Raw genomic sequence first — 67,221 nt, 5'->3', positions numbered from 1 at the left:
CTTAATTTCCAACTTTTGGGTAACATTCTATTTTTGGTTAAATCAGTCCATTACACCATTAACACCTATTGAGTTGAGCTGGTAATGTTTGAGGATTGAATTAAGCATTAGAGCCCTCATTTACTTCTCAAAACGTGTAGGTTCAAAGCACCAGATAAATGTTCCTAAAGCTTGCTTTGAGATTCTGGCGGAGGAGAGCAGCTGTTTACTCTGTCTAGCTTGTGCCTGTCGGTCTTCCCTGGACCCTTTCTAAGATTGTGCTGAACAGCGTTGCTTATCTGCTAACCTGACCACATGGAAGCCCTGGAGGGGACAGCAGGAGAGGGTAAAGAGCAGATAAGTAATCTACTTTAAGTAACAAGACATTGAGCATGTCACATGAGCTCTTTCACCCCTAAATTCCACATCTGGAAAAAAAAAGTAAATAATACCATCCCTGAACATATGTTGTAAGATTTCCTTCCTTCCTTACTTCATTCATTAATGCCAGGCATTGTTCTGGTTGCTGGGGACATAGCAGAGAATCAGACAATATTCATGACCCACAGATCTTAGTCTCTGGTAAGAGGTGATACAAAAGACAGTTCCCTGAATCAATGAGAAAATTTCAGACAATGATACATGCGATGACAGTGTAAACTAGGGAGATGTGGTAGGGATTGCCTAGTGGGAAGGTTAATTTACATACAGTAGCTACGGAAGGCTTCTTGAAAGAAAGGAAATTATGGCTGAACCTAGAGTCAAGAGAAGGGGTCAACCAAGAAAAGATCTGGCATTCACTGCAGTACAGTCCAAAAGACAGGCGTATACAAAGACCTTGAGGCAGGAACGAGCATGGTGTGTTTGCAGAAGAAAAAGAAAAGACCCATGGCTGGGTCACTGTGAATAAAGGTTAGAAGTAATAAATAGAAGGCATGGTGCATAGTGGGTGATAAATAAAGGGTAGCTAATGTTATTAAAAGCAGTTTAGGCGGGGTGCTGTGTGGCTCAGTCAGTTAAGCATCCAACTCTTGATTTCGACTCGGGTCATATTTCAGGGTTGTGAAACTGAGCCCCGTGTTGGGCTCTGAGCTGGGGTGGAGCCTGCTTAAGATTCTCTCTCTCTCCTGCTCCCTCTGCCCCTCTGCACACATACTCTCTCTTTTTCTGAAAAAAAAATTAAAATTAAAAGCAGGTTGGGGATTAGATTTTAAAATTCTGGTTGTCTTAATGACAAATGAAAATATTTGTAGTTACTTTTCATTCTCTTTTTGTATTATCCAAAACATGTTTGAGTTCTAGTTTATCACTGATGTCCAAGAAGGATTCTAATAGCTTGCATTTAAGATCATTTATCCTCAAAGCTCTAAGAATTTCACCAAGTTGGTGAAAAACCAAACCAAACCCAACAAACATACACTCAGCTTATGGACTTGACAGGCTGCATCAGACAGTGGTGGGCTAATCAGGGCTATATGGTTCTTAAGGAGAGGGCAACAGAAGGCCAAAGATGGATGTGTAATGTCTAAAAGCTGGGGCAAGAACCAATGTCATATAATAGTCTTTCACCTCTCACCAACTCATGACATACAAGGAAAGAGTTGAGAAGGAGAGACATGGGCCAAGAGGCCTGGGAGAAGGGTACTGATTTAGTTCTCTCGTGCTATATAATAAATCATCCCAAACACCAGGGATTTAAAACAATAACCATTTTATTATCCCTCATATGAATTGAGGGGGATCAGATGGGCAGCTCTTTTGCTAGTCTCATTTAGCATCTCTCATGCAGCTGCAGTCATATTACAGCTGGGAACGGAGTTGGAGAGAGCGTAAAGTAGAATGCTAGGATGGTTGAACCTTCTCTTTCCTTACATGTAGTTCAGGGCCTCTGCACTCCACTTGGCCCCTTCACAAGGTCTTTCCATATGGACTCTCTACCTAGCTACTAGAATTCTTACATGGCAGCTCAGATTTCCTAAAAGTACAAAAGTGAAGGCAGCCGGGCCTTAAGGGTCAGCATGACTTCCAGTACATTCCGTTGGTTGAAGTGAGTCAAGGTCAGATACATTGTGGCCGATTGTGGGAGGGGACCACATAAAGGCATGAATTCCAGAAGGTATGGTTCTTAGAGGCCATATTTGGAACATGAATGCCACAGAATCAATGAGGAAGACTGGATATGTATGCTTTAACTTCTATTTAGAGCCCAACACACAGTCTCACCTCATGGAACCACCACATGAGTGGCCTTTGAAAGGCAGGAAGTCCACAGCTGCCTTTGGACCAAAGCTGTCTAATCTTGAATGTTCATCACTACCACCGAAATTAAACAAAACAAACATACAAGCAAAAAATCCTCCCTTTCTTCTCCCCTTCCTGTAAGGGTTCTTTCCTATCTTGGTCAAACCTCACTTATTTGGCTTAGAGGAGAAAGAGAACAGCTAGTGGAGGCCTTATACTGAGGACTAGGTCACTAGCAATGTACTAATGCCAAACCTCCATTAGCAAAGTCCCCAGGAATCAATCCCTAGATAAATAAAGATTCTGAAACACATAGAATTCAATTGTTTCCCACATGAAGTCCCCAGAACTGGGAACCAATCCTAGACAAGAGGTCACACCAATACTTTGAACAGGAATGGAAAAGTTGAAGCTCTGTTAAATTCTCGTTAGCATTTCTTTGATCAAATGTATATTTTCTTCTTTTCACAACCTTTTTTTCAAATGCAAATATATGCTTAAACATTAGCCACTGAGCTGCAACTAGGAGAGCATGCACAGAATGTTTAAATATGCAAATCAACACCTCAGAGAGGAAAAGATGAACCTTCTCTACTTGGCTCTTTTGTACAGAGCAGCAAGCAGCAGAAAGTACAATTAAATAGAGTCTCTCTGAACTCCTCCATCAAGAAGTATGTATTACCAACTGAACTATAAGCACCTGTGCTGCCAGAAGTCTTAACAAAATGCCACACGTGCCCCAGAGAGATTCCAAATGGAATACAATTGCAGTTAAATTGAGACACCTATTAAGGAGAGTGCCCAAATCTGTGTTCATACAGATCAAATACAAAGTTTTGTTTGAAATTGGGCTCAGTCATTTGATTCTGGGGATGATTTTCAAAGTAAATATGGATTATGAATATAAAAGAATGAAGGTAGAGGCTTATGGGAATAATTCACTTGCGGTATTTTATTCAGGGAAAACTGCCCAACTCAAGGAAGAGTGAAATTCACTAAAATGTTGAAATACTTTTTTAAAAAACGAACAAATGCAAATTAAAATATAGATACTAATTAAGTGTTGCACCAAGTGTTCATTAGGTCATGAGATTAGGAAATGGGTGTGCTTTTTTTTTTTTTACTAAGGGTTAAAGGGTAAATTAAGACAAGGATTCCTTTAGAGTGAAAAGATGGTTTCCATTCTCATTTACTTGTAGCCTTTCCTTCTCTTCATTATAAAGTCTATTTATTAGTCTACAGTCTACTGAACATTCCTCTGAGACTCTGATCCAGGGTTTCTAGAACACTCCACTGCTGGAAATACACATTTTAACTTGGTATCCTCACACACAGAACCACCTTCCTTTTCTCTAATTCAATTCTACCTTCTCCTAATTATACTTTTCCCTTCTCTGTCTCTTTCTCTGACATTTTAAATGAGAATTGGCATGATACAAAGAAAACAATATGAGCTTTATAATCAGGGAAACATAATTTTTGATCCTAGTCCCTCAACTTATTTATGGACCTTTGTCCAGTTAATCTATTTGAGGTTCAGCTTTTTCATCTGTAAAAAGTGATAATACCCTGTAGTGTTTTGTGAATATTACATTTATTTTTTTTAAGATTTTATTTATTTATTCATAGAGATGCAGAGAGAGAGAGAGAGGCAGAGACACAGGCAGAGGGAGAAGCAGGTTCCACGCAGAGAGCCCGACATGGGACTCGGTCCCGGCCTCCAGGATCATGCCCCTGGCTGCAGGCGGCGCCAAACCGCTGCACCACCAGGGCTGCCCCTGAATATTACATTTATATATATTGAAATGACACACAGCAGGTATCCAGGTGGGTACTGTAATGCTAGATGCTGCAACAATTTAAAAATATCCAGGGGCCTAACTCACCAGAATTTTATTGCTATAGGTGTTCCTGGTCAGCAAAGACATAATCCTAGGTTTTGGAATTTTTCCATTTTGTAGCTCTACCATCCTCCTAGGTCTTAGGCTATGAGTATGCAGGAGCCCACCCACACCTCATTAAATACAAGTGCCTTGGGTGCAGTAAGGGTGGCTCTTATCAGTTATTAACACATTGATTTAAATAAATCTATCAGATTATTTCATGAAAGAGCTCACAAAAAGAAGGAAATGAGCCTGAATGCTAACTATATAGATTAGAGGAATGGAAATAACAAGTTTGTGGAGGATATATTAGCTATCTATTACAGCATAAAAATTACCCCAAGATGTAGAGGCTTCAAACAATACTCCTTTATTTCTTCTGTTTCTGTGGTATCTTGAAAGAGCTTAGCACGCTCCAGTGTTTCAAGGTCTCTCACAAAATTATAATGAAGGTGTTTGCTAAGTTTGGGGTCTCCTCTGAAGGCTCAGTTATGGAAGAATCTCCTTTCTAGCTCAATCATATGGTTGTTGGCATGATTTGGTTTCTAACAGTTGGTTCTGGGTGCCTCAGTTTCTCACTGGCTATTGAATAGAGGTTTCCCACAATTCCTCGCCATGTAGGCCTTTCCCACACGGCAGCTGGCTTCATCAAAGTGAGGTCGCTTGAAGGCAAGAGAGACAGAAATTGCCAGAACATAGGCAGTCACAGTCCTCCATAACCTAACCATGGAAGTAACATTCCATCATCTTTGCTGTATTTCATTCATTAGAAGCAGGTGATTATGTCCAGCCCACCTCCAAAAGGAGAGGATTATGCAGGCAGTAAACACCAGGAAATGGGGCTCATTGAGAGTCCTCTTAGAAAAAGGTGCATACCACAAGATAATTGACTGCAGACTAAGTAGAATGGAGGTTCCGACAGCAAGATTTGCTAAAATAATATATCTTTTCTTTGCTAGAATTTGGCCCCAATGATTTTTCAAATATGATTCTAGCACCACAATCCTGAAATCATTAGAACACAAGCTGAATGAAATCTGAAGCTTCTCGGATTCTCAGTTTCATCAACAAAGTAAGCATGATAGTGCCTACTTCAATGGCTTGTCAATGAAGAGGAACACAACAGCTTTAGGGGTAGAATTATGGGTAATTTCTCTGCAAGTTTGTTGATGCCTACACATTTTTCAGAAACCATATGTGCTGGGGCAGCCCAGGTGGCTCAGCGGTTTAGCGCCACCTTCAGTCCAGGGTATAATCCCAGAGACCCCGGATCGAATCCCACTCAGGCTCCCTGCATGGAGCCTGCTTCTCCCTCTGCCTGTGTCTCTGCCTCTCTCTCTCTCTCTCTCTTTCTGTCTGTGTCTCTACGAATAAATAAACAAAATCTTAAAAAAAAACAAAAAACACAAAAACCATATGTGCAGTTAAAAAAATTTGGAAACATGCAAGAATACCACTTAGGATACATTAGTTATCAAGTAAATATTAGAATATCTTAGATTTGAACTTGAACTAAGTAGAAAGTGTATTTGAGTTATGGATTTGATGGGCCTTAACTCTCCTTTATTTAGAAGTTGATAACAGCAAAATAACCGTTTTACTGAGATTGACTTCTAAATAAAGGAAGAATGAAGACAGAACAAATTCATTCCTCAAAGCTGTGTGCAGAGTGGGAATCTGCTTCATCAATGTTGAGTATACAAGAAACTGGTAATTATATTTACATGGATGAGACCTGCCCTATCATGTACAAGATTCTTGCTAACTGTTAAGAGGAGAAATCCGAATACTCTAAATGCAGGTAATTTATCATTGTCTTGATTCACTGAAACCTAGGGACACTTCTTTATCTAATTTTCTACTTATGCCAAGCAAACACTTAAATTACTCTGTATTGTTGCCCTGCACTATTTTCTCTATTCTTTCCCTTTTAATATAAAGAATGACAATTGGCTTTCTCCTCTTTTTCTTTTTTTTTCTTTTTTCTTTTTTTTTTTTTTTAAACAGTCTCTATGTTAAATGCATTTTAGGCTCATTCAATGAGCTTACATTTCTGGAGTTTTTACAATAAGCAAGGCTTTTGAAAATTCAGTCTTAAAAAATGTACTGTCTGACTTTAAAAACGTAAGGTCTGTGAGAGAAATCATATGTCCATTAACTCAAAAATGCTGTGTAGGTTATCAGTTAAAACTACTGTGACCAACAAAAGCAACATTAAGTGCCATTCAACATGGGACTTGAAGGCTAAGCTTTGAGATGTATGTGCACAGGGAGTTACAAATTGTGAGTCAAAATATAATACTCAAAATGCTAAAAACATGACTTTCATAGCAATATCGAATGAGCATGTGTCAAAATTTTAAATCATTAGTGAGAGAACTGGCAGGATGATAAAAAGGGTTCAAAGGGGATTTTACAAAACAGAGATCTATATAGAAGCCCAGTAAGTCAAAGAAATGCTGAAATGAATTTGCTGATAGGGACACCTGGGTGGCTCAGCGGTTGGGCACCTGCCTTCAGCTCAGGTCGTGATCCCAGGATATGGGATCCAGTCCTGCATCAGGCTCCCTGTGAGGAGCCTGTTTCTCCCTCTGCCTATTTCTCTGCCTCTCTCTCTCTCAGTCTGTGTCTCTTATGAATAAATAAATAAATCTTTAATAAAAAAAGAATTTGCTGATAGATGAAAAATTAATGTCCTATAGGGTGATAAGACCATATCTTTTGGAGTAGTCTTTCCTCCTAAATAGAAATCTTCATGTTAACACAAACTTCAGAGCCTGGGTCCTGATCACTAACAAACAGTAAATCAAACAAAGGTAAATCCTCCAGGAAATTAAATAATCCTTGGGTAGGCCTGTCAGGCAATGCTTCACTATGATATCAAAATGACATGCAGCCATTCTTTGGTCTTATTTCTAAGTTTTGAATACTTTGCCTTAACAAGGATAAATAGCATGAACGTGGCCACAGAGGTACATTTTCAGAGAATGGCATGTATACAAGGGTTTGGCATGTTTTTTCTGCAGGGGCCGGAATGTAAATATTTTGGGCTTTGGGGTGTTCAAAGAAAAATGCACAGTCAGAAAGGCAAACTAAGGTACAGAAGCTGGTGTGGGTGGTGCTGCAGTGGCAGGAAGAAGGTGACTTACCAGAAATAGGGAAGGAAAACGAGCCTCTGTAAAGAAAAGAATATCTAAGCTGGAAAATTAGGATTGTTTAGAATTACAGAAGTCAGAGCTTTTATTCCTCCTGCAGGTAGATGACAGCTGAGTCTAAAGTGGTAAGTCGTTCGTGGACACATACCAATATTGTCTTTGTTTTTATTTTTTCAGGAATTAGACCTTAGAATTTAGCAAGTGAATTTCCAAAGTGGCAGGATATCAGATAACAGCTGACAGAAACTTTAGGAAGAGGCTCAAGGCCCAGCTCTGGTGCCTCCGAGAGTGGCATTAGACACTGCAAAGTAATAAAGGGCCAGAGTTATAATTCTGACTAGTTCTCTCACTAATTCTGTCAACTTTCCAATGTCCCTCCTCAAATTGGAATCTTAATCTCTTTATGTGCTGGGTGAGCTCTGAAATTCCCTGTATGTCTAAAATTCAGTGATTTTATTTTACTCTTATTGTATAGGAGAACAGTCCTGTATAATCCCAAAAGGGAATAGTGAAAAATTGCATCTAGGCCTCTGGATCCCAAACCCTGAATCCTCGAGGAATTATGCGGAGGTAGTAATGGAGATCCTGAGGTTTTTAAAGAAATATTTTAATATATTCCACTAGTTTAAAATCTAATTAAAATGGCACTTTTATTCAGGAAAGTGTTGAAAGACTAATGGAAACATTAATATTCTTCATTTTGTGATGAAATCTTATTAAATCAGGGATAGAGTATTCTCAGGTGAATCAGAAGCTCTGACTGGGATTAGTGACCCTTTAACATTCAAACGTATTGGCCCTTTATGAAAAAAACAACTTCTGGTCACAATGGATTCAGTGCAGTCCTAATGCCTGATGAGCAAGTCACCATTCACAGTTTAACATGGGCAGCAATTTTTACATATGGTAAAACATCATTGACTCTCAGAAGCTGGGAAGATTCCACAGCTGAGGTTTGCTTCTGCTAAAAGAGTATACTTATACAATTTGTCACCTGTCAGATAAGAGAGACAGAAATGTCCTGAATGTGCACAACGTATTAAGAGAAGCTTCTGAACATTCCTGGATGGAGAGGGAGAACATTCCTTGTGTAGTAGGATTACACAATTGCTACTATTAATAAGATAAGTGATGATAGACTAAATGTAGAGCACATTTTACCTTTTTGAAAAGAACTTCCACTTTTATTATCACATTCTCTAATTTGATCTAAACAACACAAACTTTTTATCACTCATTTTCCCTCCTTTCCCCTATAATCCTTTTCACTATTTCTTATATTCCCCATATGAGTGAAACCATATAATGACTGTCCTTCTCCGATTGACTTACTTCACTCAGCATAATACCCTCCAGTTCCATCCACGTCGAAGCACTGGGTGTTATATGTTGGCAAATTGAACTTCAATAATATATATTATATAACACAAACTTGAAGAGGTAAGAGGAGAAGATATTATTTCTATTTTAAAGCTAGATAATCTAAGGCTCATAAAGGTAAAAGGCTTGCTTAAGATATCACAAGTAGTAATCTTGAATCTGGAATGTGTTAGTAGTCTACTGCCACACCAGTGCTGTATAACCAGCAACGGCTGAACCCTAGCAGCCTGTAAAACCAAGCATTCGTGGCTGATACAGCTGGGTGATTGGCATGGTAGCTCTAATGATCTTGGCTGGGCTCACTCACATGTCTAGGGGTTGGCTGACAGTTGATGATCTAGAACAGCCTTTGCTAGAATGACTGCAGAGGCATTGCTCTATGCCAGTGTCTTTTATCTTACAGCTCATGAGCCTGAGCGTGTTCTCTGGGTAACCGCAGAAGACTAGGACAATGGCACAGACAAGACACACGAGTGCTTTCCCAAGCCTCTGATAACATCTCATTGGCCCCAGCATATCACATGTTCAAACTCAGGAATCAAAACCGAAAAGAAGGTAGGAGTAAAAACATGAGCCCACTAATATTTCTTACTTGAAACATCAACCTACATTTTCTGCCTCTAATCTCATCCAGTCAAATCGAAACTAATCTAATATCTTTTTACCTTTCTAATGTGTATACCGCTCCCAAACTGAAGCACCATTTCAAGGGAAATAGCTGATCCATAAAAAATGAATGTGATTTCTATTCAGATGTACTGGATGACAGTGAATGTGGTCATCCTTTATTCTCTCGTTCACTTAGAAATATTTATTGCCTACTGTCTGCGAGGCACTATGCTGAGAAGCTTGCTGTTGATAAATGAATAGAGCAGTCACCTCAGCTTTTTTTATAATTGTATATCAAACCTTTGTGTTAAATCACATCGGTATAAAATGTCTTCTATTCAGACTCCCCAAATTCAATATTCAGATATCGGCCCCTGCAAAATAAGGGCGGGAAATGAATTGTATAGTTCAGCTCAGCAGTTCTGCTCAATGATCTCACAGTTCCTGCAGCAGCGGCCACATTCAGCACAGTCTCTTGTTCCAAATATACCTTCAATCTTTTTCTCTCTCTTCCCAGATCTGACCCTACTCAAAGAGTCAGCAGCTCTTTGCCTGCTGTAATACTTCTGTGACTGCCTCAAATTCCAAAATTAGTTTCTCATATTGAATGGGTCAGGTGGAAAAAGCAGGGGCACTTCTCCTAGGCTTCACAGATAGACTGCTGAATATTTTAATGTTTTAGAGCCAGAAGAGACATAGGATCTTCTAGTTGCGGCATTTTCACAATCTTTCTTCGTATTTTAATCGTAAAGCAATGGAATTCCCTCTTTAAATTTCCAAGTGAAATTTTTAGTAGGGCCCATGACTTAGAATAAATAAAAGCCAATTTTTCTTGTTAAATTGGGAGTAGTGTTCAGAGGCCCTTCCACTCAGTCTGGACCAAACTAAAACTATCAGAAACATTCTGAAGGAAAGTAAATTTGCCTTACATGAACTGTGCCTGTTTTGAAGAACTTATTCTTCTTAGTCTAGTAACATTTAACAGGTGCTAATATATGGCAGGTATGCTGTCATCCCACCTCCTGTCCCTATGTAGACATGACTAATCAAGTGTAGTTTCCTACCAAACCTGAATTTGGCCTCATGGTTCTACTCACTACTGAACCCTAGGAAGTCACTATTTATCAGTAGAAGTTGGAGTTTGCATTGAAGATGAACCTATTTCCAATCTATAAGAAACTTTGTACAAACACACACTCACACACGAGTGTACATCTTCCTTACACATATATTACTTGCCCTATATTTATTACTGATGTTCCCTTGCGATCCCACTCATGTGAGCAAGCTACAAGCTCTGCGGAGTTTGAACAAGAGAATTACATTCAGTTCTTAGATTCTCCACTACTTTTCTCACACACGCAGAATTAGCCTCGAGAAATCATCCTGCCCACATTCCAGAAACTCTGAAAAAACCCATACCGGTGGATGTGTGGTGTTTGAGGAGTCACCAAAACCAGACCCCTTAGAGAGATCTTCATTAGTTTATAGGACTACAAGGCAGACTGGGTGGACATTATCTCCTCTTTTATGGTAGAGACCATTTTGTATGAGAAATTATATTTGGATACCAAGTTTTTGCAATTCTACTCTCCACCAATCCAAAAAAGTGTTTTAACCACTCCTCTCCTAGACTAGACTGAACTGAAGGAGTGAGAAGAAACGAGCAGCATCTATCTCAATTTAAGGTCTAGACATTATCCTTAAAAGGCCTTTATTTTTGCACATCAGTTTTCTTCCCACTTTGTGTGCTTTGTGGTAGAATGATGGGCTTTGGAGTTAGGAAGACCAGAGTCTGCCCTCAGCTCTGTCTCTAGCTTGCTATGTGATCAAGTATTGTTTTAATATTTTGGGGTCTCAGAAAGTCTTAGTCCCCCAAAGTTTCTTTGAAAAATGTAATATATATATATATATATATCAGTGTGGTGATTCGGTAGTCCTAAAGTCAAGAAAGTGAGCTTCTAGTCCCCTGTCATGTGCCATACAGATCCCTTTGAACTTCGGTGTCTTCATTTGTCCAAGACTGGGCTTGACCTGCTGCGAGACAGCCATTGGAGGTGTCCGGTCACATTGGCCATTGCTCACCATTCATCTGCAGAGTGCAGTTTCCCTATTTGCCTTAGCTTTTGATCTGAGGTGCGCAATTCCTAGAGGCCCCATTCAGGAGCTCTCAGGCTTGCCCTTTCTCCTTTACTGGGCAAACTTTGCTCCAGAGTTCCTGTTGGGTTGGCTGAGAATTTGTCAGAGCTGCATCATGGTCACTTCTCCCCAATTCTGTTTCCTCTCTTTTCTTTTCTCAGGTGTCAGATCCAAAATGCAGTTTGAAAGCTCTCCTGCTCATCCTCCCTTCATTGTTCACTGGCATTATCTTCTTTCTCCTACAAATAAAGCCCTTGAACTCCTGACTGCATTTCAAAGTCTGCTTCCTGGAACACCTGGGTGGTTCAGTGGTTGATCATCTGCCTTTGGCTCAGGTCATGATCCTGGAGTCCCGGGATTGAGTCCCACAACAGGCTCCACACAGATTCTACTTCTCCCTCTGCCTATGTCTCTGCCTCTCTCTGTGTGTCTCAAATAAATAAATAAATAAATAAATAAATAAATAAAATCTAAAAAAAAAAAAAACAAACAAACAAAAACAAAGTCTGCTTCCCAATTGACCCAAATAATACATCCTATAGCATCTATTTCAGGTCAGTTATCTTTTAACACATAAAATCGTGTTAGAAGTGAATCTGTTTTCTCTTATCTTCACATTTGGCATTTTAGCAACGGACTTGGTGAAGGTGAGCTGGATGCTCAGGAAGACCATACATCGTGGTTTGCCTGGAACAGTGCCAGTTGACACTTGTTGTCCAGATGTGCCTTCTGACCTAACATTCACTACTGTAATTTTGTGGTCTACCTAATGATACTGAATAATGTCTACAATTCCTTCAATTTCTAAAGTTTAAAACGCTTCTGTGTATTTCCAAAATAGCTCAACATATTCATCAATGTGATGATATTCTTATTTATTCAAGTATCCATTTAATTCTGGAACTATTTATTGACTTTAATTCAGTACAGTGTCATATACTCAGGACTTGGACAAAAGACAATAAATACTTGGGTAACATGTTAGGTCAAGTCATTGTATTTTACTGGCTAAAAGGCTAATTTGGAAGATCAGTTTTTCTTTGGCTTTCTAGTTCACAAAGAGCATCCCTAATGGCTAGTCTACCATGACATATACTTCCTCTGCTGGGGATAACATGCTTCCCTTGGGAAAAATCTCTCCCAGCAGCTGTAGCCACAGTGCAGGTTGCTGATTTCAACGAGATTATGTTCGACAAACTGAAAGCTCACAGGGGCCTAGTATACCAGAAAATATTTGTCTTTCTTAGCAGGAGAATTGGAAGGATTTAAGTGGACAGTGCCATTTTTTTCACTTATACAGGTTTTAATGGTATATTTTTGTGCTACAAAATTTTGTACTACAAGGATATATCCCAATATGCATTACATATTTTTTTCACGTTATTCATCATTTTTAAAACAAATCCATTAAGTAGCTTTACCAAAACATTCACTTCTTTTTAACAAGTCGAGATCCTCTTGGGATTTTTACATGTTCCTTGTGGTTGAAAAAAGAAAACATGCCTGAGTCCACTTCTCCACACTTTTCAATTTGCTCTTGCGGAGGCAAAATCTAATAAGGAAAGCTAAAATGGTGTATCACAGGGAATGCTCATTTTAAATACAATGGAACAATTGTTTCTGAAAGTATCCACTTTGTATTCTGAGAGCTAGGCTGGATGCTATTTCAGTTGAAAAGGACTGAAAAAATGATATGTGTCAAAAGATGAATAACCTGAAGATTTATTGGTTGCTACAAAGACTAATTATATCTCTAACGATTCTCTACATTTAAATTCTTTCTTTAAATCACTACATGGTTGCAACTAAGATGATAGTATACTCCATTTAATTTTGTTGTTGTTGTTGTTGTTGTTTATGCCATTCGTTGTCCCCAGGCAGCCCTGAAATTCCACCTGGGGCACAAAAGTTATTGCTGTTCATTGCATAATAGGGAGACATTTTAAAAGATGTTAAATATTAGAATTTGCGTGGTTGACTATCACCTATATCTTTCAGTTACCTTACTAAATTTCCTACCAATATCACTTTGATTCTGCAACAAGTGTGAATTACTCCAAAGCATATGAAGCGTGAATAATGTTACATTCATTTATTTTCCCCAAATTGCCTAAAGTCAACTGCCAATCTCACCTGTAAGTTTAATATCACTCACTTGGGGGAATATCCCTTTACCTCTTTTATTAGTCATAGTTCAGACAGGAAGGTAGAAATCATTATAGGTATTTTTAGCTGAAAGAGATTTTACAAAAAAGATTTTGTTTATTTATTCATGAGAGACACACACAGAGAGAGGCAGAGACACAGGCAGAGGGAGAAGCAGGCTCTGTGCAGGGAGCCTGAGGCAGGACTCGATCCCGGGACTCTGGGATCACGCCCTGAGCTGAAGGCAGGTGCCCAGCCACTAAGCCACTCAGGCGTCCCTGAAAGGGATTTAATACAGGGAAATGGAGGCTCCCACAATCTTAGCAGAGCTGCCAACAGGGAAGTAGAAAATGCACAGATCAGAGGGACTGCCACTGATCGCTTGCGGTTCTGCAGGGGCCACTAGGGAGATTCCTGGAGGATGCGCAGTGGTTGACAAAGCCCTGCCTGCTTTAGCCCAGCAAGGAACCCTACAACTTCTAGAGAAGAAATAATGGCTTGTCCTTGTATTATGTTTCCCCAATCTCCTACAAAGAAGACCTTTTCTGTGGTATCGTCTGAGCGGGAGAACTGCTTGGCAAGGGGATTCTGAACATGTATTTCTGGGATTTCTGTTTCTGGGCCAACACAGAAGGGTGAAATGATGCAGAGTCAGGATGACAGTCTCACAGCTCTGAGGGGCATAAATAGCCCCAAGAAGACAGTCTCCCATGTTTCTCATTCTTATCCAGATAGCCCATGGCGGGATGCCTGGGTGGCTCAGTGGTTGAGCGTCTGCCTTTGGCTTAGGTTGTGATCCCAGGGTCCTGGGACTGAGTCTCGCATCAGGCTCCCCATGGGGAGGATAGCCCATGGCTTCATGTCTTCACTGCTATTTCACATTGTTAGGATTTGTAGCTGCAGAAAGCTAACCCCATTTGTGTGTCCATTTTTCTCCAGTCTTGGAGACCCTGGCCCACATCCCTTCTCAGGTGAGCAAGATCATGCTATGAGGCCATGTCTTTCTTAATTGTCTCCTGGTTAAGCTTGGAAGTGATCCACCTTGCCTGCTCCCTGGGCTGTGAGTTACGCTCTGCCCTTACTAACATAGTCCTCACCACCACCTGGCATATGAGGGGGCACTTTGGCTGCCTTCTATCCCTACCCTTCAGTATCTGAAACCCTCCATGGTTTTCCCTATGTTCCTATTGTGGAGTTACATGTCATACTGTTTTATTTAAAAAAAAAAAACACAAACACATTTTAAGCACAATGATTTGTTCTGAATGCTTTTTAGACAATAGTGTTTAATTACATCCATCTCAGTGCAGCAGTCTGTTTTAAGATAGACGTCTGTTGCCACCCACATGAAAACATCTCCTTCGGAGCCCTGAAACCAAAAGCTGATTAGTCTCCAGTAGGGGAGAGGGAACCCCAGACCTTAAGAAGCTGAAAGCCTGACTGGCCCCCTAGTGGAGTAAAAAGCACTTTTCATTCTTTCCCTTAGAATCTCCAACAGCACAAGCTCAATGCGCACAATGCTGTTGCTCTGTAGGTCACCCCGTCACATGGAATTTGCAATAAATCAACCTGCCACGCTGGCTAGAGGATTGTCTTTTCCTGTAGATGCTGAAGTGAAAAGCACTCTTCTTGGTAAATCATTGTGGATCAAGGGCTGTGTCTGTCTTCCTGGAACTAAACTGCCATTAAATGAGGATGGATTCTTGCTTTACGCTCATCGCATTAGGATGAAATCAAACCCCGCTGACCTCTGGATATGACTATGAGAGGAGACACAGTGATGGTTTTAGATGCAGGTGTAGGGGTAGACGTTCTGCACCACCTAACTGAGTGGTCACTGTAGATGTGGGGGCTGGCAAAGAGCAGAGGGATTCTTTGAGCTCTCGCTGAATAGATGTAATGGATCAGGGTGGGGGCCAAAGAGAAAGGGAGGGAAGAAGAGAGTGAGTGAGGAAGTGAGCAAGTCAGCAAGCAGGAAGGAGTGGGTGGGCATGGAAGACTATGATGCCTAGGGGAACTGAGTGAGAGGCTGAAGAGCATCCATGTATGAACAATTAGAACCCTGAAAGTCACATATTGGTACCTGATCCAAACTGTCCTACTACTTCCAGCAGGAGGAAACAAAGGAAAAAATTCAGAATTTAAAACTAGGTTGATTTGGGGCACCTGGGTGACTCAGTGGTTGAGGGTCTGCCTTTGGCTCAGGACGTGATCCCGGGGTCCTAGGACAGAGTACCGCATAAGGCTCCCTGGAGGGAGCTTGCTTCTCCCTCTGCCTGTGTCTCTGCCTCTCTCTCTGTGTGTGTCTCATGAATAAATAAATAAAATATTCAAAAAATAAAACTAGTTTGATTTACAGGAATGGGAAATATCATAAAGGGAGACAGAACATAAAGACTCCTAACTCTGGGAAACGAACTAGGGGTGGTGGAAGGGGAGGAGGGCGGGGGGTGGGGGTGAATGGGTGACGGGCACTGAGTGGGGTACTTGACGGGATGAGCACTGGGTGTTATTCTGTATGTTGGTAAATTGAACACCAATAAAAAATAAATTTATTATTTAAAAAAAAAAGGAATGGGACAAGCATAAACTCTTAGACCAAGCTTGAATTTGAAGCTAGGCAGTGGAATTCAGATGGTCTAATGTTACCCTGTTGAGGATATCTTAAGGGATGAAGTAAACACTCTAGTGGGGAATTACAGAACAGGTCACAAGCAGAACTCTTCTAAAGGTAGGTGATGCCTATCCAGGAAGTCCACTAATAGAAAATAGGACTCCAAACCCTTGGCTGGGATCTGGACTGATATTATAATCTTTGGAAAGATAGGGCAGGGATAACCAAGGCAGAAAGCCATGCCTAGATGGTTATGGCATAGGAAAGGATACTGGTTCAGAGACTCATAACATAATTTATTTATGATTTGCAGGGTGCAAGGTGTCCTGAAAATAAAGAAGAGTTCCAGTTATGAAAATTGAGAATAAAGTCAGGATTAAAACAACAACTAATAACGATGAGAGATATTATATATATATATATATATATATATATATATATATATATATATATGGACAGAAGGGTTAGGCAGGTCTAGGTGTGGGGAAGAAGGAAGGCATAAAACTAACCATACTGAAACTATGGCATTAGTTACTCCTAAGTTTGGGCTAGAGGATGAATTAGACAATTTAGTAACATGAGATTGTGTAGTGGTTACTTAATTCAGCTGTCTTAGTTTTCTATGCTGCATAGAATATTAGTAAGAACTTAGTAGCTTAACAACAAACATTTCTTATATCAAAGTTTCTGTGAGTCAGAAATCTGGGCACAACTTCGCTGGATCCTCTAGTCAGGGTCTTCCAAGGCTGCAATCCTGAGGTTTTGTTCAGACTGTGTTCCCATCTGGAGCTTGAGGTCCTCTTCCTAGCTCATATAGTTATTGGCCGAGTTCAGTTCCTTATGGCTAGAGGGCTGTGGCCCTCAGCCCCTAGAGGTCATCTACATTTCCCTGACACACGGCTCTCTCCCCAGGCAGTTCACATCCCAAGAGCTTGCTTCTTCACGGCCAGTAGAAAAGTCTGTCTAGTGCACGATAGTAAGATAGATATATAGATGTAGATATAGATACAGACGGCTATCCCACGATTACATCATAGGTACATGTGTATATATGTGCACACACACACACAGGCCCACCTGTATGTGGATTTTTTTTTCTTTAAAAAACCGGAGTGGTGGGGGATCCCTGGGTGGCTCAGCGGTTAAGGGCCCACCTTCAGCCCAGGGCGTGATCCTGGAGACCCGGGATCGAGTCCCACGTCGGGCTCCCTGCATGGAGCCTGCTTCTCCCTCTGCCTGTGTCTCTGCCTCCCTCTCTCTCTGTGTGTCTCTCATGAATAAATAAATAAAATCTAAAAAAAAAACAAAAACAAAAACAAAAACAAAAAAAAACGGAGTGGTTAAAAAGCTGCCCAGTGGCTGCAGGGAGAGGCTGAGGCAGAAGCCCTGGCACCAGGGGGGACCAGAGTGGCCCGTCTCCAGAGGGGCTGGAGAGGTTCCAGGCGGCGCTGCATGAGCCTTGGGCAGAGCTCTTTGCCAGCTCAGCCGGGGGCAGGCCAGCCTGCGAGGTGCGTCGGTGGCCCTTGGTCGCAGAGATGGCTCAGCCTCAGCTCCGGGAAGTGGCTCACGGGGAAGTCACGGAGCCGGGGGGTGGGGGGGTTGGGGGGGTGCGGGGCGGAGGGGCCGTGGGCTGGTCCCGAAGGGCGCGGTTCAGGTCGTGCGCAGCCACATGGGGGCGCCCTGCTGTAGCAGGTGTTCCTTGGTGTGGGGCCCACTGCTGCGGGGACGCGGGCGCCCTCGAGCTTCTGCTCAGCCGGCCGGGGAGCGGCCCAGGCCTCCGAAGCCACCTCCTGCGGGAGACACGCAAGCCCAGAGAGAGGTAGGTGCGGGGCGGCCTCCACCTGGCGGGGGGATTATTCTGACCAACCTGGGATCGCATGGTCATGGTCGCTTGACCCTAAGGGACTAAGCTCACAAAATGGTGTTGGCTGGTCTGGGAGGCCTAGAGTGGCTGAGAAGATGGTTCTGGAAGTTGTGACTGGATTAGAGGTTGGGAGGGTGCTGGGAGGCCGCATATAGGGGAGCCCCTCATATGTTCCGTGCAAGTACTGTTGAAGCAGGGCGCAGGTGATAGGTTTTTTTTTTTTTTGACTGCATGGGGTGGCACCCCTTACCCTGTCATTGCTCAGTCGTCAACTATATATAACACATAATAAGGTGTATAATAACGTGATCAGGAAGCGACATTGCCTCACCATTGCCATATTCTGTTAGCAGGTTCCGCGGTCTGCCCACCCTACTCAAGGGGAAATTTATTTGGGATATGAACATTGGGATCACCTGAGGATCTGTCCCTGCGTTTCACTTCCATAATTTATTCAGTATTCATTGTTGATTAATCTATTCATCCATCCATCCATTAGCATCTTGGCTCTTACTTTTCCTTCTATCTGGAAAACTTACCCAAGAATTTGCACGCCTCATCCTCTGCCTTTCTTCAGGTTTCTGCTCTAATGCCACTTCTTTACTGAGGGTTTTCCTTGACCAGCCTGTTTAATACAGCCAATCTTAGGGCACCTCGATGGCTCAGTCGGTTAAGTGTCTGCCTTCTGCTCAGGTCATGATCTTGGGGTCCTGGAATCCGCCCTTGTTGGGTTCCCTGCGTCTCCCTCTCTCAAATAAAGAAATAAAATCTTTTTAAAAAATAGCCAATCTGGGATCCTTGGGTAGCTCAGCAGTTTGGTGCCTGTCTTCGGCCCAGGGCATGATCCTGGAGTCCCGGGATCAGGTCCCACCTCAGGCTCCTTGCATGGAGCCTGCTTCTCCCTCTGCCTCTCTGTGTCTCTCATGAATAAATAAAATCTTTAAAAAAAATAGCCAATCTTGGGCCCTGGAATTCACTCTCTCTTATTTGTCTCAACAACTCTTACACATTTGATACATATATTTACTGCTTTGTTTATTGATTGTCTCTTCCTCTACAGTGTAAGCTCTGTAAGAATAAGCACCTGGTTTTATTCACTGTGAAATACCCAAACTGAATAACCCAGTGTCTTGCCATAGTTGGAGCTCAATAAATAGTTGCTAAATAAATGAGCGAATGTGTGCATAAACATTTATTGAGCACCTATCATGTGTAAAGGGTAGCATCAATTACTCTGGGGACCCGAATGGATTCTGCTGTGAAAGAGTTTGCTAGGTGAGTACAGAAATGAGCCTGTCAAGATTTTGGAGCAAGAAGACATTTTAAAATCAAACTCAATCTGGAGCAACTTAAAGGAGGCATCAGAAAGTACAAATTAAAAGTGAGGCAGCTAGAGTTAGTGTCTGAGTGAAGACAGGCCCTAGGAAAGTTAAACCTAACTTTCAAAACAAAGATAGAAAATAAATCATTTCAAAAGCAGTGGTTTTGGGGTTTACTTTTTCCCAGAGGCTAAGAGGCATAAGGAAACCACTAAATTTGACTTTACCTAAGGCCTGGTGAGATATGTTAGTTTTAAACATTCCAGTGAATAAGCTACCTTCTTGTAGACAATCCTTAATGGATCCTGGATCTCCTGAGATGTTTTCTAGAGCCGTGTGTGATGTTGCAGGTGTGAATATTGTTCCAGTGAGAGGACACTGCAAAGGCTGATTTCCAGATGCTGAGCCCCTGCCAAAAAAAACATATGGAGGTGCAAGTTCCAAGCCAGTATTGAAACCAAAACAACCAGAGCTAAGAAGGAGAACATTTCTGGGAAATAGGAGAATGTGCAAAGACAGAAGAGAAAAATCGGCCCTTAAAGCTGAGCTTGGCAAGGAAAAGTGAGGATGCAAGGGACAGTGGCAGTATAGTTCAATCATAAATCATAAATGAAAGTGAAAGCCAATCACAAAATGGGGAGAAATGGGTTGGTTCCCTTGTTCCCAGTCTCATTTTGTGATGCTGGGGATCCTGCCCAAACTGTCAGAAATATCTGTGGAGAAAATATCCAGGGCAGCAAGAATAGGACAAGGTAGCCTACCGCAGTTCCCTTCTTCTATAAAGAAAAGCAGGAGGCCAATTTCAAAGTGTGATATCAGCTTGGCCTTTGGTTTTCAGCAAACTGCCAGCTTCCACAACCCACCACCCTGCCACTGGTGAGAAGGAGCTAGGTATAGCTGGATTCAAAGAACAGTACAAGAACTGTGAATTGGTAGTGGTGGGGAAGTAAAATTAATCTCACTGTGAACACTACACACATCGCCAGAGCACAGTGGGCGCTACCTAGGCTCCATCCTCTGCCAACCAGATGCAGCATCTCTCTGGCAGAGAAGTGCAGTCACTGAAAGGATTTGTAGCTAAGTGGGCATGCCCAGTCATGCGACCTCTGCATGCTAAAGCTTGTGTGTTGCAGTCAGCTGTTACATGGTCATAGATTGGGAGTAACTGGTATCTCTGCAAAACGTAGTATGTTTGCAATTTGGAAATGCCAAATATCAAAGATGCCAGTTTAAATGACGGTGGGTAACTTTGGAGTCTCTGAGTTTAAAAAAAGAAAAAAAAGAAAAATGGGTCATGAAAGCTGTTTTTGTCACATAGACAATAAATCGGTGGTTCCTTTACTTGCCCATCCATTGAGTTTGCCAAAGAAACATTTATTTTACAGATTCCTGGGCCCTACCTCTTGGTGTTTTTGGATGGGTAGGTCTGAGATTCAGAATCTTTTTTTTTCTTATCCCAGGTAATTCTGATGGGCAATCTTGAGAACCTTGAAAATAGATGACCCGAAGGAGGCCTACAGTTTATATAAAGAATTGAAAACAGATGTTTAAGAAGCAAAATATTCATTATACTTTAGGGTTGTGTAGTACATTGGCCCCAGATGACAGAAGGTCACTGAATTAAAGTTCTTAGAAGGCCTACACTGGCTCAACACCAGGAGGAACCTTCTGAATTTAGAGTTCAGAAGACCAGTGAAAAACCAAGCATGATGATCAATAGGGTGATAAGTGTGAAGCACAGATCATTATTACACAGGTAGATATATCCAGTGGAATAGTGGTTTCTGGTGGTAGTATGTATCTTTTTGTCATTGTGTTTGTCCAACAGAGCAATTTTATCAACAGAGCAATTGATCTTTAACCCACTCCAACCCACTTTCTGCCTCTTCTGTTCTGCTAACCCTGTCCTTACTATGTCACTAATACCCTCTCTATTGCCAAATTTTAAAAAATATTTTAATATTTGTTGAGTGCTTACTGGTTTTTTTTTTGAGTGCTTACTGTTTACCAGGTCCTACTATTCCATGCAATTTAGGGTGTTGCATTTAATTCTTGTAAAAACCCTCTGAAATAAGTAATATTCTTATCAAATCTACACATGTAGAATCTGAGGCACAGTGAGGACAAAATGGTTTCTCAGGACCCATAACTAGTAAGGAGTACAATTGGTGTATTATACCAAGAAACCAAATTCTGGAGTCCAGATGCATAATTAGTCCACTACAGCACCTGTTTTACCAGGTCTCCATGTGACATTTGGTATGGTTGACCTCTCTCTCTGAAAGCCTCTGAGCCTCTGTGACACCACAATTTCAAGGTCTTCCCCTTTTCTGTCATTCATTCCTAGTTTCCTTTACTAGCTTCTACTCCCCTAGCACAGTAATGGCTTACTGTATCGCCTGTCATCATCCCACCCTTCCTGTTGATATTCTCATCTCATCTCATGGTTTTCAAATGCCATCTACATCCATAGGACCGTGACATTTTTCTCTCTAGTCCAGGCTGCCTTTGTGAGATTCTGTAAGTATATTTGAAATCCCTACATCAGTGCTTTATTGGCAACTCACAGTTAAGCTGTTAAAAAAAATTGATTTCTGACTTCTTCAGAAAATGAGATGAGGAACCCTTCCATCTCTGCACCCCTACATCTACTTCTTTACCGAGTTTGGTCCATCCCACTTCCATAGTGTTTGGAATCTGTTCACTTCTTTCTAATCCATTGCCACTCATCTGACACAGGCCCATCTCTCATTAGACCATTGTAAGAACACATTAGCTCTTTGTTTAGATTCCTTTTTCTGTCCCAGGTGAGTGGATCTCCTCATAGCACAGTTAGTTTTGGATGCTGCCTCCCCCTTTTCCTGAATGTTTTCCTCCAGGTTTAGGCTGGGGCTGTTTTTTTTTCCATAAACATTTCTTTTGTTATTGCAATATATTTTATCTTAGCATCATACTTATTTTAACTGTGTTCTTATTTCTGATCATTTAAGTTGTTCCTACTGTTCCAAAAAATTGATAGACTATTTTTAGAGCAGTTTCAGTTGATAGAAAAATGAGCAAAAAAATCAGAGTTCGCATATATTCCCTCTTCCCTCCCTCCACAGTCTCCCCTATTATGAGTGTCTTGCATGATTGTGGCACACTTATTACAATTGATGAACTAACATTGATAAATCAATGTTAACTGAAGTCCATTATTTACATTAGAGTTCACTGCTTGCATTGGATGGTCCTACGCGTTTTGACAAATGCATGGTGTCCTGTTTCTGCCATCATGGTCTCCTACGGAATAGTTTCACTGTTCATCAATCCCCTGTGCTTCACTTGCTCATTCCCCCATCCTGCTCCCTTAATCTTTGGCCTTACTGACCTTTTTATTCTCTGCCTTCCTTTTTATTTCCAGCCCTGCCTGCCTATACACACTCACCCTCCAGGTGCCATCACAAGAACTAGTATCTCCAAACATGGGCTTTGGAGACAAATTGCCCTAGCTTAATATTTTCCTTCTCCTTCCTAGTATTTTAGAGTTTTAAGAAATCTTAGAGATTATTTAGTCCAACAATTGTTGTCTTTCAATATTTTTTTGTACTATTTATTTATTTTTTTTTAAACTGTAGATGGGAAGAGGTAGGAGACTCTGAGCTAACATAACATTTTCGTTTGTAAATACAAAAAACGAACAGAACTATTAACCACTGAGCTGGAGGCACGATGCCAATATAGTGTAGTCCTGTCAATCAGACATGCCTTATCCCCGCCCAGACCAGCTGCAGTTTGGCCTGTGATTCCAACATGCCCTGGTCCACACATACTTGCAGTGGGGAAGTTAGATGACAGAGGCCCAGTAAATGTTATGTGTTGTGATGGTTGATTTTATGTGTCAGTGTGGCTGAGCCATGGTGCGCAGATATTTGGTCAAACATTATTTTGTGTGTTTCTATGAAGATATGTTCTGGATGAAATTAACATTTAAATGGATGGATTGTGAGAAAAACGGATTGCCCTCTGTAACGTGGATGGGTCTCATTGGATCAGCTGAAACCTAAATAGAACAAAAGTCTCCTTCAGCCCGAGCAAGAAGTAATCCTGCCAGCAGATTGCCTTCTGATTTGAACTACAACCTTGGCTCTTCCCTGGGTCTCTAGCCTGGTGGTCCACCCTACAGAATTTGGAGTTGCCAGCCTCCATTATGGCATGATCTAGGTCCCTACGGTCACTCAGTCCCTCACTCCCCTGTCTCCCCTTTCTCTCTCTGTATATTAGCATTCTATGCATTCCATTGGTTCTTATTCTCTGGAGAACCCTGACCAGTATATATGGCTAAAAGTTCGTTGGAAATACTGAGTCCTATTTTTGGTAGACAGGACTGAGAGCATGTGCATTCTTTGTAGTTGTTATTTAAAACTGACTTTCCATTTGGACTATTTCTGATTCCCACTGTGGAGTCAAGAGATGGAGAGTGAAGAAAATGGGAGGTATGAGACAGAATGGGGGTGGGTGGGTGAGTATTACCATCTTAGTCTCCTAACTTCTAGTTGCATATCACTCCCTCAATAATGTATGTCCCCATGGCAGGCAGTGGCTTTCAAGATAATTACATAGACTTCATGGCTCCTCAAAGTAATGTGATTAATACTCCTGTGGTATGGATAATGATGATGCATCTTTCTCAGAAAAGGATTTTTAAATATCAGTCCTGATGCTTAGCTTCTGTCTTATAAACACTCTTACCTCCTAAACTTATAGAAAGCTACAGTATGAGGCTAAAGAAAGAGAAAACTATCCTTAAATTCTTCCTTCGCTATTTTGGTGCTCCAGAAAGGTGACGTATTTTCTCATTGACTTCTCTCTTCATAGGAAAAATGTTAGCAAGGACTTTTCAAAGGAAACTTCAAAAGAATAACAGAGTTTCTAAGACTCGGAAGAAACGGGGCTGCTTTTGTGTGTGTGTGTGTGTGTGTGTGTTTTGCTTTCGTGTGTCAAGACAGATGGTAGAATGCATCAAAAGGCAGCAATAATTGTGTAGATTTTATTAGGTAATACTCATTTATTTAACACATACTAGGGGATGTTTTACTGTGTGAAATGTGTGATTTAGGACTTGTTTACAGTAATTGTAAGACAGTGTCCTGAATTTCAAGATGTCCATCATTAAGCAGAAAAGTGATCAGTCACTCAATTACCAATAATGTCAGGTGATAAGCATTTTAATAGAGTTGTGTCAGCAGCCCAGGAAGAAATCTGTGAGGAAATAACATTCAAGAGTTCTTACAGGCCAAGTAAAAATATGAATAATGGCATGAGGCAAAAACCCCACTGATACGTTTTTAAAAATTCACTCTTATAGTAAAGATGGATTTTGAAAAGCAAACTTTGGTGAACAATTAATATTAAGTTCATGTTGTTTGGCTTTCTTGAGTCTTTAAAGCTGGAGTAGTCATATCTTAGTTTTTAATCTTTCCAGAACGTTAGAGGAAACAACAGAAAACAAAATAGTAAAGATGGCATACATGTGAAAGAACTCATAGACGAGATAAATTGTTTCCTTTTTTAAAAAAAATACTGTTAATTTTTAAATAATGCTAAATAAGTATATGAAAAAATAAAGACTGGCTGTTTAAATTTTTGTAAGAAGTTTTCAAATGGATCCGTCCCTAGCCTTCAGGGTCTTGTGAGAAATAGGAAATTATGCTTGTCTGGATGAGGTGTACTTTGGTAGTTGTTTAATAGGGTTTTATGCTTAATGTTAAAAACAAAATATATTCTTTATTGAAATATCACATTTCCAGAGGAAACACAGCATGGGGTAGCTCAGTTGCTAAAACAATGTAGAATTATTTCAGCAAAACCAAAAAGAAATCATTTTCTTTGATCTAAGATATCTACCGATTATAAAAAGAAACTAAAAAGGGAAAGCATTAAGGATCTTATTGGCCTTTGAGTTTGTCTTTATCTCTTTTCTTTAACTTATATGTCTGTAAAAAGTCTCCGAAATTTTTTTTAAGTCTCTGAGAATTTCTAAGGGTAAAAAGGACACAATTACTCTGTCTTTTCTGTACTTCACTGCAGGAAGCCCCTGTCTGCACTAATGGGACTACACTGCTAGCAGAAGTATCCCTAGGAAATTAAAGTGATTGGACATTGTTCTGATGAAGATTAACATTTTGTTTTTAAAAAGAGTGTGGGTATGGTAGATATGTGCATACATCATTTTATCTTAAAGTGTAACAAATTACATAAATTAACTTCATGCTGAGAAGCTGAGATATTACTCAATTGTATGAAACCTCATCCTGGGTAAGAATTATTATATACTCGCTTCTGTGTTTTGAATGAAGCATTTCAGTGTGAATACAAAGACATACATATTGCATTCCAGAAAGGAAAATAACAACTTCACATATGAAAGACTCATGCTATCATTTTTCTGTTATTTTATGCAATTCAAAAGTGGCATGAGTGCAGATTGGAGAACTTTGTGCAAATCATAAGTTTTCATTTTCAAAACAATACACTTAACAATTGTATTAGCAGTAAAGAGGCTTCTTTGGAGCTATTGTTCATGATGACTGTGTCTCACTCTGCAATTTGAAAGGACTCTAATATCGGTAGTCTATGAACAATGTGAAAATCAGCACCTAAGTCTATTGTAGGCACTTTTTTTTTATTTTCACAAGACCCTGATTTAAGGCCTGAAAAATAAGAGAAATAAGCTTTCAAAGCCTATTTGTCAGGCACTGGACCCTATACAACAACCTGAAGCAAATAAATTCTAATTCTAAAGATATAGGCAAGTTGACATGGTGAATGTAAAGCATGAGCTCAAACATTCATGATTTCTTTTCTAAGCCTGAAAAATGTCCCTTTACTGGAGTTGCATTCTTAGTCATACAGGTAGAGTTGGGTGAGTAAAGTTGGACAGGATTTTGAAAAATCAAACTTACTGGGGCACCTGGGTGGCTCAATCGGTTAAGCATCTGCCTTCGGCTCAGATCATGATCCCAGGGTCCTGGACTTGAGCCCCGCAGCAGGCTCCCTGCTCAGCTGGAGTCTGCCCCTCCTGCCTCTCTCCCTGGCTTGTGTGCAGTCTCTCTCTCTCTCTCTGTCTCTCTCTCTCTTTCTCTCTCTCTCTCTTGCTTTCTTATAAATATAATCATAAAAAAAAATCAAACTTTCCAAAGTTATAGGTAAGGCTTGAATAAGCTTTATCTCCTTAATAGAAAACAATAGCCATCTTTGAATAATAATACTATAAAAATACAGTGAAATGAATGGAAAACATAAGTAACGTGGGCTTCGAGAGGTGGAAAAGCATTGTATAATGTCAGGAACATACTCATAAGCCCAAAGGAGAGAACAAAGAGAAGGGAGAACAAAGTGGAGACGTACTATTTGCATACTTTCTATGCATCTCCAGAGTACCTCTGTGCTGGATGAACAAGACATGGGCATAAGGGTCAGGCAAGCAGATTTGTCAGAATACAACATGTAGTCTCTCTAAGGGTGGTCAGAAGCTAGAATGAATTGCTCTTCCTGAGGTCCTGTCTCCAAACACAAAATTTTTCTTTTGAGAACCCTGCAAGAAATCCATGTGTAAAATGTTTCATTGCTGTACATACTGCAGTGGGTTACCACTAAATTAGTAGCAACGGGCTTCTGTATTTGTGAAGTTACTGGAGACATACTTGTCTTCCTGCTGCTAACAACCAGAAAACTGGATAAAATATGTGAAACAGCAGCTTTCAGACACTGGACAATGCCCAGGACATTACAGCAGTCCCCAAGAGAAGGGAGATGAATGAAGTGAGCTCCTGGATTGCCTCACCTTTCTGCCAGCACTTTCTGGGATGAGATGCTGGAGGGAAAACCCAAGCTGAGCACGGTGGTTTCTTTGAGTTGAGCCATTTAGGGAGGCTGAGGTAGCTAGAATTTGAGGGCAGAGTATCAGAAAGGGGGAAGCTATACAGAGAAAGAGCTCTAGAAAACTTCCTATGGCTTCTCTTGGGCCTTGGGTTGAATACTGTGTGAATGTGTAGGTGGAAGATCTGAAAGGCTGGACACAGACATACCAGGAAGCCAACACCAAGCAGTTCCCAGGAGATCATGCATTCTTATCCACTTGCATTACTCTGGAGCAATTTGAGATTTTGATGGAAGTTTTAGGGGAAAGGTGATGATTTTTAGTTCAATGTGTTATTAGAACATCTAGGTAGACATAGGAAAATGATACAAGAAAACACATTTTTTAAATTATTTATTTGTTTATTCATGAAAGACAGACACACACACACAGAGAGAGAGAGAGAGAGAGAGAGAGGTGCAGAGACACGGGCAGAAAGAAAAGCAGGCTCCATGCAGGGAGCCCGACGTGGGACTCGATCCCAGGTCTCCAGGATCACACCCTGGACCAAAGGCGGCGCTAAACTGCTGAGCCACCCAGGCTGCCCAAGAAAACACATTATTGACAAGTGACTGATGGAACGTGAGACATCCAAGAATCAATTCATAGAGGTAGTAGTTGAAGTCAAGAATATGTATACATACTCTTAGTAAAGAGATATGGAAAGGGGTAGGAAACTTGATCATTACTGAGCACCCCCTTCATGCCAGCACTAAGGTGGGTACTTTCGTGTGCTATCTTAACTTAGAACATTGTAATAATTATATCAGCTAGGTAATTGAATTCCAGTTGTAAAGATCAGAAAATTGGAATCAGAAAGGTAAAGTGGTTTGCTCAGGGTTCTACTACTGGAACCGGTAATTTTACTCAACATGTCACAGTAGTTATCCAGGTATGTGATACTCTAAAGCCCAATCTTATCCAACTGAAAAAGGCTGACAGGATTTCTGTGCTGAATTTCAGAGGAGCAAAGGATACTGTCTGGCTGTTCTTGAGGGTGTAACCATGGCCCACCAGGACTGCCTAACTTGGCCCCTCACCTGGCCCAGACTCTAATCTCACTTCCCAGTATTTACCTGTTATTCACTCTGGTCAGACAGAATGACTCCTAGGCGTTGTGTGGAGGCACAGGGCATGCTCCTTTGTCAGGCAATTACCCCCAACATCCCTTGCAGAAATCCTCATTGCTAGGATGCACTTGGCCTACTTTCTCATTTTCATTCAGTGTTCCGTTCACATACTGGTTCACCATGGAAGACTGCTTGACCACCTTATGTAAAATACTAATCATATCCATTTTCTATCCCTGCAATTGGCCTTATCTTTTCTTCACAGCACTTTTGTCTATCAGACAATATGGCCTATAATTATGTATGTTTTTTATTTTCTGCGCTCCAGATAGAATTAAGTTTCTTTTTTTTCTGCATCCTGGTGATCACATTTATTGAAAGAGTTGGAAAAAAATTAAAATGCCCTTTAGCTTAAGAATTTTTGAGTTATCTGCAAATCAACTCATTTCAGGAGTGGAAGAATCCTTGATCATTTCTTTTTTTTTTTTTTTGTATAAAACTGTATCTTCTTTATTTTGCATACTTTAATCTCAGAACAAAATAAACAAACACCACAATACACATCCAAACCCCTTGTCAAATGTCATGAGGGCTAGGGCTTAAGGCCCTTCTGTCCTGCCTCTAACAAAGACAGGAGGAGAAAAAAAAATCCACTAGACATCAGCAGAGGGAACCAGGTGAACCGGGGCCACTCAGGGCTGCTGGGGAGCCATGGGGACACTATACAGAGGGCACAAGGTCTGCAAGGAGAAATTAATCGACTTCTTCCATGCGAGAGGCATCCTCATCACCCTCAAGTGGAGGGATCTCATCAGGAACAGCAGCACTGGGTTCCTCCGCTGCCACTTCATCTTCATCGATGCCCAGGCCTAGCTTGATCATGCGGTAAATGCGGTTGGAGTGAGTCTGGGGATCCTCCAGTGAGAAGCCGGAGGAGAGTAGAGCTGTTTCAAACAGTAGCACCACCAGGTCCTTGACAGCCTTGTCGTTCTTATCTGCCTCTGCCTTCTGCCGCAGCGTCTCCACAATGGGGTGGTCAGGGTTGATCTCCAGATGCTTTTTGGCCATCATATAGCCCATTGTAGAGTTGTCCCGGAGTGCCTGGGCTTTCATGATCCGCTCCATGTTGGCAGTCCAGCCATAAGTGCTAGTCACGATGCAGCAGGGTGAAGATACCAGCCTGTTAGAGATGGTCACCTTTTCAACCTTCTTATCCAAGATTTCCTTCATGAGTTTGCAGAGATTCTCGAACTTGGCCTTGCTCTCCTCCATTTTCTTCTTCTCCTCTTCATCCTCAGGCAACTCCAGGCCCTCCAAAGCTGATCTCATAAATAACTTGGGAACCATTGCCAAGTCTGGCACTAAAGCATTCATGGAGGCCCTTCAGGCTGGTGCAGACATCTCCATGATTGGACAGTTTGGTGTTGGCTTTTATTCTGCTTATCTGGTGGCAGAGAAAGTGGTTGTTATCACAAAACACAATGATGATGAGCAGTATGCGTGGGAGTCTTCTGCTGGGGGCTCTTTCACTGTACGTGCAGACCATGGTGAGCCCATTGGCCGGGGTACCAAAGTGATCCTCCATCTTAAAGAAGACCAAACCAAATATTTAGAGGAGAGACGTGTCAAAGAAGTGGTGAAGAAACACTCCCAGTTCATAGGTTATCCCATCACTCTTTATTTGGAGAAGGAACGAGAGAAGGAAATTAGTGATGATGAGGCAGAGGAGGAGAAAGGGGAGAAAGAGGAAGAAGATAAAGATGATGAGGAGAAACCCAAGATTGAAAATGTGGGTTCAGATGAGGAGGATGATAGTGGGAAGGACAAGAAAAAAAGACCAAGAAGATTAAGGAAAAATACATTGATCAAGAAGAACTGAACAAGACCAAGCCCATTTGGACCAGAAACCCTGATGACATCACCCAGGAGGAATATGGAGAGTTTTACAAGAGCCTTACTAATGACTGGGAAGATCACCTGGCAGTCAAGCACTTCTCTGTAGAAGGTCAGCTGGAATTCAGGGCATTGCTGTTCATCCCTCGTCGGGCTCCTTTTGACCTCTTTGAGAACAAGAAGAAAAAGAACAATATCAAACTGTATGTCCGCCGTGTGTTTATCATGGACAGCTGTGATGAATTGATACCAGAGTATCTCAACTTCATCCGTGGTGTGGTTGACTCCGAGGACCTGCCCCTGAACATCTCCCGAGAAATGCTCCAGCAGAGCAAAATCTTCAAGGTCATTCGCAAAAATATTGTGAAGAAGTGCCTTGAGCTCTTCTCTGAATTGGCAGAAGACAAGGAGAACTATAAGAAATTCTATGAGGCGTTCTCTAAAAACCTAAAGCTTGGAATCCATGAAGATTCCATTTCTTAATATCAAAATGAACGCAGGTTTCTCTTTTGGATGTCTTCTACATTTAAAGAGGCAATCATCCAAAACCTCCTATATTCCATACACGATAAATTCTTTGTTTCAGCCAACTCTTAATGGAGGAGCAACTAGTACAACACCATCTCCCCGGACAAAAAAGCATCAGAATATTCCGTTTTGTTGATTTATATATCTCTTCATATGTTTCTTCATCAATTTCTATAGTAGTCAGTTTCTTCCACATCTCCCAATATCATATTTAAATGCCGATTATATGCATGTAATCTGCCTCGAAGCTCTCGGTCATTTCTCATTTTCACATAAATTCGCTCATCCAGGCTGAGCCTGATGAGATCCAGGGGCTCTTCTATGGTGTTGGTAGTTTGTTGCTGCTCCACGTCGTCCGCCATCTTTCAAACCCTGCGCCCTTTCCCCTAGAATTAAGTTTCTTGAGCTAAAAGACTTTATCTGTTTGAATCGTTGCTTTTTTACCTGTGCGCAGAACAGGTCCTAGCATATAGAATGTTTCCCATAAATGTACATGAATGAATGAGAACCCTGTTTTAGGTTACAGACCCTTTGAGAATTGACAAAAGATATGGACACCCATAAATGCACATATGTATAGATAGCTTTGCTTCCCACAAGTTCAATCAGTCTATAAATCTATTTGACTTCCAGAGAGCTCCATTTCAAAACTAAAGAATCAGAGAAGTAGAAAAGTGATGAAAGTAATTTTTTAAATTGGGGAAGTGGAAGGGATAATTAAAAATAAAGGAATGGCCAGTTGTGTCAAGCTAGAATTCAGAATGAATGAGTTTGATATATTGTTTCATCTTGGCAAGGAAGCTAGTGGTGACCTTCAAGAATTCAGTTCCCACATAGAGGTGGGCAAATACTGATGGACAAGGCATTAAACAAAGTGTAGATAGCAAGGGACTGGAATCAGGTTGATGATTTGGGATCATGGTTAAAGGGTAACAGATGAAGATAAAGAAAGGTGACTTGCTTTCTTGTTGATGCTGAAGTTATTGGCAAAATTAAGACTAAATCCCAGGTTTCTTGATAACTGTCCTTGAATAAAGTATAACAGTTCAGAACACAGGCTCTGGAGAAAGCAGAATTCCACCACTTATTGTGATTTTAAGCAAATACTTACAATTCTTCAGGCTTCCATTGATTATCTGTAAAATGTCGTCAATAGTAAAGTCGTGATGAGTTAATGTATAAGATTAACATAAGTGTTACAAAGTGTTACAAATGGTACAAAGAAACCACTTAATAAATTTTACCTATCATTTTTATCATCCCATAAAGATAGTCCCATGTCTGTTATTGCTTATTATTCTATGCATTGTTTAACACACTCCCTGTTACATAGCATGTTTATATTATTGTGACTATCATGTAATAAGTGAATATTAGATAGCAAATAGAATAATTGACAATAAATGGAAGAAAATAATTAGAGCAATAGCTAGAATGGTTACACAGTGAAGTAAAGATTTCTTAACCAATACAAATCCATTCATTATTCTCTGGGTTCAGCTGGATGGCACATCTTTGCATGTAGAGTTGCATGTAGTGTTTTCTGGGCTCACTCATGATTTTGTGCTCAGCTGATGGCCCATGGCCTTACTCACATATCTGATGGTGGGATATCTTTCAGCAGGGCAGAGGGGATATTTTGCACATGTGTCTGTCATTGTCTAGCAGACTGGACTGGGCTCCTTCACATCACAGTGATCACAGAGTTTCCTAAGAGCATCAAGAGAGGGAAAACCCCAATAAAGAAGCCCTTTCCAAGTTTCTGTTTGCATTATATTGACTATTATCTCATTGAACACAGCAAGAATTATGACCAGGTCAAGAGTCAGTGTGGGTAGGCACAGCCCAGGGCCTGGATAACAAGGAAGGTAATCACTGTGACCATTGATGTACATATTGTTGATGAAGAAGGCAAGATGGACTTCAGAAAGGAAGAATTCATGGGACCAAAAATTCTCAAGAGCTAGAAGGGGGTACATCTCCCTCTGATACTGAAAAGAAAGATGAGATCATGGGCGCAAAGAGGAGATGTTGCTGTCAAGAGAAATACAGCAGTTCACAGCAGACTTGCTTACTCCTCCTTTGTGTTTACATCCTATTAGAAGATTTAAAACCTGGAAATCACTTCAAAATAGATTAACCAAAACAGGCACTGGAAGAGTTATTTTGAGAAGCTTTCTTGCTTGATTCTTCCCAAATTCCAGATCATCCCACTTTGGCTCTGTGGGCTACAGAAAACCCTAAAATGTGAAATTCGTGTATACATAATTTCCTCTCAGCGAATAAACTGATCATGAAGCTGAAGCAACCTGGCATATCCATTCCAGTGTCAAATCCTATAGAGATGGCTTTCAATCTAGTCACTTTTTTCCTGGAACCCACCAAGCCTTCCATTTTAAAAGAATGGTCATTATACTGAAAAAATGTATCTTAAAATTATGTTTTAAAATGTTGAATCTTAGGGGCACCTGAGTGGTTCAGCTGGTTGAGCATCCCACTCTTGATCTCGGCTCAGGTCATGGTCTCACAGTTGTGAGTTTGAGCCCCATGTTGGGATCTGCATTGGGTATGGAGCCTACTGAAAAAAAATAATAAGTAAAATGTTGAATTTCAAAAGATAATACTTTCAACTTAGATTTAAAAATTTCTTGAAAAGTAATACATGGACATTTGTGTAAAAGTTCAAATAGTAAAAAATTATTTAAATGAAAATAATGCCCCCTTCCCCAAGACAACTATTGTTAAAAGCTTCTAATTTGAACATTGAATGAAAGTTTGATGTTATTAACAAAAGAGATATGTTTGTTTAGATGTGAGAATCATACTTCTTAGTTTTTTAAGCAGTTATTATCTTCTATAGATAATTAAATGTTTATGGCACCAAAAAGAATTTCCTTATCTTACCTAAAATTTAATTCTGTGCGTTTTCAGACAGACAGGCACACACAATCACATGCTCACCCTCATACATGCACATACACCTTTTTTTGCATTTTGAGCACTGACATTGGCTTTGGGTTACTATATATTCAGGGAGTATTTTTGGCTGAGGGCACTTTACAGGACTGAATCATATTTACTGGAAATAGGCTTCATTTTCCTTCCTCCCATTAGCCAAGGACATTATCTGGGACTACATCCAAATAAATCTTTACTACACACTCAGCTTAATTGGTGTTTCTCAATAATATTGCTTGTTTTTAAATAATTTCAAAGTTACCTGGAGGTAGCTTAATATATAAATATAACAGAAAATATGAAATTGTGAGGTCAAGAATCATGTTTTTCAACCAGAAAAACATTTCTTTTTGTTTTAACAGACATTGAATTATGATCAAGTAACTAGGAAATGAAGCATTCAACAGTAATCAGTTCATTGACTGGCTGTTTTGGTCTTTTATGGAGCTACATTTGTGGAACAAAATTCAGAGACAAGGGTATTGGAAAGGTAATTAGTGCATTGATTTCATGGTTGTCTTTAAGGAAAAATAAAGAAATAGAAACTCACAATAGGAAAGAAATTTAGGCAATTGCTTTCTTCATGAGACAGGTTGAATTCTTCATACTATTTAAAAACAATGACATTGGTGTCCTTTTAAATAGAATTGCTAGTTCCGCAGATGGGTGAAATAGATAAAGGGGATTAAGAATACACTAACCTTGATGAGCACGAACCTTGATTCAACTATAGGATTGTTGAATCATTATATCATACACTTGAAACTAAAATGACACTGTGTGCTAATTGTACTTGAATAAAAAAGAAAAACATGGCTAGTTCCTCATTTAGGAGAATTCAGAACAGTAATATCTGTAGTTAATTTAAAAGTAGGGAGTGGTTATTCATATTTTTAAAAGATCCTTTATGTTCTCAATGGATGATCACCAAATTCTTCTACATAACCAGCTATTAAGTATGATTCTAATTTATGAAAGTCAAGCCTCATGTCCTTTCAATTTTAGAATAAATTTGTTGTCCTTTCCCAAATAAGTGAGTTCACTGAATGTGTTGAGGGGTTATGAGTACTCTTGGTCTTGAAATAATTTATTCCTATGGGAATATGCCAACTAAGTATGATCTTTCCACCAGAAAAGATGGTAGTATGGAAGGATGAAAGAGGTTTAATATACTCACTCTCAGTTGCTTTTATTACTGTATAGAAATGAATACAAAGATTACCTTAAATAGTTAATAATAAAAACATATTTAAAAACATACTTTTCATCTTAGGAATAATTTATATGATCTTTTGCATCAACTGTATGTGGCTAGTTAGATCTGACTTATATAAATAGTGAAAAAAAAATTAATTCCTTGTGCATCAGCCAGCAAAGAGCAAACTAAAAAGTTACTTGCTTTTCTACATTTTCTTCTAAATTTAGAAATTGTTAACAAGCAATGTTAATGATTTAAGAGACATGAACTTGGTTATTTAGTGTTTTGATTATAACCATTATAAAATATGATGAACCATTCCACTCTTTGTAGTCTCATCTAGCAGAATTTAGAAAGAGTAGAAGTTGGAGAGAAGATGATAACTGAATTTCACATACACTAAGGTAGATATATCCTAATGATAAATTCTCTAAAGTTTCCTGTGTAAAAGTGTTCTTTAGGGGCTCCTGGGTGGCTCAGTTGGTTAAGCATCTGGCTCTTGGTTTGGGCTCAAGTTATGATCCCTGAGTCCTGGGACTGAGCCCTGCATTGGGCTCCCTGCTCAGCAAGGGATCTGCTTCTCCCTCTTCTTCCACCCCTCCCCTTGCTTGTGCTTGTGCTCTCTCTCTCTCTCTTACTGTCTCTCTGTCTCAAATAAGTGAATAAAATCTTTTTTAAAAAAATATTTTTTAATTCTCCTAGTAATGTTACCCAGTAAACCAAGATAATAGTGCTTTATCTTTATATGTTATTACTATAATTCTAGTTGAAAAGTATGAGATATTAGAAATGGTTGAAAGACAATGAGACTAAACCAGAGTGCCTCTGGTAACACTTTACATAAATAGTGGAATTGCACATTTAATTGTATTGTCTGAATCCTTCATGTGTAGTGAAGGTTACAGAATCTTTCTCAGTATCTCCACTCTGTGTAGTGGAAGGCATTTTGTCTTCCACTCTAGCACCTAAAAATCTAAGAGAAAGAGTAAGAAACAGACAAATGAACAGAAACAAAAGAGAGAGATTATAACGGTCTGTGCCTCTCTGGAAGTTATATTTTCTTAAAAAATTTTTAAAAATTTAAAAGTTCTCTAAGGGTACCTACAAAATAGGTAGATATTTGGCATCATGAAGATCCAGACTCATTTGAGACTAGATATTAACAGCTATGAAAACTTGATACTATGGAAGAAAGTATGAATTTTGCACTCAAACAGGTATGAGTTTGTATCCTGATTTAATCCTTTACAGGTAGTACAACTATAATAATTGTTGATTACTTGAATACTCTGAGTCTTAGTTTCCTCATCTGCAAAATAGAGGTCATGCCAACTCATATCTTTGATGTGAATGTAATAAACTGCCAGACACACAGAGAGGACCCAATGAAGTTTATTTTTCTTCTCCTTTTGGCTAGAAAATAGGCAACACTACCAAATATGCCCATTTGTCCTAGCTGTAGATTCCATGCAAAATGATCTTCTCATAACTTAGAATGTAATTTTGATATAGAAGTTAATTTATTCTTTCCTCCCTTCCTCCTTTGTTCCCCTCCCTCCCTTCCTTTCTTTCCTTTATATTCTTTATTCCCACTACCTATCTAGAATACCTAAAATTCTAGCAAAAAGTATATAATAAACATTTTTATACATAGCTATAGATTCTCATAGATAATCTGATTTGCCTTCACATTAATTCACTTAAGTATCTACTGTATAACAAGTACCAAGTCAGCTTCTGAGGATGGAAAATTGAGCAGTTTTTATGCCTTTCAGGTTTGGGTTCAGTGATAGAGTCAAGAAATCACTACCATAAGATACTGTGAAAAGAAGGCTAGGATCATGCACAGCCTGTAAAGCAAACAGGCTATAAGGAGCAGCATGGAGGTGACAATGGATAGTTAATGACATAAGGAGTAGTGGTCAAAGAAGTGTTCTCCTCAAAGGAGAAGAAATGGGATAAGTTTTACCAAATGAGTATTAGTAAGTTAAATCAAGAAGAGGGAAGAAGACATTTGAGAAAGTGTGAACAGCATTTATGAAAGCATGAGAGTGTGAAGAAACAAGATGCTTCTTCTGGAAAGATTTCTGTGGCAGATTGTGTTTTTCAAAATATCTGCAACAATGTTTCCAGACCCACATGCTTTCCAGAACCTTACCATTCTTCCATTAAAAGGTAGAGTCTATATCCCTTCCCCTGAACCTGGGCGAGCTTTGGAGAACTGCTTTGTTAATAAAGTATGGTGAACATGACACTTTGTGATTTCCAGGGGTAGGTCCTAAAAGATGGTGCGGCTTCTTCCACTTCTCTTGAAAATATGTCTTTAAAGTCTTGAGCCTCTGTGTAAGAAGTCCAGACTCCCTGAAGCTACTGTGCTGAAGCAAACACATAGATGGGGGAGATGCCTAAGGGGTTCTAGGTCTTGCAGCTCCTGGCTTCTCAAGACTTCACAGACCACACATGAATAGGTCCACCTTTGAGACGATGTGCAACCTTAGGCACTGAAACAACTGTAGGTGGATGCGCCATTCTGTAGAAGAACTACCTAGCTGAGTCAGCCCATAGACTGAACAATGGGAGATGATAGTATTAAATTACTACTATTGTTTTAACCCACTGTTGGGGGTGGTTTGTTATCTAACAATAAGTAGCTAATATACCTTTCTTTTTTTTTAATATACCTTTCTTGATTATCCTCCTACCTTGTGTCTGCCTTAGAATTGTTTTCTAACATTCTGTTGACTTGACTGAATTCTTTACTAGTCCATAATTCCCAGGATGGCAGGGCCCAGGCCTCTCATACTCATTGTTGCATCCCCTATACTTAGCAGAATGGTTGGCACACAGTACATGTTCAATATATACCTGGTCAGTGAATGGATTATATGTTTAGAGAGTGAGAAAGGTATGGTCAGTGTGAGATAAGGCTAGAGAGGCTGGTAGGAGATAGATCAAAAGCATCATGTATATTACACTGAAGCATTTGTCTTTATTTTGAAAGCTATAGGGATGTATAGAAGAATTTGGGCACTGGAATGACATGATCAAATTCATACTTAGGAAGATCACACAGGTAGTGGTATGGGAGATGGAATAAGATCAAAATGAGGAATATTGGTAGGCATGGGGAAGATCTGGTGTGAAGGAGTGGCAATGAGATTCAGAGAATGATGGATACTGAAATATTGAGGATAGAGAATTTACGTAATAGATTAAATAGCAATCTTCTGCCACATGGGCTTTCATTTATAGTTTTCAAAAAGTTAATTACATCTCTTACATATGCCCCTTTAGGGCAGTTTTTAAAAGTTTCTTTGTTTGATTTTGTATTGACTTCATAATTACTGATTATTTCTGCCAGACAGAAATCGGCCCCAGTAGTACCATAACCCAGAGATAAACAACTATGCCTTATGTATTAATTTCTTGTGATCTCAAGCAGTTAATAGACTTGAGCTAACTCATCATGTTGATCTTTTGGGAAATGAATTTCCTAGCTGCTCATATGTCCTCTAAACTTAGACATCTTCTTTCTTTGGAAAATATGTTTCCCAACCAAGTTAACTATTATTTTTAGTTGCAGCCCTGAAACTTTACTGTTGTAAGAGTATCTGCTTTCTAGGAGACATGAAATACTAGTTACCGGCCATGTTTCCAGTCGTTTCGAATAAAGGTCACTTCCATGAGATGACTTGTGGGGTAGAGGAGATGTAAGGAGTGAGAAGATGATGTGATGGTAATCTTTGGAAAGGATGAATAATCCTTGAACAGAAGAAAACCAAAACAGTATCTAAGAGGATGTGAAGCTAACACTATAGTACTAAAATTAAGATCAGTGTACTGGAGCATGTTTAAGGACCAATCCTCAGAACTAAAGGGACGTAGCAGACACTGCTGGTAGCTTATCTGATAACTATTCTCATCTTTTCTATTAGGATAGAAAACAAGGTGCCCAGCTAAAAGAACTACATTTCCCAGCTGCCTGTGCAGCTAAGGATGACCATGTGACATAGCAAAAGCTAATAAGATATAAGTGAAAGTTGCTGGATGGGACCTCTGGGAAAATTCTTTAAAAGGATAGACTCAACTGACCTATATTATCTGCCTTAAACTTTTCTCTTTTCTGGACTACAGTTATGATGTTGATGGAGGAATTACTACCTTGCAACTGTGATCATAAGGATAAAAGCTGCTAGCTAAGGTTAGAGGAGTAGAAAGCTAGAAGAAGCTAGAGTCCCTGATGGCATGAATTATGATGACTTCTGGACTTTTTGTTTTATGAAAATAATAACCCACTGTATTAGTTGGTTCTAGTTCTCCAAAGAACTAGAACACACACACACCAACACATACACACAGATACAGAGATACAGATTTTGAGAAAGAGGTTGAGATTTATTTGAAGCAATTGGCTCAAACTTGTGGGGGCTGAAAAGTGTGAAATTTTCAGGGCAGGCGAACAGATGGAAACTCAGGCAGGATTTCTATATTGTATTCTTGAGGCAGAATTTCTTCTTCAGGAAACATAGCTCTTAAGGCCATCAACTGATTAGATGAGGCCACACCTAATTTATGCAGGGCAATCTACTCTATTTAAAGTCTACTCATTGTAAATACTAGTCACATTAAAAAAAAAAATACCTTCACGGCAACATCTAGGCTACTGTTTAACAACTGGGCACCATAACCTAGATAAGTTGGGAAATAAAATTAACCATCACACCTTCTAAATTGTTTGAATCCCTGGTTAATTGGGTTCTATTGCAAGCACAAGCACAAAATACGTTAATTATTAGTGGCAAGGGAAAGAGATCATATCTCTCAAAATGAGTAGTTCTAGGTGGTAGGAATGGAGAATGAGCAGGAATAAGGATGGAGGAGCAGAGGAGGACATAGATTAATTAAATGCTATCTTAGCTGCTAGCATCATCTTAGCTTCTGTTCACATCTGCTGATGTTCATCTTGTAGACTTCAAAGGGTCTGAATCTAAAAGTTCGGAATCTCCTGACCCATCAAGGTGGACAGTGCATTAGTCATTGACCTCGCTTTTCCCCATTTTTTCAAAGATTTTATTTATTTATTCATGAGAATACACAGAGAGGAGAGAGAGAGAGAGACAGAGAGAGACAGAGAGAGACAGAGAGACAGAGACACAGGCAGAGGGAGAAGCAGGCTCCATGCAGAGAGCCCGATGTGGGACTGGATCCCAGGTCTCCAGGATCATGCCCTGGGCTGAAGGCGGTGTTAAACCGCTGAGCCACCTGGGCTGCCCTCCCCATTTTTTTATTGTAAGAATACTATAATGATTAGGCAAAATGCATTGGCAGATGGAGTCAGCCATTGAACACATATCAAAGAGAAATGAGAAAAGTTCAAGTTCATTATTTCTCTGATCTGTTAAGGGCACCTTTCCTTGAAATACAACTGTTTTCTCTCCCCAAGCTGCAGAATCAGTCATATTTTAGTGCATTATTTCAAAGGCCTGTTGCGATCCTTTTGTTTCCTAGTGAGATTGAAGTTGTAACATCAGCTCCTGCCATTACTTATTTATTTAGACTGCTTGTCTACAGTTTGGGGTAAACCTTGTAGGGTTATTTTGAGGGCCAGTCTACTCCAGCTTTAAGATTTGGGATTTCATGGGTGAGTCAATCAGCTTCTTTAGTTCCTAGTTTCCTTACTTGTAAAATGAGGTGTTCACTCTAGATAATCTTTAAATTCACTTCCAGTATAAAATGTTATCATTTTGTGGTATTATCTAAGAGTTCTTTGTACCTTGGCAGGAAAAAAAATTCTTAAAGTAACTCTCCACCCTGGAATTCATAATTTCTCTGTCTGCACCCGCAGAGTCAAGTAGGACTATGCTGGCTGTTTGTAACCCTCAGTGGGTGCTCACATTTTTCAGCTTTCATTCAAGTATGACTTTATATAATAAAATTTACCCTTTTGAAGTATATACTTGTATAATCATGACTGCAGTCAAAGCATAGAGTATTTTCATAATTCCCCAGAGTTTCCTTATGCCTCCTCCTACCTCCAGTTCTCTAGAAACCATGGCTGTCCCTGTATTTTTTCCTTTATTAGAAGGTCATTTAAATGGAATCAGAGAGAATGTAGTCTTATGTGGCTGGCTTTTCCCACTTACCTTAGTGATGTGAAATCTGCCCAACTTCTTACATGTATCAGTATAGATTATTCCTTTTTATTGTTTAGTACTGTAGTGTTGTATGATTTTTTAAAAATATTTTATTTATTCATAAGAGACACAGAGACAGAGGCAGAGACATAGGCAGAGGGAGAAGCAGGCTCCCTGCAGGGAACCCGATGTGGGACTTGATCACGATGGGATGGGATCATGCCCTGAGCAGAAGGCAGATGCTCAACCACTGAGCCACCCAGGCACCCATGTTGTATGATTTAAAATGGTGTTTTTGGGACCCCTGGGTGGCTCAGTGGTTGAGCATCTGCCTTTAGCTCAGGGCATGATCCTGTAGACCCGGGATCAAATCCCACGTTGGGCTCCCTGCATGGAGCCTGCTTCTCTCTCTACCTGTGTCTCTGCCTCTCTCTGTGTGTCTCTCATGAATAAATAAATAAAATCTTAAAAAAATAAAACAGTGTGTTTATTGGGCTACCAGCTGATGAAATTTGTATTGTTTCCACTTTTTTATTCTATTATGAAAAAAGCTTCTAGCAACATTTCCACATAGGTTTTTTTTTTTTTTTTTCATTTCTCTTGGGTAAGTACCTAGGAGTAGGTACTTGAGGTACTTGTTGAGTCTTAGGATAAATATATTTTTAACTTTATAAGAAATAATCATGGTGGCTGAATCATTTTGCATTCCAACTAGCAGTGTTACAAGTTTTCCACATTCTTATCCACACTTACTAGTTTTCTTTTTTTTTCTTTTTAAAACAATTTCAGTGATTCTAGTAAATATGTAGTAGTGTCTCGCTGTGTTTTTAATTCCCATTCCCATGTTGACTAAGTATGTTGAGCATCTTTGTATTTGCTTATTGGCCATTTATAAGTCTTCTTCACTGAAGGGTTTGGTCAAATATTTTGCGTATTTTTTTTATTGAGCACATTGTCTTTTATTATTGCGCTCAAGGGTTCTTTGTATATATATTCTGGATACAAGACCTTTATCAGAAATATGTTTGCAAATATTTTCTTCCAGGCTGACTTTTGAAGTGCAGATTTAAAAAAATTTTTTTGATAAATCCCGTTACCATTTTTCCCTTTATAGTTCATATTTCTTTGTCTTGTCTAAGGAATATTTGATAACCTAAGGTCACAAAGATTGTCTCCTATGTTTCTTATAGAAGATTTATAGTTTAAGCTCTTATTTGTGGACCCATGATACATTTTAAGCACAATTTTTTTAAAGATTTATTTATTTATTCATGATAGACACAGAGAGAGAGAAAGAGGCAGAGACACAGGAGGAGGGAGAAGCAGGCTCCATGCACCGGGAGCCCGACGCGGGACCCGATCCCGGGTCCCCAAGATCGCGCCCTGGGCCAAAGGCAGGCGCCAAACCGCTGCGCCACCCAGGGATCCCTTAAGCACAATTTTTAAAATTGCTCTCCCCATTGCCTAACTTTTGTATCTGTGTTGAAAATTAACTAGCCTTTTTTTTTTTTAATTAACTAGCCATTTATGAGAGTCTGTTTCTGTACTCTCTGTTCTGTTCCACTTATTTCTTTATCCTTATGTCAGTACAGCTTTGATACATAGCTTTACAGGTAGCATACATGCTCAAATTTTGTCTTCTTTTACAAAAACATTTTGACTAAAAAAATAAAAATAAAATAAAACATTTTGTTCTAGGTCTTATGCGTTTCAATATACATTTTAAAATTGCTGGTCAGTTTCTCTAAAAATCTCACTATGATTTTGGCAGGATTACACTGAATTTAGAGATCAAATGGAAAGAACTGACTCCTTACCAGTAATGAATTTTCTGATCCATGGATACAGTATGTATCTTCATTTATTTAGGTCTACTTTAATTTCTGTCAGCAATACTTCTTTTCAATATGCATGTCTTTCATGTATTTTGTACAATATATCCTAAGAGGCTTTTTTGTATTTTATTTATTGCTTATTTATTTGTTTATTTATTTATTTATTTATTTATTTATTTATAAGAAAGTATGCACACACACATGCACGTGTGCTTATGTGCATCTGAGTACAAGGGGTTGGGGGAGGAAGGGGCGGAGGGAGAGAATCTCAAGCAGATCCTGCACCGAGTGTGGAGCCCAACTGAAGGCTCCATCTTACGACCCTGAGATAATGACCGGAGCTGAAATCAGGAGTCAGACACTCAACTGACTGAGATACCCAGGTGTCCCAAGAGTTTCAAATTTTTGCGCTATGGAAGTAGTATTTTAAGTCTTTGGTTTTCATAAATAAAACATTTGCTTTTTGTAAATTGACCTTTTATCCTATGGCTTTGCTGAACTCACTCTAATTACTTTTTTTGTAGATTCCTAAGGATATTCTTCATAGATAATCATGACATATGATATTAAAGGTAGTTATACTTCTTCTTTTCCAGTCTGTACCTTTCTTTTTTTCTTTGCCTTATCGTGCTAGGTAGAACTTACAGCTAATTTTGAACTGAAGAAGTGAGAACAGACACTCTTGACTTGTTTCTAAATATTAGGGTAAAATAATTCAATATTTGCTATTAAGTATGATGTTTGCTGTATGTTTATAGAGTCCCTTCATTAGGTTGAGGAAGTTACATTTTTTTCTTAAATTAGTGAGAATTTTTTCATGAATAATTATTGAATTTTGTCAAATGACTTTTCATATGGTATACATTTCAGTCTGTTAATATGATAAAATATATTGGTTTTTGAATGTTGAACCAACTACATTCTTGGGCCAAGATCCAAACCCAGTTGGTCATGATGTAATATGCACTTTATATGTTGTGTAAATTGGTTTGCTAATTTTGTATGAATAAATTTTTGTATTTATGTGTAAATTCTTACATTGCAAGCATTTTCCTGTTCCTCTCCCAGTAACAGATAGCTTTTGAATAGTGTCAGTTCAGGGTCAGGAGAGCAGATTTTCTGTGCCTCACCCAGCAGCAGCCAAATTTGCCCACAGTGGAGTGGGTGGTACACTTTCCTTTGTTTTCCTGGTGGCAGGTGGCTTTTCCTAACAAAGCATGGTTGGATTCCACATGGGAGCAAATTTCTTGCCCTTATCCATTAACAGAAGTTTTTGTAAGATCAGCGAGTTCTAGGTATAGGCATGCTTCTCACATTTTGATGTCTGTGGTGAAGTAGCAGCTGCTCATCACTTCATGTGCATTCAAGTCCTGGAGCACAGATGAACTTCTCCAGGTACTTTTGCTCAACCTTCAAATGTTGGCAGGCCCTGCATGGCTCTCCCACTGAGACGGTATCTCAGAGTTCATGCCTGACCCTAGCTTCCTTCGTGAGCACCAGGAAAAACTCACAGAAAAGACTTGGCAAGTGGGTACAGACTTACCTGTGTATGTCATTCCCAGGGATTCTAAACTACCATGCTATCATCTAAACTAACACATACTAGGCATTTAACCATTCATTAAACTCATTTTTCTTCGTAGCTGCTTTATTGAATGCCAACTCTCCCTTCCATGCTCTGCCAAAAGTAAAATAATTTGTTTCCTTATTTCTCCTTAGAGAGGCTTGTTACCTTTTGAAGTTATGTTCATCTTGTCTTGAAGCCTTAGCTTTTGAGGGGCTGAAAAATGGATGATTTACAAAATCTTTACGATAGATAGGATCAGTGTTCTTTCATGGCTTTCTATATCTTAAGATGGCTCTGCAGAGGTGTATGACACCTTCATCCTAAGAAAAATTCTGAGATGTAAGAAATTGAGACTATATCCCATCACTACAGGCTTTTTTCATTGAAAGCCTGATTTTAGATGTTAATGCAGTTGAAACTGAGATAAGGGCTATATCCTGTAGACAGATTCTCAGATATGATTTCATATATTCCCTTTTACATATAGAGTAAATTGGTTATTTTATTATTTTATTTGTTCAGTATTTCTTGAACACCTACTATATGCCAGAAACTTCTTGACTTTAAGGGTTGAATAGTGAATAAGAATAAATTTCATAAAGCTACATCTACAACAGCCGTTTGAAAACTTAAAAACACAAACATGCTGATTATTTGGCTTCAGGTAGATGAAAAATCCCATTATTTTAGCCCAATATGGCCAGATTGAGCCATTATTTTTTTTATTCAGTCAAATTGTGTTTTCACTGAAAGGATTCCATGCCTCTTTATTTACTCAAGGGAAAGACAATTTCCGTGACTAGATCTCAGCAATTCCCTCTTTGTTAGGGTGGATGTCAATTCAATATGCAGATAACTTAATCCATATATGTTTAATTGTACTTAGTTGGGGAAATCCCAATAACATTAAAATACTCTATTTGGAAGTATGGCATTCTGTATTTTTTTTCTAAATTCATTCCAAATCTTCTAAAAGCAGTGAGACCAAAGGTAATGACAAATCTAAAATGTGAAAGAAATAGTTTAGACACAAAACAGTGTTTAGTAAGCAAAAAGGATGCCTCAACTATAATTGTCTGAATAGAAATCAAGTATTTTAACAGAAGTCCTTTTTTAAAAGATTTTATTTATTTATTCATGAGAGACACACAGAGAGAAAGAGAGGCAGAGAGAGAGAAGCAGGCTCCATGCAGGGACCCCGATGCGGGACTCGATCCTGGGACTCCAAGATCATGCCCCGGGCTGAAGGCAGGTGCTAAACCACTGAGCCACCCAGGGATCCCCAGAAGTCCTTTTTATATATACATGGCTTTGAAATTTTTAGTGCTTGTTATATAATATTGAATGATGACACCCCAAATATCACCCGTACAGCCTGTTGATAAGACAAATCTACATATACTGCTTACTATTTTAAGGGAGATCACCACCTTGACAGTGTTCTTGTCTCAGGGGGAGAGGGACAAGGTTGAATTTTTGTTAAGAATTTTAAGTTTGAAAAAAAAAGAATTTTAAGTTTGGTTTAAGACAATTTTTCAATGGGGAAACTTGACTATGATTAAGTAAGGATCATGGTGTATTAGTTTAGGATTGGGGGCACAGCAAAGTGAGGGTACAAATTATTTATGTTTTCTACTGAAGAGTTGTTAGGGCTTTTGGAAAGTTCTGTAATAAACAATACAATTATTTGCCTGGGCAAGAGTCTTCTAGAATAATAAAGGTAGACGAATGTGGACAACTGAATAGTAAAGTCATGTCAGTGGTTCTTACCTGTGGCTGTTTTACCTCCCAGGGGCTTTTGGCAAAGTTTGCAGGCATTTTCAGTTGTTTTGAGGGGACTGGGGGCTGTGGTGCCAACCAGGGATGCTGCTAAACACCCTGCAATGCAGAAGACAACCTTCACAACAAAGAATTATCTAGCCTGGTATGTCAGTAGTGCTCAGGGTGAGAAGTCCTGGTGAAGGCAAGAGGTCTGTAAAGGGCCAGCTAGTAAAAATTTTAGGCTTTGGGCCATATGATCTCTGTTGCAACTACTCAACTCTCTTATAGTGCAAAAGGAGTTATAGAGATTATGGACGTATGGCCATGGCTGTGTTCCAAACTTTATATACGAAACAAGCAGGAAAAATAAGCAGGGAGCAAGATTTGGCCCATGGGCTGTAATTTTCTGACCCCTAATGGAGACAGTAAGCCGAATGGGATGGGTAGTCCCATTTCCCAGTGTTTAAGTGTGTGAGTGGGTGGTTTCTGGTCTTAGCACTGTGCTTTGAATCTTCAAAAGAAGCAAAAACATTGTCAAGAAAACATAGGTAAAAGAGAAAATAAATATGAAATGCTGTATGAAAATCCCAAACTTTCTTAAGAACACCATGAACATTTCTATGGAGTTGATTTTTCTGTGCTAAAATATACCAAAACAATAATCTGATTGCCAGACCAGTAATTCTGTGGGATGACCTGCTGAAACTAAAACTACCTTTTTGCTGTGTGTTATCTACATTTTCAAATTCATATAATCTAAAAAAATGATAACATGCAATAAAAATAATTGTTTCTTTTAAGACAAAATAACACTACTGCTGAGTATGTTTCAGAATTATCCCTTTAGCCTCTAGTGTTATTTTTTTCTCAGCTTTTGTTTTCCTGCCTTTATTACTTCCTGAGATTACATACGTATATATATAAAACACACATATATATTTGTTTATAGTCATGCCCTCCCCATAGGTCAAGGTCATCATCTATTTTAGTCACAATTGTATCCCCATCACCTAGAGAACCAGAATGGATAATTGCACCACTCAGAGAGAAGCATTACTATCATCATAGCTAACACTTACATAGCCCTTATTATGTGCCAGGGACTATTCTAAGCACTTTATGTGGATTAGCTTGTCTAATCTCATTACAACCCTGGGAAGAGGGTGCTATTATTATTCACACTTTAAAAGTTGAGAATCATGAGGCTAAGTAGCTTGTTTAGGACCACAGAGCTAGCAAGTGACTGAGCTAGAATCGGAGTCCATGTGGTCTGGCTCCAGAATCCATGCTTTGAACTACTACACTATAGCTGTGTTTCATTCTGATGTGTTGGGTTAACATATGTGTGCACACACACACAATTTACATATTCCACAACTTCTCTATTGTAAAGTAGGTCATACTTTGAGCTTAGGTCTCTTGGCTTTTGCCATTCTGAAATGACCCTGGGATATTTGGGGCGCAAGCCCTTAGAGGTATATCACTATGAGACACTGGGATGCCTAATGGGAAACAACAGATCATAAGGAAAGAAAGAGATGGGAAAAGAAGCTTCTTCTATAGGTGTTCCTACCATTAGAGAGAAAGATGATATTGGTATTGCTTAGAGCGGAGTGTATATTGCTTCCTGTGAACAGACATCTGAACCCTAGCAGAGAGAGAGGCTTCTATTGATAACATATGAAAGAGTAATTTCCTCACAGAAATCTCAGAGGGACATCAGGAGCATAAGGAGATTGAGGTTAAGAGAGATCCCTGCTGCACCAGCAGAGGGCTTATACCTCAGTACTGCTGGTATCCACAGCCACCAGTGTTTCTCCAGGGCTGGAGGTATATTATCATGTGTGACAGTCAGGCCACAGGCATATATAATAAGACATGGCCAGCAGTGTTTGCAGCAGAAGGGCAGTGGTAGCACTCATGGAACAGCTGCCACTGAGGGGGGAAAGGTATTCTGGGAGGTCTCAGTAGCAGGTGTTAACGCAGGGGGAGAAATATTCCTCTTGTCGTGGAGGAAGCCACATTGATGTCTCTGGGTACTCCTGAGACACTCCAGAAGACCCCAGATGATTGGGTCAGGAGAAGGACTTTATAGGGTGTTAAAGTTCAGGTGTTTTTTTTTTTTTAATGCTAGCAGATTAGAGTTATCCCATTTTTATCTCAATAACTGCTTAGTATCAAAATAATGGCTTATAGCCATTATAGAGCTAGGGTCAAGGGTCAATGTTACCTCCTGAGTAAAAGTGTGTGTGTGTGTGTGTGTGTGTGTGTGGTAGAGAGAGGAGGAGGGAGGGAAAGGCTGTATATGTATTTACTTAGGTCTAAATCATCTTTAGTCTTATGAATTAAGTAAATTAATACCAATGCAGTGGCTTTTTAATGAAAAACACAATGGTCTTGGATGTTCTCTGAATTACTAATGCCCTGAAACTGTCTGAAAGTCATTTGGATATGCTTGCTGATAATACTCTTGATGAGGAATAAAATTTATTTTTTGCTTGAGAGCTAATTAATGTAATCTTTAAAATATATAAATCCCGTGGTGAACCCAAATAATTATAATTGAAATGTGGAACTTGCCAAAACTGAGAAAATTAAAATGCAAGCAAAATCTGTTAATATATCTAAATTAAAAAAATAAAAACAAAAAAGAAAGAAAACCAATTAACTTCTGGAAACAGGGTTTGGTATTTAGAATGCAGGAGATTAAATTATGCAGATATCAAATTAACACTTGGAATGAAGATGGTGTTGTCTAGTTGCCTTTCAAAGCTTCGTCTTGCTCAGGCTAATGTTGCAAGAAAGCAGTGAAGTGAGCTATTTAAAAGGGCACAGTTGTGTGCCCTAAATGGTCCACACAGGGACCATAAAAATCCCTGATGGAATCTTTAGCAGCCTGGAGGTAATTGGAAAGAAGGCATGGGACTAGTAATTAAATCACAGATCTTTTCTGGGGAGATCATATGTAGATATACATAGAGATATATAGGGGAATAGGTGAGATAGAAATTGATATGGACAGGTGTATGTATCTGTTCATTTCTACAATACCTAACCATCTTGATAATTTCAGTAAACAGTTGAGCAACTTCATTAAAAGAAAAAGGACAAGGAAGGCTTAGAATACAATTTCAAACCTCTTAGAATATACGTTGTCATGTAACACCAGTTCGTCTTGTGCATTTGGGCAATTTAGGAGGAAAAATGAAGGGGCCAATTGAGGTTTTGTTTTGTTTTGTTTTATGCCTGAACTGACCAACCTGGTCCAGATCCTCTGATAGTTCCATGTTATTACTACATTTAGGAAATCAGATAACTGAATCTTTGGGTTTTTTGGAGTATTGCTACATGTTATTCACTTACCAAAGGTTGTTTTTAGCATTATATAGGTGCTGTCATAGCCTCTCTTACTGCATTATTGTAAGGAGTTCACCCTGGGAGCAATTTCTGTAGATACACTACCATAAAGAGGTTATGGTATATCAGTACGGATGGATTCATTCTTACCTCATTAGCCAGCCAGACAGGAGTAATTTTTAATATCAGATCTGGACCCTGGTGGAACTCTTGTCCTTTTCTAAGACAAGCTATAGCGTGTGTACCCTTCTCCACAACCTTGAGATGACCATTACAGTTCAGAACTCCATCATAGGTGCCATCACCATTTTAATAAGACACCTGAGAGAGCAATCCGAGCTGAGAACACTTCCAGAGACTTATGACTGGCACTGACAGGGACACAAGACATTCATCTTACTCTGATTATTCTGGCTTCTTAGCCTAGAGGAAAAGAAATGAGTCAGAAAAACAAAAAGGTTTTGGAATTAGTTTGGTATCACTACATCTTTTCCCCCAAAAGAAACAAAAGACCACAAAACGGGGGAAGAAGTGGAGGTAGAATAATTTCTTGCCAAGTAGTATACAGATCTTCCTCAACTGAGGATGGAGTTGTGTCCCAATAAACCTGTCATAATTTGAAAATATCAGAAGTTGAAAGTGCATTTACTACACCTAACCTACTGAACATCACAGCTTAGCCTAGCCTGCCTTAGAGTGCTCAGAACGCTGACGTTAGCTTACAGTTGGGAGAAATTGTCTAACATAAAGTCTGTTTTATAATGAAGTGTTGACTATTTCATGCAATTGATTGAATACTGAAGCGAAAGTGAGAAACAGAATGGTTGTAAGTGGATCGGTTGTTCACCCTTATGATTGGTGGCTAAGCAAGAGCCGCTCACTACTACTGCTCAGCATCACAAAAAAGTATCATTCATACTGAATCTCACTAGCCTGCGGATGAGTCCAGATTCAAAATTCAAAGTACGGTTTCTACTGAATGCACATCGCTTTTGCACCATCATGAAGTTGAAAAATCGTTAAGTTGAACCATCATAAGTTTGGGGACTGTCTGTATTTGTAAAGCAAACTGGTAAGATGAATCGTTCATGAAGACATTAACTCATTTAGCAAATATTAGCTAATTTAAATTGGAGTTATTAGGGTGAGAGTAATCAGACAAAACCTCTGTCTTAACAGAATGACAGCAGAGGATGGGGTGCAGACTTTCATTGAATAATCATTCTGATGGAAGGAAGCAGAGCTTTCTGGCCATGTGTTATGAAGGAAGCAGATGTAGAATGGGGGTCAGCAAAGTAATTTAGTATTTGGAATATGGCTATACTAAATCTTACTCCAAATTGGAATGAATGCTTACCTAAATCAGTCTTTCAGTTAATCATATCTGCCAAATGCTTTTGTAATAACCCTATTTCTGAAGCTCCATGTCTCTTTTCACATCAACTACTGCAAAATTCTCATTCTTTGTGAAAATTTGGATTTGTGATTGGGAAGCCAAACAGGTACAGTACATCTTCTTAAGATATGCTACAACATAAGTTTAGAGATGGAGACTTTATAAGTTAATTATGCATGTTTCGGCACTAGTGATACACACAACCCTAAAATTCTTAACTTTCCAAATTTTTGTTAAGGATTCTTTTCACCTCAGCTTCCCCTAATTGATGGCAGTCTAAAGACCTTATTTTCTGGACGTAGAAATAAGGACATGGCTGTATTTGCCGCTGATGGTTGTTATTTTGCAGCTTTGCTGTTTGCACACAACTAATCAATGTTGTGATAGAGCTGGTGTGGCAGGTAAAAAAAAATCCAAATCCACATGTGCAGGTGTGCTGAAAAGGTAAAATAACTTTATTTCTATTTCTTTTGTTTGTCTCTCCTGGCTAGTGGAAATTTATCTTAATCCATTCACCTTCTTTCTCATCCTTGCTTTTCCTTCCGGCTTCAGTCTAATTACAGGGAGATTATATAGCACTAAGGCACAGGAAAGGGGCTTTGGCCTGAGTAATCTGTGCACGTTGGCATCTTCCAAACTGTCCTTGTTCCCATCTGTTCATTGGTTCCCATGAGTCGTAGCCAAGTTCCACTCCCAACTACAAGCCACTTTCAGTTTGGCTCTTCCTGCACCATTTGTGGATACAGGGAAATAATCTTCTTGTTCTTTTCCATTCCCTGATGTAGTTACTCTGTAAGGTTCTCTCAGTCCCATCTGTGTAGACACGCAGTGAAGACATTTCTAAATCACTTTAGGCTTGCTGCCTCGCTAGAGTATCCTGGGAAAGGAAGGAGTCCAGGTTCCCATATTCTTGGATCTGCAATCTATCAGGGTTTCCCTTCACGATCCACTTTCAGTATGAGGTTGTGCTCAGTAGAAGTGTAAGACACAAGTCTAACCCTTCTGAGGGTTCTACCCTATTTAGTCAATGCTTTCCATAGAGATTTCCCATAATCCTGTTAATCTAGGATACCTTTTGTAGTCTTGGCATGTATAGCTTTGCTCTGCGTAATTATGTAATCTTTCTGTCATGAGTACTTTTAATCAGAAATTTTTTTCAGCTCCTTTTGTAGCATCCATTTTTTTTGAGATACAAATGCTCCCATTTTCTAGCTTCCTGAGAGGGGCAAGCATCATCAAGGATCACAGATAACTGAATATGTCATTGAGTAGTAGCACAAGGCCTTATGTTAACATATTTTTAGTGCTTTTTAGGATTATTAATGAGTGCATTCAAACCTCAAGTAAAGCAAGAAACCAGTTTTGTCTGGGTCTTGAAAGCAATTCAGTGTTCTGGAAAGAGATCCCATTCCAATAACAGGTACTTTCTATTTTCACAGAGTGTTATAGGGCTGTGTGCTAACTCGTGTCCCCATTTCCTGTAGGGTTTGTCTTCTGTTGATGGAGGAGGGCAATATTAAAGATTCATAGGTTTATTGGAGTTTAAATTTTTAGATTGTTCCAAAAGTGAGCAGCAACAAATTTATTTATTTATTTATTTATTTATTTATTTATTTATTTATTTATGATTTATTCATTCATTCATTCATTCATTCATGGAGACACAGAGAGAGCGAGAGAGAGCGAGAGAATGGCAGAGACACAGGCAGAGGGAGAAGCAGGCTCCATGCAGAGAGCCCGGGTCTCCAGGATCATGCCCGGGGCTGAAGGCAGCGCTAAACCGCTGAGCCACCCGGGCTGCCCAACAAATTTATTTAGAAATTGTTTTTGTTCTCAGTATTTTTATCAAAGTAAAATATCTCTGATTTTTTTAAATTTCCTTTATAGAAAAGGAAAATGATGTGTGCGTGCGCGTGTGCATGTACCCTGATGACTCACTTATCACTCTCCAGTGTTTTTGACTTCTTGGCTTGTTCATGACCTTCATACCCTGTCAGACAAGAATTAAACTTACATGAATGCAGTTACTTCTTTTCTATAAAAGCAAGCATAAATTGATGTTTTCTTTCAGATATTGCCCCTTGGAAATCCAAACAGGATATGTTTCTTTCTCTTTTGTTGTAAGTGAGTTGTATCAACACTAATTGCTAGGTCTTTGTTTATTTTATAATGGTACCGTACTTCTCCATTCATTTTTATGCTTTTTAATATGGAGGAAATAGCACTAGACTTATTTCCAGAATTTCTAAGTGTATGTCCCCAGTTTCATCACCTACCCATTAGCTATGTGATTGTGTTCATATTTACAACATTCACAAACTAAGTTTTCTCATTCTTAAAATGGGAATGATAGTATCTTCCACCCCATCTCATAAGGCTTCTGCATATTTGTTGTTATTGCTAAATCTTTTAACTTAGTTACTTAATATTTCCATGTATAAATTAGAAATACTATTCTCTCACTGTTGATTTGGAGGCTTAGTTAGACTGGGATAATACATAGTATAGCAAAGGCTTTCTAGTTGAATATAGTCTCCCTAAAGTTCCTGCCAACCTAGACATTTCCATAGGAAAGTTTTTTTGGGAGGAGGGGGCAAATGTGGAGAGAAGTCATTATCATTAAATTGAGGTTCAAGAAACAGGCCAAGAAAATATCTGTGGCTGAATTCCTAAGCAAACAAAATTACCAAATCCATGAAGGCCTAACCTCCGTAGATTTACTTGAATGTAAAGGAAACTGCTTTTGTTGATCACCGTAATGACATTCCAGCATCATCAGCCAGTCAGGTGAGCTAAATTCATGACGTTAATGGCATTGTATGATAGTGATCAGATCTCAGGGTAATCGAAACAGTGAGATGATGAGAAGGATTATATCCTCTAGGTAAAGTAGTCTGAACTCTTGGATTTGGTAGATTTTTGTTTTGTTTTGTATTTTCATTATATTTAAGAAAGACATGTGTCTAAGAAATGAAATATTAGAATAAGGATTATGTCTTTTTAAGAACAGTATATATGGTCTTTGTGATATGTAAAGACTTCAGTACATTCCAGATAAACACCTGACAGTCTGTTCTGCTGTAGTAATACATTTGTTTTTTAAACAGCTGTAGTGAGGGGATTAGCTGGGCTATTACAGGCCTGCTTTCTCCAGGCCAGGGGACTGCCCTATGTAAGGGGGTCAATTTAGGACCATATTGCTATCCACTTGCTTGGTCGGTGATTTTTCTCCCTGTTCATTTGTGCTACATGTTATGTGTAGTGAGTCTGAAATTCATCCTAAAATAAGAGAAAGTTTAGGAGGAAAGGAGAGAAGTTGAAGTTTATACTGTTTTAGGAGCACAGTGATTCAGTATTAGGCATTTTGTTTGATTTGACTTACTGTAAATTATGCTTCAGGGAATCAGGGTGAAATTAGTTTATAGGTGAATTTGAAAATAAAGAGGGATATTTTGTTGATTATATGCTCATTTGTTGTATAGTTTATCGATACCCAATCTAATACCTCCTGGTGATTAAGTTGATATCTAACTTCAAAGAAAAAGAAACATCATTAGCATATAGTATGAACTCGCACTAAATTGCTGCTCATCAGCAATTAAACATGGCCTCCCCTTGGATTTTTCACAGCCAATGCACTTAAAATAGTTTCTTTGGCATATCCTGCACAGTTTGATACCATTTGGTTTCCTTACTGAGATGTTGAGAGGATTTCATTCTATCTTCAGGGAAAACCAAATGTCAGGTAGAAGGTTGAAATACAAGCTGATAGTAAAGAGGCTTTAAACTCTTGCCAACATCAAATTTCTGTTTTATCTAAGAAAGTGGTTCTCAACCAGGAATGATCTTGCCCCCCAGGGAACATTAGGCACGGTCTGGGGACTCTTGGTTGTCACAACTGGGAGGTGCTACTGCCATCTAGTGGGTAGAAGCCTGGATGCTGCTAAACATCTATGGTGCAGAGGACCACTCCCACCTGTTGCCTCTGCCCCCCCTTTCACAAGAAGAATTTTATGGGCCAAAATGTCAATGGTGCCAAGGTATAGAAACCCTGACCTAGGACAAAAATATCTGATGAAATCCTAGGGGTTTTGAGGAATAGCTTTTCTTAGCATCATCAGTTCTTGAGCACTGATATATATTTCAAAGGTACAGTCATCTATGTTTGTGAGCACTGCTGCTTTGAGTTCAAATATATAGACTTCTCATCTGAATTCAGAGAGTTATAACTTCATGCATACCCTCTGCAAATACTCTCTGCTTATGTGATATGGATCCTATGAAGAGAATTTTTTTCCCCATCTGGGAAAAAAAATGGTATACTTAAAAAAATCCATTGGCATGAAGAGGTTATCATAACCTTAGATTAAACCAGAAGACATTACTGTTTCTCTAGATCAAAACTGCCACATATCAGTGATATCATATGGTTCAACTCTACTATGTAATCTCTTGTCAGAAGACCATGATCTGAAAGAAGCTCCCATTTGGGAGAGAAATATTAGGATGCCTCCTTGTGTTTTGACCTATTGTAACATCTATGATGGGAATTTGAATACATTTGTGATGTCTTAATAATTAGTGACACAGTGTTCAGAATGCATTTTTGCAAGGACTTTTACCAAAATCCTTTAGGTCAGTTGACATAATATTTTTCAGAACTAGAGCGATAACAGTTGATAATGCTTGGAAATTTTTAAAAATTTTAAAATTCAAGTATAGTTAACATATGGTGTTATATTAGTTTCACATATACAATATAATGATTCACCACCAATTCTATACATTTCTCAGTACTCGTTCACCTATTCCACCCATCCTTCCACTCACCTCCCCTCTGGCAACCACCATTTCCCTATATTTAAGAGTCTAGTTTTTTGTTTCTTTTTTTTCTTTGTTTCTTAAATTCTGCATATGAGTGAAATCATATGGTGTTTGTGTTTCTCTGACTGACTTACTTCACTTAGCATTATACCCTCTAGATCCATCTATGTCATGGCACATGGCAAGATTTCATTCCTTTTTTATGGCAGAGTAACATTCCATTAAAGATATAACATATCTTCAGTATCCATTCATTTATTGATGGACACCTGAGTTGCTTCCATAGCTTGCCTACTGTAAACAATGCTTTAGTAAGCATATATATATATATATATATATATATATATATATATATATATCTTTTTAAATTAGTGTTTTCATTTTCTTCAGATAAATACCCAGTGGAATTACTGGGTCTTATGGTAGTTCTATTTTTAACTTTCTGAGGAACTTCCATACTGTTTTCCATAGTGCCTGTACCAGCTTGCATCCCACCAACAGTACATGACTGTTTTTTTATACATCTTTACCAACACTCGTTATTTCTTGTGTTTTTTATTTTAGCCATTCTTACAGGTGTGAGGTGATATCTCATTGTGGTTTTGATTTGCATTTCCCTGATGATGAGTGATGTTGAATGTCATGTGGCTGTTAACCATCTGTATGTCTTCTTTGGAAAAATGTCCATTTTTAAATTGGATTGTTTGTTTTCTTGGTGTTGTATAAATTCCTTATATATTATGCTTATTAGCGTTTTATTGCATATATCATTTGTAAATGTCTCCTCCCATTTGGTAGATTATCCTTTTGTTGATGGTTTCCTTTGCTTTGCAAAGGTTTTTGTTTTGGTGTAGTCTCAATAGTTTGATTTTGATTTTGTTTCCCTTGCCAAAGGAGACCAATCTAGAAAAATGCTTTTATGATTGATGTCAAAGGAATTACTGGCTGTATTTCCTTCTAGGAATTTTATGGTTTCAGATCTTACATTTAGATCTTTAATCCATTTTGAGTTTCTTTTTATGTGTGATGTAATGAAGTGGTCTAGTTTCAGTCTTTTGCAGACATTGCTTAGACATTGAGAACATCTCTATCAGTTTGATTTTGGAATAAAATAGAGTCTCTGTAAGAATTAAGGAAATAGGAGGTTTAGGATAGCCATTGGGAGACTGAAGGTCTGGAAGCATGCAGCTGAAGGATCAGAGAATAGTCACTATAACATCATCCTGAAGCATTGGAATGGGTGAAGAAGCTGCCAGTCCTGGGGAAGTCCAAGAAACTTCAACTACAACAAAGTGGGATTTTGCAGAATGGTCTGGAACTAGATGCCTGCCACTCTGACTGTGATGTATTTAGCAATAACTTCTGTTTCATTTCTACCTTCCTTAATTTTCACAAGAGTTCCTTTTCATAGTAAACTTTAACTTGGGTCTGTAGAATGAAGCTGGTATTGAGAAATATATTTCCAGCTTTAGGAGGGACTAGAAGCGGTGATGCCAGGGTGACCACCACCAGTCTAACACAATGAAAATCTCCTCCTTGATAGATTGCTTGCATTTATCATTGAGGGTAGGTGAGGATGGGCAGCTTAAAGTTTCACAGTGGATTACACAGTGTTATAACTGTTTTCATAACAATGGGCATCTAAATCCTCAGAAATCACAGTGTTATAACTGCCTAATCATAAGGGGATCTGAGGATGCACAGGCTTAAAATCCCAGGAGATTTCACAGTGTTATAATTGCCTTATTATAAGAAGTCGTCAGTAATGAAAATGAACAGGGGAAAATCATTGTCCTCCTTCTTGCACTCAGACAATGAGGGGTGCCTTTTGGGAGAAGGGGGAGAAAGAGAGGCTTGAATAACTTACTAATCAAGAAATACCCCCTCAGGAAACTCCTATCTCACTGTCTCTACCACTATTCCAATATTAAAGCCAAATGGTGGGATGAGATGTGGGCATTTTATTTGTTTTATCCGACTGAACTTATTTTCTATCTTACAGTATCATTTTCTTTTAAAGTAGAACACAGATTTTTTAAAAAAATGCTGGCTACATAATTATTTCATGATTAAAAATAGTTAATTCATACAGTTTCCTTCTCTTTCTCTGTAGGAAGCATCTAATTTGCAAAGGACCTACCTGGTATCTTTCCTTCAGAGCAAAGTTTCTGATGTTTAGTCCTCAATTTATTTTTGTATCCTTCTAAGATATTCCTATTTTTGCTTTGGTATATTAGTCAGGGTAGAATAGCCAGTATTTATCAAACTCTCAGTGGTAAAGAACCAGTTTCTATTATTTTCAATCTGTCACAGACCAGTACTTTTGTAAAATACAATACAAATACATTACCAGAAGAGTGAAAATTTTAAAAAGTAAAGCCAAGAAAAACAAAATGCAAACCTAAATTTGTTTTTTTATTCAATCCAATGGATAGAAAATTTTTCTTTCAAATTGCCATAAAAAGTTCTAAAAACTTTCAATGTCCGTACTTAATTGCATCATAGATATCAAACAATATGCAGACTAGAACTTACTAGCATGGGCTACATTTTGATTAACCCTAGGCTAAGCTTTGCTTCATTAATGAATAAAACATGAAATCTCAGTGGCTTACAAGAATAGAAATTTGTATTTTGCTTATGCAATGTATATTGTGATTATTCCCGGTCTTGACTCTGCCAGGCAGCTCCCTTTCAAATAGTGATGCAAGAATCCAGTTCTCTTCCCTCTTCTACTTTTCTATGTAGTATCTAATGTCCTACCAGAAGGAGAATGTGGGTAGGCACACCTAATATTAAGTCACTTGGTCCTGAAGGGATTGGCACCACTTCAGCTAATATCCTCTTGCCAGAACTAGTCACATGACCAAACTAACTGCAAGATTCTGGGAAATGTAAAGGAGCACGTGAGTATTGATGAACTCTAGCATTCTCTCACATACATAACTTCATATATTCTGTGTTCTCCTTGTTCCTATTTCCACACCCACCTCACAGTATGCACAAGTGTCAAATGTTCTCTTGAGTATTTAAAATGCAACTTAGAAGGTCTGTGTGAGACTCACATTGCCTGTCTCAGGTCCTAACTGCCTAGACAAATCTTACTGCCATTTCTTCTCTATGGCTGGCGATACTCTTCTGGCCTTGGCAGATATCTGGGAAATTTTCAATAAGAACTCTGCATTAAGTCTCTTTGGTATTCAGGTTTCCATTTGTTCTAGAGAGTTTATCATCCCATTTGGGATTCTTTTGAGAGGATCATGTTAGAGCAGACTTAGACCTTGTTCAGGGACACTCTTAGAGTCAAACTCTTTAGCTTCCCTTCTGACTTTCCTCTTTCTCAGTATCATTAGGAATCCTAAAATTCAAGGCAGGAAAAGTAGTTCTTTAGTCATCATCATGCATTCTTCCTAAATTTACCCTTTACGGGATACATTTTGACTTTGGTACTCAAAAGACTTTATTTTCAGATTTTTGCAACCCTTCAACTGCTTTTTTTTTTCTCAACCTATAGCCTCTTTTAGAAGTTCAAACATCTATTTGGGTATACTATTCCTGTTCAGGATGTAGAAGGATGTGAACAACCATGTGTTAAAAACTATTACAAAGTGGATACAATAAAATAATCATACTTGTACACATCTATAAAGGCTATTGAATAATAGTGGATGCTGAGAAATCTTGATGAACTAAATTCCAGGGGGACTTGAGCTCTTCATTGATGAACAAAGAGCCACAGACACTTCCGTACTTGAAAGCAAGTACCTATGAAGAGTGAAAGTGGTCAGAGGAGTAAGCCTGAGAGAGATGAGAGATTTTGAGGGACAAAGAAAATACATCTGAACTTTTAGTGACATAGTTGGCTGGCCATGATGGATTGGAATTTTGAAGAGCCCCAAATGGAAAAATAAATCACTTGGTCCTATCTTTTAAGAATTTCCATTTCATGCCCTAAGCATTTTGCTGACTAAGCAGCAGAGAATGTAGTAGAGTTTGCAGTGGAGATAAGGCCAGAAAGCAGAGAGAGTTTGTATAGTATTTGGTGCTCAGGTTTTAGGGACTTGGTGGGGGTCAATAAAAATTTAAAGTGGCAAGCCAGTGTCCCCCCCAGCTCAAATCTTAATCATATCAAGGAGATAAATCCTTGAGGGTAGAACTGAAGCAAAAATTAATCTCTTTGTTTTATTTTGAAGCTGGAGGTAAAATCAAATCAAAGTTGCATCCTACCCTAGCTCAAGTCAATTCTTGGTAGAATCTGAATTACAAGCTCCTGATCCTACCTGCCTTCTAGAAGAGATGAGTTCCCCTTTCTATGAAAAAGACTAAATAAAAACAGAAAAATATTACAAATCCATCTTCTGTATTCTTTTATATATAAAGTTTGGCATGCAATACAAAGTTAAGCAGAAAAATGTGATCCATAATCAGGAAATATTAAACAGTCATAAAACATAAAGCATAAAAACAACAGTCAATGGAAACAGACACATAGATGACACGTTTTGCTATTAGCAGATAAATACTTTAAAACAACAATAATATGTTAAATAATTTTCTAAGAAAAGGTAGAAAAAATGGATGATGAGGTTGGGAGAATACAGGAGAAAGTTTAAAATTCTAAAAATAACAAAATGAAAAATCCTTGAAGTACAAAAACAAAGCAAAATATATGAAATTTCAAAAATGACTGGACACAGTAGAATAAAGGAATAGCAGATTTGACAGATCTTAGTAGAAAAATGGTCCGAAGTCATCCATTAGGAGAAAATAGAACATCAATGAGTAGATACAGTATGAAGTGTACTAACATATATGTAGTTGGATCTTGAGAAGGAGATGAGAGAAAGGACAGGCAGGGCAAGAAAAATATATGAAAAGTGAATGGCTCCAAATTTGCCAAAGTTGAAGAGTAAATAGCAATATTACAGATTTCAGGAAGTTCAATAAATCCCAAACAAGATGAATGAAAACTACAGTTAGACACATCATAGTCAAACTGCTCAAAACAAAAGATAAAGTGAAAAACTTAAAATCAGCTGAAGGAAAAAAAAGACTCCATCCTTATAAAGGAAAGATGATAATGATAAATTACTTCTTATCAGAAACAGTGGGATGCTAGATTAAAATGGTGCCAGGAAGTGATTCAATTCCAGTTTCTTTTCTTTCATTCATTCACATGGAGAGGAATGAACACGAATTATAAGACTTCTTCCTGCTCTTTCCCTCTATCCGTGCAGCATCTCTGTGGCAAGACAAGGAACTCCTTTCAGAGAATTCCAAACTGTATGAGATAATTTCACTAGTTTTTTTAAAGATTTTATTTATTTTTTCATGAGAGACACAGAGAGAGGCAGAGACATAGGCAGAGGGAGAAGCAGGCTCTCTGCAGGGAGCCTGATGCAGGACTCGATCCCAGGACCTCGGGATCACAACCTGAGCTGAAGGCAGACGCTCAACCACTGAGCCACCCAGGTGCCCAAATTTCACTAGTTTTTTATTCATAGATAAATATATGAGCATGTTATAGGACAGAAGCAAGGCAGGGTTAATTAAGTTCTGCATTTCTCTTTTTTTTTTTTTTTTTTTAAGATTCAGGACAAAAACATGAAAGGCAATTTTCCTTCACTTCTTACGTGAATACCTACCAAAACAAATGGCATAGAAGCAGTGTCAGAATTACTACTCTAGAACTCTCAGCGACGTGTGTGGCAAATCATCAGGTTGGGGCCAACTGTTATATATCACTTTTCTCAGTCTCACATTTCTTTTGCTCTAGAATTAAGCATAGAATCCCATGAATAGTAGAGTCTTAGAATTTTGTGCTGTAACATAGAAACTTTAGAAATCATCTGGTATAACCCATGTACTTTATGCATGAAGAAATTAAGCCACAAAGACAGTAAGTGACCTCACTGTCATATGACTTGTTGATGGAGTAGTCTGTTCCCCTCCCCCCATCTGCTGTTTTCCAGCAAACTACCCTGAATCTTTTGTCTTCAAAAACATGTTGAGAAATGTACCAATTATGTTTGTTTTCTTCTCTTTCGTTGACAAAACATTTCCTTTGTGTGAAAGGGCCATTGAATCAGCATGCTTGCAAAACTAGATCTGTCTTCAAATTATTCTCCACTACCATGATTCTCTCTCCTTGGCTCTCACTTTCTGCTTTTTCCTCCCTCTTCACTTCTTCCTGGTTCTTCAACTCTGTTCCCTATGTCTTCTCCCTCTCATCCATCTCCCTTTTCACTACCTTCCCCCATGACTATAAAAGGGCTGCATGCAAAATAAATGCCACAAACAGTTATCTAATTAATCTCTTATACAACAGTACCCTTCAGATAGATAAGTATTCCTTTAATCATTGAATTGGCCTTCATTTCAGATTAATGAAAAATAATTGTAAATTAACTTGAATTTCATGTGTGTAATTAAAGTTTCAGAGTCTTATTTCATATGAGGAGACCAAGCCCTGTCAACACCTTCATATGGAAATGCTTCTAAATGGAGGAATAAATAAATCCAGGAACAACCATTCATCCTTGGAAGTATAATCAGAATTAATGAGTTGAAAAATTGTTTTTACTGCCAGTAACACTGGCCAATAAATATCTGAAATGGCCATAAAATTTGAGTGTGGTTGGCTCTGACTGAGACCTTCAAATGTTAGCTGAAGCAGAAATGAGAAAATGAGAATGATGTTGTGCGAGTCATTGGCTTGTTTGTGCTCAGATCCTGTTGGAGTTATCTATTGCTGTGGAATGGCCCACCACAATACTTAGTGGCTTAAACATTGGTAATATATATTTTGCTTGTGGACCTGCAATTTGGGCAGGACTCAGTGGGGACATGTTCCTGCTCCATGTAGCATCAGCAGGGGTGGCTTGAAGGCTGGAGTTGGAATCATTTTAAAGGTCTATTCCTTCATTTGTCTAGCCCTCAGTGCCAGTTGTCAGCTGGAATGTCACCTGGGGCTGTGGTCAAAATACCTACTTGGGTTTTCCTCATCTCTGCTTGGCTGTTGCTAAACCCCAGACAGTCTAACCTATATTTAATTTTTCAGGTCTTTAGCAAACTATTGTTTGGAATTATTTCCCTGTATTAAATTCACTCTGTTGGATTACACTTCAAAGAACTTGGGTTACAAGGATGAAGAGAGAGAGGGAGGGGAGGAGAGGGAGAGAGGGGGAGGGGGAGAGGAAGAGAGGGAATGGGAGGGGGAGGGGAAGAGGAAGGAAGAGGAAGAAGAGGGACAAAGTGGAATGAACAAGGTGAAAGCTATATATTTTATGAATTTGTGTAGTCACTTTGTTGCTATATTCTGTTCCTTAGAAGCAAGTCATTAAGGCCAGCCATACTCAAGAAGAGGGGAATGTAGAGTCCACTTTTGGTAGCAAGAATGCCAAAGAATTTATGAACACGTCTTAAAATCACTGTAGTTTCCCTCCTCTGGTCATGTGCTTGTTTGTTCAGATTCAGCCCTTGCTCTTTTCCTCCTCTTATCTATATTCTAGGGAACTTAGTTCTGCACACTGCATCCCTCAGGACCCCTTTGCCTCCTGGTTTCTGGCAGGGGCAGCCAGTAGAAGGCACTGAGAAGAGATTGGGAGATAATATAAGGGAGGAAGCCAAGATAGTTATTTCTTCTTGTTCTGCTTCAGGCAAAGTCTTGAGCAGTTGATGCACCTCCTTTTTGGTTCCAATTCCCATTGGGAGTTCCCACTCTCCATGCCTTAGTGCCTAAAGAACCTGTACTATAATTCCTAAAATTCATCTTGCTCATACCATAACATGTTGTTGAATTGTTTCTCAGATAAACTGAGTTCTTTTGTGTTCTTTTTTATGCTCTCAGATTATAAGGGACTTTACTCTGTGTCCAAATGAAGAGTTTTCCTTTAACTTTCAAATGCAAAAGTTACCGTTAAAAACTTATATTTAGAAACAGTGACAACAAAATCTTTTTGATTTTTGGAGGAAAGTGGGAGAACAATATGGAGGAATTTGGGTGCTCAGTAGGGTGGCATTGTAGGAGCTATGAAATTACAACTTCTTTCTCCCTTTACATTATGGATACAGTTTATTTGTAATTTTTTACTTTAAAATTGAAGTCACTAATCTTATGATTCCTGTATTGCCTTGACTTTGTTAATTATTAATTTCCTTTGCTTGGCATATCTTTAATTCGCACCATAGTGTTTGAGAGCTTCCAATCTGTGGATCTGAGCAAATGCATTATTGAACATTCTTGCAACAGTTCTCTTTTCATTTTGCTCCTGTGGCCTTCTCATTACTCAGTCTCTAAAACATACCAAGCTTGTTGCTTTCCTTAGTGCATTGCTGATAGCATATTCTTTTTGTATACACCACTCCTCTTTCCCTTTGTAGGGAAGTCTTAGGTTTTATTGATGGCACTGTCAGCCTGGAAGGTAGATTTGTGTCAGGTAGAGAAGCATTTTAGCCCTTCTCTTAAGCTTCAGCATCTATGGTTCCAAAAGACATCTTTCTCAAGAGGAAGAAGCAAAGTCATCTAATATAATGCTGTCTGTGCACAGACTAGTGTTTCCATGGTGGAAGTTTGCACATGTCAAGAGATATCAGGTATATTCTTCAAATATACAGCAGACTCTCTGACAAGGACAGTGCAGCTCAGGCACAGTTCCCAAGGGGCTCTCATAATCTCTCCCCTCGCTGGCCTCAGGCAGAGTGGAGAGAACTCAGGGTAGTCTCAGAGTAAACTCTACCTGGCCCCATAGAATACTCATGTATTAATAAGAGAGAGGTTTGTATATAAAATGTGTAGGGATGTAAAAGTTACTCGATGCTTCCTAATCCCAAATGTTTAGACTTAAGATGTGAGACTCTCACATCAAAAATCCTCACTTACGTTTCTTCCTATCAACTAAATTATTATGTTTCTTATACAGTCAAACTCAGTAAAGAATGAAAAGTCTACTGGTCACTTCAAAATGTATAGTGTACTTCCAGCAAAGGAAACAGTCAACAAAGCCAAAAGACAACCTATAGAATGAGAGAAGATGTTTGTAAATGTCTTCGCAGATAAAGGGCTAGTATCGAAGATCTATAGAGAACTTATCAAACTCAACACCCCAAAATAATAAATAATACAGTCAAGAAATGGGCAGAAGACATGAACAGACATTTCTTTAAAGAAGACGTACAAGTGGCCATAGAAACATGAAAAAATGCTCAACATCACTCAGCATCAGGGAAATACAAATCAAAACCACAATGAGATACCACTTTACACTGGTCAGAATGTCTAAAATAAATCAGAAAATGTCAGATGTTGGTGAGAATGCAGAGAAAGGGGAACTCACACTGCTGGTGGGAATGCAAGCTTATACAGCCACTCTGAAAAACAGTAGGGAGGTTCCTTCCACAAAAAAGTTAAAAATAGAGCTACCCTATGACCCAGCAATTATACTTCTAGGTATTTACCCAAAGGATACATAGTGATCCAAAGGGGCACCTGCACCCCAGGGCTTGTAGCAGCAATGTCCACAGTAGTCAAACTATGAAAAGAGCCCAGATATCCATCAACAGATGAATGGATAAGGAAGATGTGAGGTACATACACACACACACACACACACACACACACACACTCATGTGTGCACATACACACACAATGGACTGCTACTCAGCCATCAAAAATAATGAAATCTTACAATTTGTAATGACATGGATGGAACTAGATAGAGGGTATTATACTAAGCAAAACCAGTCAATCAGAGAAAGACAATTATATGATTTTACTCATGTGGAATTTAAGAAACAAAACAGAGGATCATAAGGGAAGGGAGGGGAAAATAAGATGAAATCAGAGGGGGAACAAACCAAAAGAGACTTTTAATCATAGGAAACAAACTGAATTGCTGGAGGGGAGGTGGGTGGGGGGATGGAGTAACTGGGTGATGGGCATTAAGGAAGGCATGTGATTTGATGAACACTGGGTGTTACATGCAACCAATGAATCGCTGAACTCTACCTCTGAAACTAATAACACAGTCTATGTTAATTAAATGAATTTAAATTTAAAAATTTACATAGAAAGATGAACGGATAAAGACGCTATGGTCTATGTACAATGGAACATTACTCAGTCATTAGAAACGACAAATACCCACCATTTGCTTCAACGTGGATGGAACTGGAGGGTATTATGCTGAGTGAAGTAAGTCAACCAGAGAAGAACAATCATTATTTGGTCTCATTCATTTGGGGAATATAAAAAATAGTGAAAGAGAATAAAGGAGAAAGGAGAGAAAATGAGTGGGAAATATCAGAGAGGGTGACAACATGAGAGAATCCTAACTCTGGGAAAAGAACAAGGGGTAGTGGAAGAGGAGGTGGGCAGGGGTATGGGGTGACTGGGTGACGGGCACTGGGGGGGGGCACTTGATGGGATGAGCACTGGGTGATATGCTATATGTTGGCAAATTGAACTCCAATAAAAAATAATTTTAAAAAATTTATGGTGTTCTTCAATCTTAAGATAAATACAAAAACATTTTTACAAGGCAGTAAATAACCACTCATTCATTTCAGCATTTATTAAATGCCTACTCTGTGCTAGATACTGAGAATTTATAGGAAATGGGATATAGTTTCTGTTCTCAGTGTATCAACATATATTCATGGTAATTCATTACCTGGTAAAGTTACTGGGTTTATGATGTTTGTACTGTCTTCACTCGGTTTAGTAATTGCAATCTCTGTAGTAGTTATTCCTTCTGCTTGGAAGCCCCTCTCCTCTCTTCTTCATGTGGGATCGTGCCAGAATCATTGATGTCCCAGTATCCAGTCCAAACAACTCTCTGTCTTCAGTGAAAACTATTTTCCCTCTTCTGAGCTCCACAAGCACCAGTCATTTGTATGTTTGTCTTTTTATGCATCATTCTCCTTTTTAGCAGTGAGATATTCATCTTGTTTTCACTAGCACCTAGCACAGAGCCCCACACATATTAGATGCTCATTTAGTGTAAATCACATTGACTTGAGTGAAATAACTCAAAGGCATCTCACCTGTCTGTGGAGGGTATTATTTTATAATACAGCGATCAGAAACGACTTCACTCACTCTCAAGCCCCCAAGGAACCTGAAATGTAAGAGGAAACAAATTCTGTCCATTTCTTAAGGAAGGTTGCTCTTCAGTGATACACCCTTGAAAGTGGTATTGGGCCATTTTCTTAGAGCTATGGGCTGTGGGCTGTGTCCTCTTGATGTTGAGAACCCCATTATTGACACAGCTGACAATGTTTTCATTAATTCAAATGAAGAAGCTGTTTGGCAGCAGGGCCTTGACTGACACTGGCATGCTAATCACTTGGGCACTTTCTTCTATTTTTTGGCTAGAAGTAAAAGGTTATAAGGAGATTTCCAGGGAATGAGGGAAAGAAAGCAAATCATGAACGGCTGCATGCACAGTCAAAAGTGGTGTTAAATGTGTAAGA

At 39.0% G+C, this 67,221-nt stretch overlaps 3 pseudogenes; 1 reads left to right on the top strand and 2 right to left on the bottom strand.

Annotated features, from left to right (window-relative positions):
- Positions 1 to 28,804: 28,804 nt before the first annotated feature.
- LOC144308785 (heat shock protein HSP 90-beta pseudogene) lies at positions 28,805 to 29,609 on the bottom strand (annotated as a pseudogene).
- Positions 29,610 to 29,615: 6 nt separating this feature from the next.
- On the top strand, positions 29,616 to 30,674 carry LOC144308949 (heat shock protein HSP 90-beta pseudogene; annotated as a pseudogene).
- A 40-nt stretch (positions 30,675 to 30,714) lies between these two features.
- On the bottom strand, positions 30,715 to 31,098 carry LOC144308432 (U6 snRNA-associated Sm-like protein LSm3 pseudogene; annotated as a pseudogene).
- Positions 31,099 to 67,221: the final 36,123 nt, after the last annotated feature.

The sequence above is a fragment of the Canis aureus genome, chromosome X (genome assembly GCF_053574225.1).
Source record: "Canis aureus isolate CA01 chromosome X, VMU_Caureus_v.1.0, whole genome shotgun sequence".
In the NCBI taxonomy this organism is placed as follows: Eukaryota; Metazoa; Chordata; class Mammalia; order Carnivora; family Canidae; genus Canis; species Canis aureus.
Note: the sequence above shows the minus strand (reverse complement) of the source record. Positions and strands in the feature narration are given on the sequence as shown.